The sequence below is a fragment of the Nomascus leucogenys genome, chromosome 3 (genome assembly GCF_006542625.1).
Source record: "Nomascus leucogenys isolate Asia chromosome 3, Asia_NLE_v1, whole genome shotgun sequence".
NCBI lineage: Eukaryota > Metazoa > Chordata > Mammalia > Primates > Hylobatidae > Nomascus > Nomascus leucogenys.
The window spans coordinates 99987569-100059657 of NC_044383.1; the positions used below are offsets into that span (position 1 = coordinate 99987569).

Genomic DNA, 72089 nt, shown 5'->3' on the forward strand with positions numbered 1-72089 from the left:
TAAATATTTTGAGTTTTACCTTGCATGAAGCACAAAGGAGATGCCAGTTAAGATTTCTGCCTACCACTAGCAGAACCTTTGCAGACAAGTCTTACTGCTGTAAGCACAGATTCAATTGTAGGTTACAATATGGAGGATGTTATTCTAGAAATGAACCTTTCTGGGGTCATAATGGCTTTGAGTTCTTTGCAAGTGAGTACAAACGTTTAATGCTATGCTGTATGAGAAGCAAAGTCATTAGGGTGGGCCCAGTGGTTCTCAGTCCTGGCTGCACATAGAATCACCTGGTGTATTAGTCAGGGTTCTCTAGCAGTACAGAACTAATGGAATATATATATAAAGGGGAGTTTATTAAGTATTAACTCACATGACCACAAGGTCCCAAAATAGGCCATCTGAAGGCTGAGGAGCAAGGAGAGCCAGTCTGAGTTCCAAAACTGAAGAACTCGAAGTTCGATGTTTGAGGGCAGGAAGCATCCAGCATGGGAGAAAGATGTAGGATGGGAAGGTAGGCCAGTCTCTCTCTCGTTTTTTTTTGAGATTGAGCCTCGCTCTGTTGCTCAGGCTGGAGTGCAGTGGCGTGATCTTGGCTCACTGCAACGTCCACTTCCCAGGTTCAAGTGATTCTCCTGCCTCAGTCTCCCAAATTGCTGGGATTACAGGTGCCCATGACTATACCCAGCTAATTTTTGTACTTTTTAGTAGAGATAGGGTTTCACCATGTTGGCCAGGGTGGTCTCGAACTCCTGACCTCAGGTGATCTGCCCGCCTTGTCCTCCCAAAGTGCTGGGATTACTGGCGTGAGCCACCATGACCAGCCTCCAGTCTCCCTTTTTACATTTTTCTGCCTGCTTATATTCTAGCTGTGGTGGCAACTGATTAGATTGTGCCACTCAGATTAAGGATGAGTCTGACTTTCCCAGCCCACTGACTCAAATGTTAATCTCCTTTGGCAACACCCTCACAGACACACCTAGGATCAATACTTTGTATCCTTCAATCCAATCAAGTTGACACTCAGTATTAACCATCACACCTGGAGAGCCTTTTGAAAACACGTGCCTGCACCCTACCCTAAACCAAAAAAATCAGAATCTATCTATGTAGAGTCATGGGGAATCTTCCCCAGGTGATGTCACTGTCCATCCAGAATAGAATCACTGCAGCTAGATGTCTATTCTCATTCAGTGCATGAAGCAAGTACCTGGCCCTACAGCTCCTCTACCAGCAGACATTGTGGCAGGTGTCCACTTTCTAGATGAAACCTTCCTTATAAAAGACCTACTGTAGGCCAGAAGGTGGCTCACACCTCTAATCCCAGCAGTTTGGTTGGCTGGGGCGGGTGGATCACCTGAGGTCAGGAGTTCAAGACCAGCCCAGACAACATGGTTAAACCCCGCCTCTACTAAAAATACAAAAAATTAGCCAGGGGTGGTGGCGGGCACCTGTAATCCCAGCTACTTCAGAGGCTAAGGCAGGAAAATCACTTGAACCTGGGAGCTGGAGGTTGCAGTGCACTGAGGTCGCATCGCTGCACTCCTCTGACTCAAAACAATAAAAAATGAAAGACCTACTGTGTATGTACCATCCATAAATCCAAGCAAGAGAGGATGCTGCTCTGCATCTTATAAGGGAGCAACCTGGCCTTCTTTCAACAGCACTTCTCTTCATGAAAAGAAGAGTCCACGGGGCCAAAGAGATACCCCCACCCCACCCCCAACATATCCTTAATCATGCTTTGAGTTCCCAGGACCCTAAAATTCCCTTCCAAATCAACTAGAACCAACTTCTTAGGACCTGACTAGGCACACCTTTAGGCCAAGGAATGTCCCAGAGGTGGCTGTTGATGAGGATGTTAATGCAGCTTGGACACGTGTGGTGGAGTTTGAGAGGTCCCATGCATTGTAGGATGGGGGTAGGGTCTGAAAAGATGGGGGTAGACCCAGGACCTAGGGTAGTGAACCAGGCAGTGTGAGGCCCGATTTCCCTGGCCATCCAATTCCAGGATGAAACTCCAAAGAGTCAGGGAACTCTAAATTCAAATCCAGCCTCTAGATAGTTAATGAAAATACATTTGTCACGAAGGGAGGGTAGAACATATTTTATGTTTTACTTAAGAATGTTCAAGCTTGCATCATAACTTTTAAGTATTTAGGCATATGGCTTGTGGGCCTCCGTTTGTACTGTTGCCCTGGGCCCTGCAAATGTTAGGGGCGAACCCAAAGGACACATCTTTGCTTCACATCCCTCTGGGATGTTTGCTTATTTGAAATTAGCAGCCATGGAAGCTTTCCAAGGCTCTTTGAATGCAATGAGAATGTGGTCCATCAAAAATGCTGTCTGGTTTTATTGCACATGAGAAGTTGTTAACTCTGGCAGCCCAGCCAGATTCTTGTATGTTCTCATTGTCCCTTAGGCCTCCCTAGCCAAATCCTAATGGGGTAATGAGTCTGTGCCTATGAGATTTGAGGGAGGGGCTGAGGGAAGTGTAATCAAGCAAATCACAAAGTGTTGAGCTTAGAGACGGAAGGCCTCCGTTCCTTTGACTTCATTTTCAATTCACTTAATTTCAGGGTTGGATCCCCCCCCACCACGCCCCTTTGGCAGCGAAAAAGAAAAGGAATGGTCTCTGTTTTTCCTTTTGTAAACCTGGAGCATAATAACTGCCCTGGACTCTTAGGAACACGGTGAGGAGGATCTCAGAGAACAGGGACTGCTTATAGCCTACATATGAAATTGTATAAGCGATTGTCATTTTTCCCCCATTCATTTATCTGGCAGGATTTACTAAGGGTTTTAGAAGGGAAACGTGGCTGTTTTAAGAGAAGCTACAATAAGGAAATGGTGGGGGTTGGGCAGAGAAGGCCAAGGACAGAATTGAATTCACACTTTATAAATCTGGCACAGTGTATGTGAACTGCTTCATGAACTGGCTGATATCAGGCAAATAAGAAAGTTAAAGCAAACCAAGAGTTATGCTCAAGCAGTCAGTTCTCCCAGCAAATTAACCAGGCACTTTCAGGAGTATGAAACTCCAGAATCCAGGCAAATGGCACAGAGGTCTCTGAATGGGTCTCAGCAGCTGCCAAGGCAGCTCACACATCTTACACACCAAAGGAGTCACTTACCCTCTTGAGGAAATGAAAAGTCCCTAAGACCAAGCCTCTCTGGAACATGTCATAGGCCCTGGGAGAGCCCAGGGATAACCTTCAGGGTTAAGTGTCCCCATGATGCTGCTGGTATTTCAGTGAGAACAGGCAGGCCGGAAGGAGGCTGGTGTGGGAAGCAGCCTTCACACAGATGTTAGCATAAAAGAGCTGTTTACTTGGTGATTAGTATCATGAAATGAAAAGCTCAGGTTTCAACTGCTTAGGGAAGAATGATTATTTTTCTCACTGTGCAGCCTTTGCCGTTGGCACAGAGAATGTACTCATCAACGTCCCAGGTGTCATTCACGGGCAGGTGGGATTCCAGACTCAGGTTGGGCCATCACCCTTGGCCCCATATGGAGAAACATGGAGACTTGCTCAAACTTTTGTATTTATGTAATGAGTAAGGGGCTGAATCCCAGAGGAGTTACCCCTCAGCCAGGCTAACCTCAGGGTTCTGCATTTACTATGGATACATCACCACAAAACACTGACCAACACTATCTCGTTCCTAACTTCCCCAGAAGGGCAAGGGTGAAATGGACCAACCTACAGATTCTTGGGGTGCAGAGAAATAATTAATCAGCCCCCTCTTTTTATCACCAACAGGCCTACCCACGGCCAAGACATCCAAATTGTGCACACTGTGGAAAGATCACTCTCTTAGTGCCTCAAAACTTAGAATCAGTTTTATTATTCTAACATTTCCCCCAAAGAAGTATGAGCCAAGAGGCAGTTTATTTTCTGGAAAAAAACATGCACTTTGAACATAAAGGGCTCTTGGTTTGAATACTGTTCTTCCACTTACTAGTTATGAGATCTTGGGTAAGTTATTTAAGAATTCTGCATCTCAGTTTCCCAATATATAAAATAGAGATAATAATAGCTACATCACAGAACGATTATGCAGATTAAATTAGATAACTCCTGATAGGCACTCAATACAAGGAAGCTTTTATGAACAGGAAATGTGCTTTTCAGAGAAGCCTGTACCTCCCTTCCCATTGTAAGGTCTTCGAGTTCAACAGTAGCATCTGGGGTGGATTCTCCTCCAGAGCTACAGTGCTGCCTCCTCCTCTCCAAATGAATAAATCTGGTTGCTCCCATTGCATATATCAGTGTCTAAATAAAACTTTCGGTGAAAATGATTTCAAAAAACAATCTGAGGGGCTAGATGTGGTAGTTCATGCCTATAATTCCAGCACTTTGGGAGTCCCAGGTGGGTGGATCACCTGAGGTCAGGAGGTCAGGAGACTAGCCTGGCCAACATGGTGAAACCTTGTCTCTACTAAAAATACAAAAATTAGCAAGGCATGGTGGCAGGCACCTGTAATCCCAGCTGCTCAGGAGGCGGAGGTTGCAGCGAGCTGAGATCACGCCACTGCACTCCAGCCTGGGTGACAGCGAGACTATCTCAAAAAAAAAAAAAAACTGAGGGATTCCTTCTTGCCCTCTCCTTCCTACCATCCCACTCTACCTTCCATGTTGCATCAGGAAAATAGTGTCTGGGGAAAGAATGGGAGACTTGGCTTTTCTGGGAAGTAGTGATGGGCAAAGGCAGTTGAAGGCTGTGACATTGAAAGGACATCAGAAGCCACCCAATAGAAACCCCTCTGAAGCTGAACGCTAGATGTTAACAGAATGGCTTTTTTGAGACTTGTTTTCTTACTAGCTTCAAGGCTGCCCTAAAGGCAGACCGGAAAGGGGCAATTCCTACATCCAAGGCCCAGGTGTGAACCCAGCATCCTTACTTGTAATTGCATGTATGGTAGTTCTCTGTCCAGCATATCCCAACCAGAGATGCATACCATCTTGCCTCAATCCCGTTTCCAAATTCTTTTCTGCATATAGAATACTATATCTCTACTGCCATGTAATACTTGTTATTATTGTTAGGCCCAATTATCACTGATACCACGCAACAGTATTTTTTAAAAGTCTTGATGTTATAATGATGGATGTTATGTTTTGGCACCACTCTTCTGCCTGATCTCATATGGAACTTCTCACATACCACAGATAAGATGCATGAATAAATAAATTGCTTTTAATGCTGGATGACACATGGACTGAGTGTGTAATGGCAGGTCCATGAACAGGGAGGTGGGGAAAAACATGTGTGGAGATACCTAGACAGATAGACTGCTTAGAACCAAAAATAGGTAGTTTAGAATTACACAAGCATCCCTGATCTCTTCACAATAGGGAATTTTTATCTGTTCTTTGTCTCATGTAGCTTATAGATCTACCAGAAATTCCTGGGGGTGAACTAGAGCAAGACATCCTTCACTTTTCCTTCCCGGAACTGAGTTCACACTTTGCCCACATGAAATTTTGGTTTGCTGTTGGAAAGAATCTATGTTAATGGTCCCAATCTTAACAAAACATGCTGTCAGAGGAGTCTGGCAATAGAAGGGAAGAAAAGGGTGGGCAGGGCTGTGTGGCTCTTCAGCCTGAGCCCCGTGGAAAAGATTACCATCTGGAGACTGTGACCTCTTAGCAAGTGCAAACATCATTTAACTCTTTAAAAGCAACTAGAGGATCCATCATCATTCTTTAAAACAAACAGAAACCAAAAACCAACAAACAAATATGAATCCCTTACTTTTGCAGGCACTGTGCTTTGCAAAGGGAGTAAGATAAGCCTCTCAAGCAATGATTCACAGGGAAGAGAAGAGAACATTACATGTCTCCATGGGAATGATAAAGGAGGTAGGGGAGGAGTCTGAGACCCCAAGTCCTACACTTCTTCAAAATGCCCCTGGCCACTCTGCCTGAGTCTTAGCTGGCCTATGAAGTCCTTACGTGGCTCCTGGGCAAGTGCTATGCAGCATTATTGTTTACAACATGTTTATATGACCACATTAAGAGTAGAGTCATTATAGAAGGAGCAGGATTAAAAATAAATAAATACAAAACAGTAGGACCAGCCAGCTGGGCAAGTAATTGTCACTAATCTATAAAGGTCACCAAAATGTTACGGGAATCAATGTGCACTGATCTCATTCCTAGTGCCCTTGAGAAGAAAAAAGAAAATACTCTTCACTAGGACAAACTTATTGCTATTGAGTATTTTGGGGGGAAATAGTGGTGGCCATCAACTGAAAATTATGATCACAGATAGCTGAATTCTGACAAATTCTAGAACAAATAACTGAAGATCTACTGAAGTTGTTCATGGGTCAAATAATGGCAGAATCACTGTCCTGGAGACAGTCAAAAGGATATATCCCCTGGGAAGTGCCTACTGATGAAAAACAATAGACACAGGAGTTGAATATATTCCAGCTTTCCTGGTGGTCTTAATTACTAAGTCAGTATGATTACATGGTCAATCGAATTGATTGTTGATTAGCTTAAGTGGCTGGAGGAAAAAAGCACATTGATTCTTTTCTCTAGGTGGTATTTTATGTCAAATAAACATTGTATTTTTCTAAGGATCTCTAGGAAATGAGATTTATTGTCGCTCTTTAATAAACTTTTCCGATGATTAAATGCCTTAAAATCCAAACATTATTTTGCACATTTTACCTAAACTTTCTTGGTGAAATGTAGACTTATTTTCCCTTTGTTCAAGATCACTTCTGAAATAGGGAGTCCTCACAGCTTCACTTATGACCCTGAATAAACTACCTGTTGATATGGTTTGGATTTGTGTCTCCACTCAAATCTCATGTAGAACTGTAATCCCCAATGTTGGAGAAGAGGCCTGATGGGAGGTGACTGGATCATGGGGTTGAACTTCCCCCTTTGCCATTCTTGTGATAGTGAGTGAGTTCTCACGAGATCTGGTTGTTGTGTGTAGTACCTTCCCCTTTGCACTCTTCCTCTTTCTCCTGCCATGTGAGATATTCCTGCTTCCTCTTTGCCTTCCATTATGATTGTAAGTTTCCTGAAGCCTCCCCAGCTATGCTTCCTGTACAGCCTGTGAAACTCTGAGTCAATTAAACCTCTTTTCTTTATAAATTACCCAGTCTCAGGTAAGTCTTTATAGCAGTGTATTGATATAATAAATAATAAATACTCTTTATTAATAAAGAGTATTACAGACTAATATACCCATCTTGTTTGCAATAAAATTCAAACTCTTTAATGTTGCCTGAAAGATTTATCTGTGACTTGCCTACTCACCCACTCTTCACCTCTCCGATCTCATGACCTCCTACTCTGCCACTGCTTACTGTTTCAGGCACACTGACCTCATAGCTGTAAAGTTACCAGACACATGCTTGCCCCAAGGCCTTTGCACTTGCCATTCTTTCTCTCTAGAGACCTTGTTCCTAGATATCTGCCCAGCATGCTCCCTCACATCAGATTTCTACTAAATATCCCCTAACCAAAGAGGTCTTTCATGATAGTTCTATATAAAAACTACTCCATAATTCTACAGTTCCATAACTTTCTCCATTTAACTGCTTCACTTTTCCTTATTAATATTTTTAACCCAAAATATTTATGTATCTAATATATGTTTCCAACTATGGTTTATAAGGTTTGTGAGATCAAGGTCTTTGTTTTTGTTCACTGATTGCTATGATTTGAATGTTTATCCTTTCCCAAACCATGTTGAAATTTAATTTTCAGTGTAATAATATTAAAAGGTGGAAACTTTTAGAGGTGATTAGGCCATGAGAGCTTTGCCCTCATAATGGATCAATGCCATTATCAGGAAAATCTGTTTGTTATTGCAGGAGTGGATTCCCTACGAAAGAATGAGTTTGGCCCCATTTTTTATCTCCCTTTCTCTCTCTTTCTTCCTTTCTTTCCCCTTTTGCTATGTGATGCCTTTCACCATGTTATGATGCAGCATGAAGGCCCACACCAGATGTCAACACCTTGATCTCAGAGTTCCCAGCCTCCAGAAGTGTGAGAAATAAATTTCTACTTACCATAAATTTCCCAGTTCATGGTAGTCTGTTATAGGAGCACAAAACAAACCAAGACACTGTCATATCCCCTACAGCAATAGGTGAACATTTGTTCATTCAATAAGTATTATTGAACATGTCTATATGACAGACACTGAGACACATGCCAAAACCAAAGGTGCACCAGAGAGATGTTAAACCAGCCTTTTCCAGTGTGAGGAGAGTAGCCCATTGAGGGCTATGAGTGTTGTAATTCTTTCCTTTCTCTTCTGTTCTTAAGCAAAACAAAGACAACAGCATACACTTTTCTCTTCCAGAGCCTTTTCAATTTTTTAAATATACAATTTTCTTCTTGTTGTTTTGGTTGCTTTTGACATTCTTTTTTTTTTCTTCTTCTTTTTGAGCCAAGGTCTTACTCTGTCTCCCAGGCTGGAGTGCAGTGGAGTGATCTGCAACCTCCACCTCCCACGTTCAAGCGATTCTCCTGCCTCGGCCTCCCAAGTAGCTGGGACTACAGGTGTGTACCACCAAACCAGGCTCATTTTTGTATTTTTAGTAGAGATGGAGTTTCGCCATGTTAGCCAAGCTGGTCTTGCACTCCTGAGCTCAAGTAATCCACCCACTTTGGCCTCCCAAAGTTATGGGATTACAGATGTGAGCCACTGCTCCTGGCCTGCTTTTTCAATTCTTAATGATCTTCTTTTTACATTTACAGACTAATACCTTCCATTCATTATCTATTTTTAACAGATTGAATTTTCTCTTAGGCAAAAGGTTAATTTTATTGTAAAAAGACATGACATATCTTGAGAATTTATTATTTTTGACTTCTGCATATAACCTAAAGTCACAGGTTTCAGCAAGATTAGTAATGAACAAGCTCATGCAATGTTAGGAGCTCAAATTCAGTTAGGCTCAGAAAACATTCCAAGGGTTGCAATATTTCTCAAATGCTCATCTTTGCATTTGAGCAGAAAGCCCACTATGCATGTAATCTCCATTCAGACATCAGTATGCCAGCCTTATTCATCATTGCAGGACCCACCAGTGCCTCACAGAGTAGCAGGTAGTAGTGAATCTGTTGTCATCTTCAGTGTGCCCAGTCAGTGCTTCTGGCTTTATTCATACATATATATATATGAATAAAGTTCTATATGTATATATATAAGAATAAAATATATATATATTTTATTTCAGTAATGGCTTGCATCTTTATCTCCTATTTTATGAAAAGATATTAACTTTTTTGATAGAAATTGAAATGAAATCTTCCCCAGCAGTGCTTTTTCTGTGGGCACCCATACCTTATTTCCCAGTATTCCTATATCTCTTCACACCAAAGTAAACACCTCCTGTAAATTTTGAAACAGACAATGAAGTTAACTAATTTTTCTCATGCATACAAACAGTTTGGGCCAAGATTCAGAACAGTTCCTATGCTGTCAAACATGATTAGCCATCCCAAAGGAAAACCAGCAAAGAGAGAAAGAGAGAGAGAGAGAAGTGGTGACCAGTTATAGGAAATGGAAGAAAGGCCTTTCTCTTACCTCTGGAGATTGTAGATGGTTGATACGGAAGATTACACTGGAACAAAGATTGCATTGCTGGCTTATGTCATTTATGCTCTACTTGTACTACATTATTATAGGCTAGTTCTATTGTCTTGGTGGACAACAGAGGGTTTTATTTCAACATTATGTACAGACTGCCTGTATGGTCTCTTTCTTCCCTCCTCCAGATGCAGGAAGATATTTAGTATCCGATTTCTGAAGGAGCCATGTCAAAAAGAGGAGGTATAAACATTTTCTTTTTTTCCTCCTTTTTCTCCCATGTCAGCTTTCAAAGTCCCGTAATTCTTCTTTTGTTTGTGATAGAAAAGTGAATCATAGCCCATTACAGTGCAGCCTTCTTGGACAACACCATACGAACAAAACTGAGTAATAAAATAGAACCCTAAAAGGATAATTTTCATTTCAAACAACTAAAGAGTGTTTAAGTAATTTAAGGAAAAACTAGTTTAAGCATAAATACTTAGAAAATTCTGCTTTTAGATAAAATCTCTAACTTCCTTCCCTCTTCTTGTTTCTACCTCATCATTTACACACGAAAAATTCAAAGTTCTATGTTCCCAAGTGGACACATAAATATATAATGCACAGCCAATGCACTTTCATAATAATTGTTTAACTAAATCATGCTTTCTGATGTCATTTACTGGGATGTATATTCAGCAATGTTGCCAAACCTTGTATTCAACTGAACTCTATGTTCTGTCCAGTATCTTGATTTTCTCTTACCATTGGTGAATCAATACAAGTGGATTGGGACATACACAAAGTAAAGAATAAGCAAATCTATTTTTTTTCTTAATTTGGACCAAAAAAAGTCATATAATTCATGACAACAATCCAATCTCATTCTCCTAAATTTCCTAAATTATCCATGCCAGCTTCAGCAATCAAGGACCATCCTTTGTTAGGAAGAAACCTCTGTCCTCCAAATATGCTCAGCTTTAATTACCTCCAAATTAGCCAGGTCATCACAAGTTTGCCCTGATTAAACCACTTTACTGATGAGTAGCCATGTTAGGAGTACTGACCTGTCTCTTGCTAAAGAAAACTGGTGCAATGGGAATATGGCTTTTGTGTCAATTTGTATACTTAACTTTTGGGCTCCAGTTTCCCCATCTTCAAGCAAGAATGAGTCATCAGTCTCAGAGGGATTGATGAGCATTGGACAGGTAATATCATGGGCAGTGGGGGGTTGGAAAAGAAAGCATATTGGATTTAAGATTATGATAAATGTCATTTGACATATGTCTTTCAAGTCAGTGACTGAGTCCTTTTCATAACACTCATAGGTAAATCTTAGGCAAAATTTCTGCAAAATAAGTTGTTACATTCCTGGAAAGTTTAGCATAAGCATAACTAATTTTATTGGTTCACTAATCAAGGCAAACTTAATTCTCTGGGGAAATGGCACTTCCACATAATATATCTTCTCTCCCTTTTATTTATACTGCTCCCACCTCATTTCCAATTCTTATCACACCACACCTTGAGTATTGCAATAGCCTCCCAACTGACCTTCCTCCTTCTCTTGCCCCTCTCTCCTCTGGTTTATCCTGCAGATTGCCCTCCAGATCTATTTTTTTAAAGCATGGAGAAATTGCCAAGCTCCTACTCAATATCTTTGAGTTCAGTGTCTATGGAATTAAGTCCAAACCCCTTAGCCCAATAATCTGACTCCTAATGAATCTTTCAGTCTCAAGCACTACTACTCTTCAAGGTTGAACACAAAATGCAATTTATTTTGAAGTATTTTCTGATCACAATCTGTCCTTCTGGCCTCCATGTTACAGGTTCTGCAACACTGCATAGCACTGCCCTTCAATCTTTATCATAATGAGGTCTATCCTTCAACTTCAGATGTTATCCCCACCATAGTTGAAATCCTTCCATTCAAATTTTCTGGAACACAGGATCTGCATCACAGCAATGGCATATCATCACTGCCTGGAATATTATATGTACAGGTACAAGTCTTAGCTCTCCCACCAGACTGAAACTCAATGGAAAGCAGAAGTCATATCTTGCAGGGCACAGCACCTAACACATTGCCTTGTTAGGGGAGGGAGGTGTCATTAACTGAATATTCATTGAGTGAATGAATTAATGAAACCAATAAACATAAATGCAGAGCTATAATTTTTTTAAAAAGTAATTTTTAAAAGAAATTATCTGTCAGTAAAATAACCAACATAGAATATAAGCAAAACATGTAATAAACTATTTCTTATGAAAATTCCAAATGGAAGATGATAACTTTGTATCAAGAATAAATGCTTACATGTATCCTACCTGCATTAGAACGAAATACTCTCAACCCAACACCATGCTTTTGCAGGTCAAAGCAAGTGAATCTTTACCATCAGTGAATGCTCCAGTGTTCTAGAAATGGACTGGTAACTTATATTATTAAATGCCTGGTAGTTATAAGCATCAATGGACTCATGATCAATTAACAAAAATGATTCTGTCTACAAGATAGCACATGTCTGAATAATGAATTCCATTAATGCTATGCAGCAGTTCAGAGCTGGAAATCTGAAAGCATTTACAAAGATAATGTTTACACGAGTCTTTGAATACCCTGGCAAGGCAAACCATAAAAGTTAGTAAATTAGTGATTGAAGGGTGGAAGGCAGACCATATCACAACCATTGGAAGGATTTTGAATGATCTAATAAAATGCCCTACCCTATATATAAAATGTTATATGGGAAACAATCCTTCAGAATTTATTGATACTGTAAGGCTTTATTCCTCACACAATAAAAAGTAACTATCATAACACTAGACTGCCAGTTGAATGCCAATTTAATTAAGGAAATGACTTAAATATACCATAGATACATTGTTCTTTTACATCAAAAGACCTGACATTACACAGACCTAAAATATTTCCTGTCTTCTAAGTATGAAATAATACAAACTCTGGTTCTATGTGTGCTTTCCCATAAACGCCATTTTTAGAAGCATATAAATAACATCGTTTCATATTCATAGACCAAGGAATGAAAAGCAGTTAGAACCAAAAGGCAGTTTTTACCTTGTGTGTCAGGTTATTTATACTAGGGAATCCCCTAGAGCAATCTGTTGACTTCTTGGATACCCAAGTACCATCAGTGCCTGGTGACACAGGAAGAAGGATAAATGAAGAGGGTGAGTGTGTGATTTTATGAATGGATGCCAGAAATTGTACCAAGGAAGGTTTCATTTAGTTTTTCAAGTCTTTGCTCCTTTTAAAATTGCAAATTGCAAAAATTCAAGCAAACATATTTTAAAGCTTTTATCAGTCATATGTATGTTGGTGCTAGTGGAGGACTCGAAAACCCAAAACCTTGGAAAGGGAAGAGGAGGGAGGGGAGAAGTGGGATGAAGAGAACCAAGTTTAGAAGACAGCATATTAATGAGGAAAGAAAGGTATATAAGATAATCCTGGAGAGACCTAGACACCAATCTAAACCTTGCCTACTTCCCAGCTTTGACTATCGTCGCCCCCGATACACTCCTTTTATTATAGTTCTACTTTTATGTTTATTGATTTCATTAATTCATTCACTCAGTAATCAGTTCAAATTTATCATCAACCATACTGGGAAAGTGGTGGAACTCAGCTTCTTAAGAATAGCCCTCTTGCTGATAAAGCCATTCAAACACAGTAAACTTAACTGTGGAAAGGCACTAAAGGAAGGTGTTCCAAGCACTGAAAATATTATTAGGAAAACCATGCAATTTATCATGCAAATGAGGATACAAAACGTGGCATTATTTATAATTATATCAGGTCTACAGGCAGACAGGTCAACTAGAATGTATGGTTATCCTATTTACAAATCCACGTTTGGCCATGAAAAACTATTACTGTCTTTCTGGTGTATTGGATAATTGATTTTTATCTTTGTTTTGAGAGTTGAATGATTGATTCCATACCTACTACTGTTTATAAATATTTGTTTTCTATTTCCTGATCTAATTTTCAGCAATGTGTTAGATGCTTAGATGCTTAGTTAATCTAATAAATTCTTCACAGCTGTCTCTAGCGTGAAATGTGGCAGGCACACACAGTTGCAAAGATAGTTAGAAGCTTCTCCAAAAGGAAGCCAGTTCTTTTTCTTTTTTTTTGAGACAGAGTCTTGGTCTGTCTCCCAGGCTGGAGTGCAGTGGTGCAATCTTGGCTCACTGCAACCTCCGCCTCCCGGCTTCAAGCAATTCTCATGCCTCAGCCTCCGGAGTACATGGGATTACAGGTGTGCAGCACCACACCCAGCTAAGTTTTGTATTTTTGGTAGAGACAGGGTTTCAACATGTTGGCCAGGCTGGTCTCAAACTCCCGACCTCACGTGATCTGCCTTCCTCGGCCTCCCAAAGTGTTGGGATTACAGGGATGAGCCACCGTGCCCAACTGGAAGCCAGTTCTTTAACACAGGATAGACATTGTTTCTGGAAGGCTCTGAGACAGGAAGGATCTGGAAAGGAGGTTAAGTCATTGCAGAAGGAATAAAAATTGTTTTAGGATCCGAAGGAAAATGCTGAGTAAGAGAGAATTATAAAGTCTCTGAAATCTCTGGAAAAAAAAGAGTGAATGGCTGATTTATTTTTAAAAGATATGCTTTAGTATTATTTCTATATTTCCATACTTTGCACTGGGTTGATTCCCATAATGCCAAGCTATGGCTGCTTGATACGGTTTGGATGTGGCCCTGCCCAGATCTCATCTTGAACTGTAGTTCCCATAATCCCCATGTGTCATGGGAGGGACTCGGTGGGAGGTAATTGAATCATGGGGGGAGTTACTTCAATGCTGTTCTTGTGATAGTAAGTGAGTTCTCATGAGATCTGATGGTTTTACAAGGGGCTTTTCATCCCCTTTGCTCTGCACTTCTCCTTGCTGCTGTCATGTGAAGAAGGACATGTTTGGTTCCCCTTCCACCATGACTGTAAGTTTCCTGAGGCCTCCCTAGTCATGCTGAACTGTGAGTCAATTATACCTCTTTCCTTTATAAATTACCCAGTCTCGGTTATGTCTGTATTAGCAGCGTGGGAACAGATTAACACACTGCTCTTCCAGCTTATCTCCTCAAAAAGTACAGGCTCTGTGTGATTTTATCATTCCCAAGTAAAGACCCTTATGGCCCAAGGACAGAATCTGTCAGTGAGAATAGATTGTGCATCATGTGGAGCAATCCTTTGGCCTCTTTTGACTTTGCTTTCTCTGGGTAGGCAATAGACAGGGTCAGTCAGGAAATTCTAAGAGTTAACTTCCTGAGCTAATTTAACAACAGCAAAAAAGTGTTGCTGAGAATGATGCATGGATTTCAATTTAAAGACCTGCAAATGCTTTCAATTCTGCACTGTGGTTTTTGTCAAAAAAGCAGAGGCTGCATTTTAATGTGATCACATGCCCATACCAGGTCCTGATTTTCCTAAATTGCACTTACTAAATAGAATTCCTTTACCAAAGTACAGACCCACTTTTGCCCCAAGGGGCATACTATTCTAGTCCTCCAATGAAACTTGATTCTGTACAGTTCAAGATTGAGCCAAGGCTGTAATAAATCCACCTCTAAACACTTCCATTTATTTATCATAAGATTTTAAATTATTTTATTCTGTAGATTCTGTTTTAATAGACCAGAATACATATGGCAGTAGAAGTTAATCCATTAGCCTTTTGGCTTACTTATCGTCTATTAATTTATTTTGGTTAGTAACATATTTATTACAATGCACTTGGCTGAGTAAAACATCAAATGAATAGTTTTCCTGAGAGTTGAGAACATGGAAAAGGCTAACAGCAACTTTTCCACATTTCTCTTCATCTCTTCTACCACTGTCAAAAAAAATATCAGCTTTTAGCTTGGTCTTCTAAATGTGCTTTTCAAAACTCTGAGTAAACTTAATTTTGGAATCTTTAAAATGCCAACAGCGAGCATTTCCTTATGCACAGCCTTTAGTAGAGCAGCCTAGGTTGTCATGGTGAAATGGGTCAACGCTGTTTGCCAGGCAGCCTATGAAACTGCAAGCAGGCTACTGGCGTAGTGAGAGCAGCACAGGCCAAAGCAGTCCACAATCTATAGCTGAATCTAGGTCACCAGGATTATTTGATGCTGCAGCTGTCCATGTGGGACTTCCATCTCCAACAGGGCTCACAAAGCCTTCATGCACACTGGGCATCCCCTGTAGCTGTAAACACTGCCATTCTGCTAGATCCCCTCCTTCTGCTGGCCATGTGTTAGTCTTTGCATTTCATTGAGGGCTTCTAGCCATGTGAGCTGGAAAACATTCTTCGTGCGTGTGTGTGTGTGTGTGTGTGTGTGTGTGTAAAAAGATACAGAGAGACAGAAATCTTGCTCTGGAGCCTGCATGCTGAAATTTCTCCCATTTAAATACATATTTCTGCAGAGTGAGCTAAATATTAATATCACATTCCTCTGTTAATGTAAACACCAGCAGCAAGATTTGGCAGCTTATTAAAAAAAAAAAAAAAAAGAGGAAGAACTTGGGCTTTTCTCCATACACAACATGTGTATTTTTTTTTTCCCCGAGCACCATTTAAGTTAACACCACGTCTACCGTGTGTCTGAAATGGCAGAGATTCAGTGACACTGGCAGGCAGCTGAGATGGCAGTGGGCTTAGGCACCACTGGCCACGCGACTGTTTAACAAAGCTCCTATTGCTAGGAAAGCTCTAAATTCTTCTTTCACATCAGAACTTTAAATTACACATTTGTGCTTATTTATTTGACAAGACTTTTAAAATATGCATTTTTAAAATGTACCTTTTTCTTTTCTATTTAAAAGTGGTGATTGGCATTTTGAATACAGACAAGCAATCTTCCTTAGCACTGATTTTTTTTTTTTTTAAATAAATAGAGACAGGATCTCACCATGTTGCCCAGGCTGATCTCAAACTCCTGGGCTTAGGCAATTCTCTTGCCTCAGCCTCCCAAAGTGCTGGAATTACAGGTGTGAGCCACTGCAATCGGCCAGCATTGATATTTTCATGAGTCTTTTTTTTTTTTTCTGTTGCTTTTCCCATTTGGAGTATATTGTTTAATTGAAGAGCGTACATTTTAGAAATTGTCTAAATGTGAGTTGGGATTTCCAAATTTTCAGGCTAAAAGCTGTATGTACACATATGCACTCATAATATGTCATTTGCTGCTACCTATCCTGTGCTGTGTAAAATCTGCGTAAAAATCTTAAAACAAAGGGTCTTTTTTCAATTTAAGAAAAGGAAAAAATTCTTTCTATCTCTACAATAGTAAGTATGTGAGACAGGAAGGAAGATTTTTATTTATCTACCTCTTTCTTCAAAGCAAAATGTTTAAATAAATGAATAGCAGAAGAAGATATGACATAAAAACAAATATCAAGACACTCACAAAGAGAGGAGGAAGACAATACGTGATGGAATGAGGATCAAGTGAAAGGATTAACTTTGAAAAGGAAATAACACTTTGAAAAGAGGGGAAGGAAGCAAGGATGATTACAAACCCAAGTCAGTTTGAAAGATGATGGACAGGAAATCAAGTAAATTTTTGCCTTAGCTAGGTATCTAAGACCATTACTAACGAAAACAGTGGTTATTTTATTCAGTGTTTGTTATACATTAGGCAGCATGTTAAATATTTTCATGTTCTGTTACAATGAGTCCTTCCTGCAACACTGGGAGATCCAACATTATGGTCCCCATTTAACACATGAGAAAATGTGTCTATGTGTGCGTGTGTGTGCACGCACGCACATGTGCGCACAGAGGGTTAATAAATTGACCAGAACCTCGAAGACAACGGTGGTCAGTGGTGGTTAGATGTAGGTAGTCTCCCTCCAAACCTCATGTTTAACTGCCACAAGGTAGGCACTTCTCCAGCTATAATCACCCAATGGCTAATTGTTGCCCACTGCACAGACAAAATCAATTCATTGAGACTGATGTATTGCAGTAGAGAAAGAGTTTAATAATGGCAGGGCTAGTTGAGTGGAAGGATGGGAATAATTGCTCAAATCAGCCTCCCCAAGAACTCAGAGGCTAGAGTTTTATGGATAATTGGGCAGGTAGGGAGCTCAGGGATGGGAGCTGCTGATTGGTTGGAAACGACAACATAGGGGTGTGGAAAATGGTTCTTGTGCACTGAGTTAGCTTCTGTGTGGGGGCCGCAGGACAGGTTGAGTCATGAGTCATGGGGTCAGCGAGTTGCCAGAATGCAAAAGCCTGAAAAACATCTCAAAAGACCAATCTCAAGTTCTATAATAGTGATGTCATCTATAGGAGAATTTGCGGAAGTCACAAATCTTGTGCCTCTGGCCACCTGACCCTGAAGCAGGAAGGGATTATGGAAAAGCCAACTGGAGATCAATGTCTGTTTATCATTTACTACACCTACGTTTTAGCAGAATCCAGGCTTCTCCCATAATCCTAATCTTGTGGCCTCTCATTAGTCTTACAAAGGCAGTTTCAGCTCCTGAACAAGGAAGGGGTCAGTTTTAGGGAGAGACTCTTATCATTCTTGTTTCAAAGTTCAACTATAAATCAAATGACTCCCATGGTTAGCTGGGCCTATACCCAACAGTGAGTGAGAGTAGCCAGCCTGTGAGGCTAGAAGCAAGATGGAGTCAGCCATGCTAGATTTCTCTCACTGTCATCATCTTTGCAAAGTTGGTTTCACAGCCACGTGCCCTTCATGTGGTACTTCAAACAAGGAACATATATTCCTATCGCCATCCCATCACTTCCTATCAAGAGCTATACACTTCCTGCTTCCTCCTTGAACCCTACTTATGAATTCAAAGCCCAAGTGAGATTCCAGCTACACATAGAAGCCCATTCCTCATGCTCTCTGCTTCCTCTGCTTCCTGGAGCATAACTTGCTATGCATTCATATGGCACTGCCTGCTGATGACTGGGCATTATCCTGAATGATCTGCCTGGAGATATGTCCTGTATCCATATCCAGTGGAAAAGCATCTCGATGTCAGGAGCTACATCATGCACTTCTTCCACAGCATCTATTGCTGGTCTACCCTGTGACGGCACTTAAGAAACATTATTTGACTACAGCTTCCAAAAATAAATTTTAGTATAGATGCTGTAAATAAACAAGTTCTGTAAAAACACCTCAATCATAATCTAGGTTGTGTGGTTTCAGCTTTGACCTGCCTTGCCTCTTAGAAGATTCTGCATGGATGTGGTGCCCAAGGTTGATCATACGAGGAGCAGTGGGCAGCAAATCCAGTGGCCTGAGTTTGAGTTCTGAACTGCCTTGCATTCCCTATTCAGGTATCCCTCTGTTCCCCTAGCAGGCTCATTTCCAATGCTCACCAGTTTCTCAATTAGACAATTCGTTCTGTGGAAATGCAAAGTTTTAGAGTCAGATAATTAACAACTGAGGAACCTTGAGCAAATTACTCAGTCTCTCTGAGCCTTAGTTTCTTATTTACAAAGGAATGATAATGATTCTTACCTCAGAATCTCTATGACAGACTCATGTGGTTGTAGTAAAGGTTAAAAGAAGCAATCAATATATGTAAGGTGCCTGACATAGCAGATATTCAATATATATTAATGTCCCTTTCTCTCATTTTTTCCTGTAAAAAAAAAAAAAAACAAAAAGCTGCAGTTACCTAATAGATAAGGTACCGGCCTCCTTAAAAAAAAAAAAAACGAAACCAAGTTCTCTGTATAGCCATTCCAAAAAAGTTACAACTATATTGATATTTAATGTTTAATTAAGGATTTGCTATTTACAAAGGGCTTTTACAAGTCTTGGCATTAATCCTCAGAAAAAGTTCTATAAAGTAATCCAAGCAAGGATTATTATCCTATTTATTTTACAAGAGAAAAATGAAACAACATTTTGAGTGCCCTCAAACAAATTACACAAACTTATTCAATTACTAAGTCACAAAGCTTTGTCTTAAACCTAGATAATTAAGATATTTCTGGGAAAATAGCAGAAAGTGCCCAGACTGGGCTCTAGTGCATGTGACTGTTGTAAAAAAACACAGCGCAGGATGTTCAGTATGCATTCCCTGAGCCATCACAGCAAAGGATTTTGCTTCTTTTCTCCCCCAACCATCCTCAGGTTATGCTCCCTTCTAGGGACATTCTCAGCATAGAAGAGAAAAGTATCCCCTTCCCATTTCCAAGAAGTGTTACGAACAGGGTGGCATCTATCCACTTCTCTTCCATCTAAGAAAAGAGGCATGGCAAAAATCTGGGAGGCGCTGTGCACATCGTATTGGTATGATGCAAATGATTTCAGCTTGAGGTGCCTCCATTTTCAGCTGCAGTATAGAGTCAATTTAATCGTGTCTTTTTTGTGATAGATAATTCATGAAACTGGTAGAGACATGGTTTAGGTTGGCAAAGGTGCTAGATAATCTCAACATAATAATCAGAAATGACCCTCTGGAAACTAAATTTAAAAATTGGAAAATAAAATTTCAAAAGAATGCCATGTACAAAGGTCTCAGAAGACATACAAATTTAGAAATAAATTTAGACAAAAATTGTGCAAGACTTTTACACAGAAATCTGTAAGACATTGCTAGGGAAATTTTTAAAGAAGTGAAAAATGGAGATAATACTATGTTTATGGATTGGAAGACTCAGTATTGTCCTCCATTCTTAGCAAATTAATCTACAGATTTGATGTAATCCCAATCAAAATCCTGGCAAGCTTTTTTTTTTAAAGAAATTCACAAGCTTATTTTAAATTATACATGAAAAAGAAAAGAATCTAAGGGGGAAAAGCAATGTTTAAAAAGACAACTTACACTACTTGATTTTAAAACTTAACTGTGAAGCTATAGCAATCAAGATGGTGGAATAGAATAGAAAGTTCTGAAATAGATCTGAACATGTATGATGACCCTGTGGTAGGCAAAGATTTTTTAGATAAAAAAGGAAAAATCACTAAAAATAATTTTTAATTAAAAATTTTGAAGTGCTTAAATTGGACTTTCTCAAAAGTAAATCCTTCTGCTGTCTTCAAAAAAAAATTTTTTTTTAATGAAAAAGCGGACTGGAAGAAAATATTTGTGACACCTTAACGGATACAGGAGTATATCCAGAATATATAAAACACATTTCCAACTCACTAGGAAGGCAATTAATACAATTTATTGAAAAGGGCAAAAGATTTTAGTAGACTCTTCACAAAGACATGTGAATATCCAAGATGTTAAACATTAGCAATTTTGGGAATATAAATTAAAACTAATGTGATATTACTCTATGCCCACTAGAATAACTAAAATTAAAGATTGGCAATATCAAATGTTGCCAAGGATGTGGAGAAACGGGAATTTTCATGCATTGCTGGTGAGAGTGTAAAATGGTACAGCTACTTTGAAAAGCAGTGTAGCAGTTTCTGACAAAGTCAAAAACATACTTAAGCATAAAACCCAGCAATCCCACTCCCAGGTGTTTACTCAAGAGAAATAAAAACACATGTGTACACAAAAGACTTGTACATAAACATTCAAAGCAGCTTTATTCATAATGGCCCAAACCTGGCATCAACACAATGTTCACTAAGTGAATAAACAAATTATGGAATGTTCATTAAAAAAAATCTTAATCATTTTTTTAAAAAATGACACGTCACCACAAGGTTGAATCACACAGACATTATGCTGAATGAAAGGAGACAATACAAAGAAATGCACAGTGCATGATTTTATTGTGTGAAATTGTAAAACAGGCAAAGTCAGCCAGGAGCTGTGGTTCATGCCTGTTAATCCCAGCATTTTGGGAGGCCGAGGGGCAGATCACCTGAGGTCAGGAGTTCGAGACCAGCCTAGCCAATGTGGTGAAACACCATCTCTACTAAAAATATAAAAATTAGCCAGGTGTGGTGGCTGGCGCCTGTAATCCCCACTACTCGGTGACTGAGGTAGGAGAATCACTCGAACCCGGGAGGCAGAGGTTGCAGTGAACTGAGATCGCACCATTGTACTCCAGCCTGGGCAACAAGAGCAAGACTCTGTCTAAAAAAAAAAACAAAAAAAGAAGAAGAAAAAAAAGGCAGAGTTAATCTGTAATAATAAAAATCAGATCAGCAGTTTCCTAAGTAGGGGAGAAAGGTAATTAATCACAAGTGGCCTAAGGAAGCTTTCTGGGGAGGTCAAAATTATTCTATATCTTGATCTGGGTGATGTTCTACAGTGTCATAAACTTGAATATTTAAAATATATGAATTTTATTGCATGTACATTATATTTCATTATTTGATTTATATATTTGGTTGATTTTTTCAAAAACCGACCTTGGTCAAACTTCCGTTAAGTACTCTTTTTCTCTCACTTTATAAAAATGTATGCAAATACATGTCTAGAACAGAGATTAGTCTGCATGAGGGTATAGATTCTACTGAGTTCCCCTCTCAGTGTTCCAAGTACTAGTCTCCCCAGAACATCAGTTCTGATATTCTTAAGATGGTGAGTAGTGAAAGAGGGTAATATTTCTAAAACTACTAACTGAATTAGATGATGACTAGGCCCACAAATAAACAAAGTTCCAAAGGCTTTTTAAAAAATATTTTATTATGAAAAATTACAAACATATGCAAGAAGAGAGTATAGCATAATAACTTTTTATGTACCCATCATGTAGCTTCAAGAGTCATCACTGTATGTTTATCTATATCCCTATACACCCTTCTCCCTGCCTCCCATTGAATTATTTTAAGGCAAATCCTGGGGGTCATATCATTTCATCTGTAAATGCAAGGAGCTCTGAAATTGGATTCATTTGCTCACACTGTGTCCTCTGCCTGAAATGTTTATCCCTTGCTCTTTATATGGCTGGTTCCTTCTCATCTTTCAGGTGAGACCTTTTCAGAAAGATCTTCCCTGGTCTCCCTATCTAAAATAGCTCACCTTCTACCTGAACCCAGCTACTTTTTGTCCTGGTAATCTGCACCCTGGGCTTTCATATCATTTTCCACAATTTATAATTATTAGTTACTGGTTTTTGTCTGTCTTCTCAACTACACGATAACTGCCACTGGCATAGTAGTATCACAGTGTCTGGAAGGTGATTAATAAATGATAGCTCCTCATTAATGAATCATCTGAGCAATTAGCTTTTCAGAGGTCAACAATGAACATTTCTCCTATATGTGGTGATGGTCTGGATAACCACCAAAGATGAGTTGGTATTGCTTTTCCAGAATTTTCTAAAACCTTATTCTAAGGTATCAAGTAACCAATAGAAGTAGTACTTCTTTTGTATGTTTTTGTAAGAATTATAGAATGTTATAAGTGAAAGAGGCTTGAGAAATAACCTACATTCATAGGTCTGTTGGCTTTTAAAATGAAAAGAATCCTTAGAAAACATTTTGTTGAACCGATAACAGATAAGAAAACTTCATAACCCATACCTAATGTTGCAGAATTTGTGATTTACAAATGGCCATAATCTGAAACCTTCATCTAGAAAAATAGTCCACTTACTTGAGTGAAAATTGAACCTCATAAAATATCAGAAAAATAACTCAATTTTATAGTATCTATATACATAGTATACTCAGTTAAGCCATTTATTTGACAAATATTTATTTCCAACCCATTATGTTCCAAAAACCATTCTTGCAGCTGTGTCAGTGAACATAACCAATAAAGCTTACGTTCTAGCCTGTGTCAATATCGTAAAAGTACATCCTCATGAATTTGCTGTAGGATCATCGTAAGGTAATTTAGAAGAAAACACTTTTTATTATGTACTCAGTAAAGGCAGAATACAACATTTCCTTGTTGAGCTTATATTACCAAAATTCCAATGTCATTATTCAGCTTCTTCGCTTTCTAAACTCTGATGAATGGGCCCCCACCACACCATAATGTTGCAGTCAGCTGGTGGCTGGGATTGGCGAGAACATTTTATCCTAGGAGCTTCCCTCCTGTGGACTCATTGATGTGCAAAGTGACTGCAGGAGCCCAAACCTTGTATAACAACCCTGGGATGGAATAAGATGCACTGTTGGGTCCAGAAGTGCCAAAAACACCTAATACATACACATTTGAGCTTCAGGTGACCCAAAATCAATCATTCTGCCAAGTCTGATTCATTTTCTTCTTTTTTTTTTTTGAGACAGGGTCTTGCTCTGCCACCCAGGCTGGAATGCAGTGGCATGGTCTCAGCTCACGACAATCTCTGCCTCCCAGGTTCAGGCAATTCTCCTGCCTCAGCCTCCCAAGTAGCTGGGACTACAGGTGCCCACCACCATGCCCAGCTAATTTTTGTATTTTTAGTAGAGATGGGGTTTCACCATGTTGGCCAGGCTGGCCTCAATCCCCTGACCTCAGGTGATCCACCCGCCTCGGCCTCCCAAAGTGCTGGGGTTACAGGCATAAGCCACTGCACCTGGCCCTGCCAAGTCTGACTCATAAAAAAAGCTAGCCTCCATCCCATTTTCTCCAAAAACTTATGTAAACTATTCTATCCACTTTCCTCACAATTCATTCACTCTTGTCAGAGCGCTATTCCCAAGGCGTAGTTTGGGAAATATGGGTGTCACACTGACACTTTCTTCTACATTGGAGATAGAGTCAGAGGCAACCTCAGAAGTGAAGGGGCAGCAGCTAAGGAGGTGGGGACAAGCAGCAAGAGGGAAGGTAGGATTGGAGCAGGAGTGGAGCAGGTGCAAGAGTCCCTCCTATCATTGCAGCCTGATGTCACTCCTCTGATCTCTGTCTCTCCAGGTTTCTCTTCCACCTCCACTATATGCAAGGGAGTTTTCCTAATTCCCTGATAAAAATTATTCTGATTCTCTGGATATTTGCTTGGCTCTCTAGTGACGTTTCTGGGAACTCTAGCTAGACTTGCTGCTTTACCTGCAGTCCAGGAGGTATCCAACAGAACAGGAAAGCAAGCCTAATAAGTGTGAGATTTTGAAACAATCAAGCTACAATAATTTTATGTTACCCCTCTAGAAAAGAAAATAACATGCACTGCATTTTTAGAATTAAAAAATAATGCAAATGTCTTATTTTAACAGCTCAGATCTCAGTTGCCAAGTAACAAAACCCACAAGTTCTCTGTATTTTCCATGAGCTTTCAAAGTTTGTTTCTGGCATACTTCAGGGCAAAGAGGAACTTGTTGCTAAATATATTGCATGTTCTCCCACAAGAAATTTGGGGACTTCTCAGAAAAACCTGGGAGGTAGAAGGGGTGATTGAAAAGTCACCACTAGCTTTTCCTTCTGAGCCGTTAAATCTTTTACTAATGAAAGACAAAGACTAATTGTTCCTCTCCAGGATAAATGTTGCTTTGAGAAGCCAGAGGCATTTCTGAAAAGATGCAGCATTACCCTGGTGAGTTCAAGAAAGGGCATAGGGCATGTTGGAGAACAAGACCAAGATTCTATCTTCCTCGTAGTTTTCGAACACTCCTAAACTTGCAAAATTCTAGTCAGTGCACAGAACTAGATGCCTAACCCTATGTCTTGTCTCTCTGTCCCATACTCTTGGTGAAAATCAACATTGGCGTCCTCTAAATTCTTATGTACTTTATTCTCAGTGTAAGCTCTGGGTATTCATCACATGCTTCTCTGCTACTGGTGAACGCTGTGCACTTGTGATACCCCTAACTAGATTACAAGCTTCCAGAGGGCAGATACTTCTTATATTTCTTGTTTAATCCCCCACTGGCCTAGGAAAAATGCTCCATACATAACTTCTAAATAAAAAATTTATTAAGTGACTAAATATACCATATATGCCTAAGCTAAGGGAACATAAATATTATATGCCCCAAGTTCCCTGTTTCTTTCCCTAAGTAACACACACACACACACACACCCACACACACACACACCCCTATAGATACTAACAGGAAAGCCTATTCTTTATTTCCATTAGCTTCAATTTCTAACTTCTTTTGGCCTACACTGATTTGTTATAGTAAAATATATGAGGCCAGGCACGGTGGCTCACACCTGTAATCCCAGCAGTTTGGGAGGCTGAGGTGGGCAGATCACGTGAGTCAGGAGTTCGAGACCAGCCTGGCCAACATAGCAAAACTCTGTCTCTACTAAAAATACAAAACATTAGCCAGGTGTGGTGGTGCATGCCTGTAATCCCAGCTACTTGGGAAGCTGAGGCAGGAGAATTGCTTGAACCTGGGAGGTTGTGGTGAGCCAAGATCATATCACCGCACTCCAGCCTGGGTCACAGACGGAGACTCTGTCTCAAAAATAAATAAAATAAAAATAAATAAAAAATTATATATATATACACACATATACATGTGTATATATATACACATATATATGTGTATATATATATTAGTAAATGGGCCTGTACTTAGTTTCACATTGTTTGTCTTCAATTCTGTGATTCTACAGATCCATAGCGTTCTCCCTATTTCTTGTTTTCTGGGCTCCTTTGCAGGTTCCTGCTGTGTCCCATCTTCTTAGCCATTGCACTCCTCAGCAATGTGCCCATGTTCCTGCCTCAGCAATCAGCCCAGATCATACCATCCATTACCATCTACACACTGGTGACTGCCAATTTTCTGTCTTTAGACTAGCACTCTCCTCTGAGTGCTAGGCCCACAGAACAAATTGCCTACTGGACTTCTGCATATAGTGTCCCATAGACACCTCAAACCCTACATGACACAAACCCGAATCATCTTCCTTTCCAAATGTACTCTCAGGCCTGTGTTCCTGATCTTTGAAAATGAGATTATCATCAAGCCAATTACCTAAAGCAGACACTTTCCCCTTGACCTGGCTAACCACCAGTTATCAATGGCTGTCAGCTCTACCTCTCCCATATATCCCTTTATCTCTATGATCACCAGGCTAGTTAGGCACCAGTGTCTCTCACCATATTACTGCAGTCCTGTTCTAACGGGTCTCTCTACAGATGTATGGGTTTAACCCCTTCAGGTCATGTAATGCTGAGGTCAGAGTGATCATTCTAAAATATAAATTTGATCAATTCCTTAACTTGGCTTACAAACTTTTATGCAACCTCATTCAGCCCCAACACTAGCCTTCCTTCTATCCAATCTAAATGTCTTTCCTACATCAAATGTGCCACGCTCTCTCTTATTTTTGAGTCTTGGCTCATGCTGCTGCATTGGCCTATCACACTCTTTCTGACCCCACCCCAGCTTTGTCTTAACTTACGCTTATTCTTCATTTTAGTCTCCGCCTCTTCCGAGAAGCCCTTTCCAGCCCCCCAGCTACAGGTTAGGAATTAGGTACCTCCTTGGTGTTTCCAGAGCATGTGCATTCTCTCTTTGATAGCATTCACCAAATCATTTGCTGGATTATCCTCAGCTATTTTTTGTTCTGACTCTCCCGTTAGCCACTCACATGAGGACATAGATTCTATCTGTTTTGTTCAAAGTTTAATCCCCAGCAGCTGGCCCAATACCTAGAATATAGTATACATTCAGAAAATATTTGCTGATGAGAGTCTTGAATAATATATCACATGAAATCACTTTCCCAAAGTGAGTGGGATATTCCAAAGAGAAAAATATTTCTTACCTTGTATTTAAATCCAGATGTGGGTTTTGCCCTTTCTCAGCCTTATTGGTTGTTTTAGTTATCAAGCAAAGATGATTTCTTTATTAAGTGAGATAGAGGCAGGGAAAGTACAGCAGAGACAGAGACAAACAGTTCCAGTGTCCAGTGAGAGCAGACTTCCCTTTCTCACTAGGTTAACACAGCGTGGGGGCCTAGAAGCCTCTATGATGATACCCCTGGAACTGCTATTTTCTTTGATTTATGACTGGTTTGAGATGGAGCCAATAATAAGGTACATTCCAAACTTCTGGTACACTCTGGAAGGTTGCAGATAGATTTTCTATGCACATTAAATACATAATAATGATGGTCATTCAGACCTCATACTTGGCAGATTGTACATTGAAGAGGACTTGTTTCTTATTTAGCTGTTCAAATCACCTGGAATGGCCATTAAATTCAAAGGGATTCTGTGTTTGACTCTCTCCAAGTAGATTCTGACTAAGATAAGAAAAAGAGTGGTCTATTCAGTGGTTAGTAACCTCCTTAATCTGTGCATTTCAAAATTAAAGACCCATCTATAATCCTACCTCTTTGAGAGGCCAAGGCAGGGGGAAATATCTTGAGGCCAGGAGTTTGAGGCCAGCCTGGGCAACATAGCAAGATCCTGTCTCTACAAAAAATAAATAAATAAAAAATTAGACAGCGTGGTGGGCCTGTAGTCCCACCTACTCAAAAGGCTGAGTCAAGAAGATCACCTGTGTTCCATGGCTGAACCCTGGAGTTTAAGTTTATAGTGAGCTATGATCGTGACACTATACTCCAACCTGGGTGATAGAGCTTGTCTCAAAAAAAAAAAAGGTTAAAGGCCAAAGTACAAAGAAACCCACCATCTTACTCAGAATAGATTAAGGAGAATGTTTTCAAGGAGATGATTAAAACTAAAGGTCTTAGCTAGCAAAGCCCATAGAACCTGTTAATTCCTTTCTGAGGAAACAAACTGCCTAAATTAAATAATCACTCCACCAAAAGGCATTTAAAGGTCACTTTTAGCAGACTCCTCCTGTCAGGAACATCAGTACCAATTATTTCTGGTGTGCTAGGGATACTAGTCACCTTGTAAGACGGAAAAACAAAACAAAACAAAAAATGAGCAAACAAAACAATTGCTTTGTCATATTTCTGGAGATAGCATATCTTAAATCCAGCAAACAGACTCTAGAAAAACAGGAAAAATCGGCCTTTTCAGCACTGAACTTATGAACCTAACCATGAAGTACGACTCAGACTGGGCCTTATTGAGAGTTATCTGGGTCTTGGGCATTCTGATTCCTCCAACAGCTAGGTGCAGATGTGGTATGGTCAAAAGCCAAGATTCAAGTCAGGAGGCCCAAATTTAAATCTAAGCTTTACACATAGCTCAGGCATGTACCAAATGTCTCAGAATTTAAGAATCTTCCTCTTCAACAGGAAGATAGTGATATGTACAATACCAGGCTATAGTGGCACTGAAACGAGGTAATGTATCTAATCTTTTAGATTAGCTTATTAAAGGGTCTATACACAGTGTGTGAACAGTAAATACTACGGTAAGAAATGAGTTGTATGCACTTGGCCAACTCACTCCATTTCTCTGGATTTCAGTTTCCTTATCTGTAAAATGGGAAATAATTAATACCAATCCCTTAGACTACACAGAGACACAGGGGCAGAAGTGGTGGCGGTGAAGACAACAGAAGCAAAGGAGGCCAGACCTTCACCTCCCCACTGCACACAAACTGTTCACAGGACGGTCAAGGCAGGCCCTTCATCTGCATTTTTTTTTTAGACGGATTCTCGCTCTATCGCCCAGGCTGGAGTGCAGTGGTGCCATCTCAGCTCACTGCAACCTCCCCCTCCTGGGTTCAAGTGATTCTCCTGCCTCAGCCTCCCAAGTAGCTGGGATTACAGGTGCATGCCACCATGCCCGGCTAATTTTTGTATTTTTTTTTTTGATTCAAAATAACATAAGTTTATTATTTCACCATGCTTGGCTAATTTTTTTATTTAATTATTTAATTTTTTTTTTTTTAGAGACAGGCTCTCACTACATTGCCCAGGCTGGTCTTTAACTCTTTATTTTTTTTATTTTTTTATTTTTATTTTTTTATTTTTATTATTATACTTTAGGTTTTAGGGTACATGTGCACAATGTGCAGGTTTGTTACATATGTATCCATGGGCCATGTTGTTTTGCTGCACCCATTAACTCGTCATTTAGCATTAGGTATATCTCCTAATGCTGTCCCTCCCCCCTCCCCCAACCCCACAACAGTCCCTGGAGGGTGATGTTCCCCTTCCTGTGTCCATGAGTTCTCATTGTTCAATTCCCACCTATGAGTGAGAGCATGCAGTGTTTGGTTTTTTGTCCTTGCGATAGTTTACTGAGAATGATGTTTTCCAGTTTCATCCATGTCCCTACAAAGGACATGAACTCACCATTTTTTATGGTTGCATAGTATTCCATGGTGTATATGTGCCACATTTTCTTAATCCAGCCTATCGTTGTTGGACATTTGGGTTGGTTCCAAGTCTTTGCTATTGTGAATAGTGCCGCAATAAACATACGTGTGCATGTGTCTTTATAGCAGCATGATTTATAGTCCTTTGGGTATATACCCAGTAATGGGATGGCTGGGTCAAATGGTATTTCTAGTTCTAGATCCCTGAGGAATCGCCACACTGACTTCCACAATGGTTGAACTAGTTTACAGTCCCACCAACAGTGTAAAAGTGTTCCTATTTCTCCAATTTTTGTATTTTTAATGGAGATGGGGTTTCACCATGTTGGCCAGGCTGGTCTTGAACTCCTGACCCCAGGTGTTCCGCCTTCCTCAGCCTCCCAAAGTGCTAGGATTACAGGCGTGAGCCACTGCACCTGGCCTCATCTGCATTTGTGTGTGTGCTTTAAACAAAAGAATGTATGGAAAGAACTTACATTAACACATTATATTATAAAATAATAGCAATTCTTAATATCCTGTTCCATAAATTTCATCTTTTATAAAACAAATACATATTTCTTAGTTAACTACTGTTTAAGCCCTTGATTCATCCCTTAATTAATTAATCAAGCCCTAATTAATCCTGAAGCTAGCTCCCTCCAGGGGGTTAGTCTTGGTGATTTCCTCGGTCTGCTGAGAAGAGAAATGGACAGAGACCCTCCAATCAGATGAAATTCCAAAGAGAGTCCCCACTGGACTCACACTCAAGCTCCCTGCTTCCTTCTCTAGAGAACTGCAAGTAAATTACTTCCCAGAGCTTTGGGAGCCTCAGCGAACAACATATGGATTAGAGAAATGGGTTAGTCTATCTCCTGGCTTCTCTTCTAGGAGAGAAGACAATCTGCTATAGAAGTGTCAAATATGAAGGTTTCACATTTCACATCTACTTTGCATCTTTTTGAGTTTCTTTTAACAGCAACCTGAAAAGCTCCTTCACTTATGCCCAATACTGCAAAATGTTGGGCTTGTGAATTTAGAAACACTGTCAACACTTTGCTGCAGGTAGATATTAATTGAATGTCTGTAGAAATGCACTAGATGCCAAACACTTTCTGATTGAGGAAAAGTAAGCACAATGAAATAATTAGATATGATTTGCCATTTCTTTACAAATGTTGCTACATACTCAATTCAGCAGCATGTGATTTCTCACTTTCATTATTAGCTTCCTTGTATTCATTGTGTCTAGCTCTCTGGAAGTGGTTTTTTAAGCCCTTGAAAATCAAATAATGCAGTATTAAAAATCAATTTACTAGGTTAATCATAATGCTTTTCTCATTATGGTGTGCACCTGTAATACCAGCTATTTGGGTGGCTGAGATAGGAGGAGCACTTGAGCCCAGGAGTGCCAGATCAGCTGGGGCAACATAGCAAAACCCAGTCTCTAAAAAAAACTAAACTAAAAATAAAATAAATAATGCTTTTCTCAGCACTACCAATTCAACTGAAATGTGGCTCTGTAACAATACCGAGAGAATGCAGGACTTTCAAACATCTTTAAGGAAGAAAGTGGGTACTCCGGATTTAGACATGGAGTTATCACTAGATATTTGAGGAATATATGTAAATTCCAAAGTTATTTTAAATGCTTATTTTAAAAGTTATTTTAAAAACAAAGTTGGGATCATCGGGAAGATATATGTGCTACTTACCAATATTTCTAGCTTCCCTCTTTTAGGACAAGGGAATATTATATTGTCCTACCACCTTCGAATTATTAACAGATGTAGCCATGTGACTTCTTTTGGCCACCAGAAGGAAGTGTTTCATTTCTAACATTCTCCTGACCTGCCTGGCTAGCAGGGATGCACACACAGCAGAGCCATCACATGAGTGAGGGATGCCCTTGAGAATCACTCAGCCATTTAGCAGACTTGGCATGAGAAAGAGAGAAACTCTGTCACTTTTTAGACACAGATTTATTTGCTTCCACAATGTGGCCTAGCCTTTCTCACCAGTACAGAGTCCACCAAGCCCTACCATAGCAAACTTCTTTAGGTCCCTAAGAATGTCCTCAATATTGTCCATTCACCCTTCTCACTACCCATTCTGTTCTCCTGCCTCCCTTTCATAAGGACCCTGATGTGTACATTAGGCCTACCAGGATAACATACCCCATCTCAAGGTCCTTAACTTAATTGCATCTGCAAACATCCTTCTGCCATATAAAATAACATTCTCAGCTGGTGTCTATTAATCATCTTATCTCACCTTGCTCTTCTACCATTCCACACCCCTTCTCACCCTTGGCTAACACAGTGTCTTAAACATACATCCCTGCTGAATAAATAAATGCTTAGTTCAAAATGTATACCGTATCAGAATCTCTGCTTTATCAAAAGCCCAGACAATATGGTTAATAAAGCTACACACACACAAACATACACACAAAGAAAAAGCTAATGCACCTCATGAAACAAAACTAGGTAAGAAGAAAGTTGCTCAATCCAGGCTATCAAAATTAATGGGAAAAGGAAGTAAACGATCCTCTCATACTGACACTCAGTAGTAAGTCCTTAAGAAATATTTAAAAATGCATCAAGTCTACGATTCTTTGCAGAAACACACATATTGTATATACATATACCAGTAGTTAATACACATGCATGGAATCAAACCACCAATAGCTCCGCAGAACCTAAGCCATATGTCTTCTTGCAGAGAGTTGCTTATTAGCTGTCTTTCATTCCTTCCATATTAGACAATTCGAGAAAGGTAGAGACAGTCATTTCATTCTTCTCAGTTCTATTTCTGCTTTCTTAGTGTCTTCATATTCATCAATTCACAAGGGCCCTGGGGCGAGAAAACAGAACAAAAATCTCTCTTTAAACATGTGATCTCTCAAATCTGCCAAACTTAGTGACTACATGATAATTGTTTCAACCACTTTCTTCTGCTGCCCCATACTTAATACACCACAAGATTGAAGACATTCTCTTTTATCTGCTGTTCAATTTGCTTGCTCTCCAGCCACCTACCTATAGTTTTCACCATTTTTTCAGAAGTACAACCTTGACAGTTCTGGGATCTTCCAATGGTGAGTTTAAACTAACTTGAGCAACTATCTACGGGGCTTCTAATTATCCCATGAGTGAATCCAATAATTGAGTTGAAAATAAATTTCAACCACAACAATACAGTTTTAGCTCAAGTGCAGTTTCTGAAGTAGAAACTGAAAATATGAGACTAAAGTATTATTTTAAGGGGCTATTACAGGGAGAAAATGGTAAAAAATTTTTTGCCTCTGACAAGAACTACATGGGGGTTAGCAGCCACATAGCGGCCTGAGGCCTGGGAGGTGATGGCCTCCCTGGCTGTGGCTGTGAACTAGGATCAGCTGAGCCACAACAGTGAATCCCACAACATTCTCTGACACCCCAGACTAACCCCCTGCTCCTATAGACTTTCTGCCCTTGAACTTCTCAGCTGCTCTCATCTCCTTTCCAGGTTTGTCAATTCTAGGTTTTCAGCTCACTTTATTCCCTAGCTTAGTTTCTTTATTCATAAAATAATGTTAGAAGAATGAATAAGGTAAATATGTAAAACATGAGCATAATACCAGTATACTAGATCACAAAAAAAAAATGTTACTTGGTTCATTCATTCATGTAATCACTAAATGTATTGAGGGCTTAATACGTGTAAGTCTTTCCACTAGGTGTGGGAGATATTATGACCAAAAAGTCACAGTGCTTATCCACAATTATTCCACACTACAGAGCAGTTTTTGAGCTAGAATCTATGGAACTCTAGGGTATGGATATATATAACTTCAGAAGCTCTGTGAACTTCTGAAATTGTGAGCAGAATAATGTTATGTTTATATGTGTTTTACGTTTTATTTTATAATTATCATTATATTTTGAGACAGGGTCTCACTCTGCTGGCCAGACAGGAGTGCAGTAGCATGATTATAGCTCACCACAGCCTTGAATTCCTGGGCTCAGGAGATGCCCCCGTCTTAGTCTCCTGAGTAGCCAGGACTATAGGATTGTGCCACCACACCTGGCTAATATATTTTTTTAATCTTTTCAATAAAGGTCAGGTTTTGCTATGTTGCCCAGGATTGTCTCAAGCTCCTGGGCTCAAGTGATCCTCCTGCCTTAGCCTCCCAGTGTGCTGGGATCATAGGCATGAGCCCCCACACCTAGCCAAGAGTACTTTTCTAAAGAGAGAAGGCCCATTTCTTTCAACAGATCCTTAAAGGGATCTGTATTGTGGTCATTCTTGGTTTTCACCTACCCAGCATGCCTCTCCTGATAGCACAACACATTCCTTCCCCTCGAAGAAGTACCATTTGCCATTCTCAATCGATATGGTTTGGGTAAGGGCCAATCCCACCACCTGCCTCCAGGATTAGCCCCCATCCAAACCATATGGATTGAGACTGGCCTAGCTGGGCTAAACAAAGCAAAAAGGACATATACTTCCCAACAAAGCTTCAAAACTTGTAGAATTTAAGCCATAAATGTTTATAGCCATCTTTGCCATCATGTGAGAAAGGCTGCCTAAAATAGAATAAGGAAGAAAGCTAAGTCAAAAGCTGAAAAAAGGCAAACTTACAGAACTTTTGTTGGAGGAGTTAATTTCAGCTAAAATTGAGGTCAATTCCAGCCTGGGACTTTTTGGTTACATAAGAAATAAAGCTCTGTCTTCCTGAAATCTGTTAGAATTGTCTTTCCCTCCTTTTCAGTGAGATTCAATCCTGCTAATTCAGTTTAAATCTCCCATACCCACCTCCCCACTCACCAACAAATAAACAAAACTCCTAGTTTATTGTCCCAGATACTAAGCTATCCAAACCATGGGTTATTTATTCAACTTAGCTTTATTAATCATAGGGCTGATTACTTTATGTATCCTGAAATACAAACTCCACCCCACCACGAGGCCACAGTTTACCATGCCCCCTCATTTTACTTTATCTCCACATCCACTTCTTCCAACCTTGCAGAACCCAAAAACAGAGATCATGTTTTCCTCTAATTGACTCTGAGCCACTTACAGAATCACAAAATCACCAAAATAGTTTCCTCCCTGTGTTTTCCCTCCATATTCAATATGTCAAAGTGATTATACATCCTGTGTCCCCAATCAACATAGTAGCATTCAATATTTAGTACACTCTCAACAATTATTGGTGGAATAAATAAAATCAGCCATGCTGGAACTTTATCTGTTGTTCTTAAGAGAAAGAGAAGCTGCCAGAATTGGAGCTTGATCCAGGGCTACCCAGGGGACCAACCTCTAGGGAAGAAGATGTTGGTTTCATAGTTACTTGGTCCGTTACAGTTCGCAGAGGACAGTGCACACAAAATCAGAAAAGCAGGTCAGCTTATTGCAGTAAATGTGAGGCAATAGCTAGCTTCATTTTGATAGCACAAATTTTAGACCGTACCCTAATGAAACTATAATACATGAATAAAAAATGAAAGTTAATATATGAAAGTGAAACCAATCATTACAATAAAAGGATGGGATTGAGGCTATATTTTCTAATTATGAAAAATCTCTTTTATGATATTTAATGTGATTTAAAGGATTTTCAAAACACTTAGTACAAATCTCTATTTAAATATTAATGTTTAAAAAATATTGCAGCCTAGGCAACATAGCAAGGCTCTGTCTCAAAAAAAAATATTGCAGATTTTCACTTATGTTACAACATATACTCAAGTGGGAAATTCCCTGGTGACAAAATATCTAGAAAGTATGGCAATAAACACACACGCGCACACACGCACACACACGCACACACACTTGAATTAAAGGAATGAGCCCATTTAATGAAATGGACTATATTTTATCATGATATGTAAATAGCATTTCAGTTATATAAAAAATACTACAAAAATCACTAGAGCAATTTGTTTCATTGCAAGACCTGAACATAAGGTATATATTTTTGCAACTGTGTTTTTTAGAAAAGAAGAAGTAAAAGAAGAACCACCTGCACCTAGGTGGCAATTCCCCATCACAGTGGGAGGGAGCCAGTCTTGGCCACTGGGCACAGAAGAGACTGCTTAGGAAATCCCTGTGAGCTCTAAAGGAAGTGAGAAAACACAGAAATGCAAAGCTCCAATACTCCCCCACGTATCACAGACTTCTCTAAATTTCCATTGGATGTTTCAAGAGTTGGTCCTGGTGAGGTGGAAGGGGGAGACCAAAGGGAAGAGAAAAAAAAAACAAAGGCCATTTGTAGGGAAGCTGAAAGGACACAGAGGTATAGAGGCAGAAATGGTGGCAGTGATGACATATGGGGCAAATGTGCCCAGACCCTCAGCCTCCCCACTGCACCCACACTGTCCACAGGACAGGTGGGGCAGGACCTTCATCTGTGTCCTCCAGTTGAGGGGTTGTCTGCATGATCTGAAAGAGAAGTGTGAAACTCCAGAAGGGGGGAAAAATGCCTCTTTTGAAGGGGACTTCCCTTGCCAGTGAGGTTTCAGATCATGTTCTGTAACAGCCTACTGGCCTGTGACAGGGCCTCCAGGAAATGAGACAACTCAGACGCAAAGTACTAAGGGAAAAATTTCAGTAGTGGCTTGAGAAAACTAACTGTTGAGTCTGACGAAGCAAAGTTCTAAGATAGTGCGAAGTATAACTAGGGCTGCTTTGAAAAGGAAACCCAGAGAGCAAGGAGAGGTGTTGCTTAGTTTTAAAAAATAATTAGAGCTTCTGTTTATTGAAAGCCTACCATGTGTCAGGAGCCTTCCATGCCTTATCTCTTATTCTTACATCAAATGACATGAAATTGACATTATTATCTCCATTCTCATCTGTAAAGTGAGAAAACATACTCAGATAAATTAAGTAAATTGGCCAACATCATCCAGTTCCAGGGCCACAATTCAAGACAAGGTCCATCTGATACCAATTACCATGCTTCTGCCTTGACCCTTCTGTCATTAATTCATGTGGTTCACTGTGAAAGTCACAGACTTCTTTAAACCTAGATTTCCCCTTATGACATGGTACAAGGAAACCAAAAGTTAGATAAAATCATAGCCTATGATGAGCTAATTTAATCCTCAATCTGTCTCTGTCACTAGCCAGTTCTGTGGAAATGGACAACTCAAGTAACTTCTCCAGGTCCCAGTGTTCCCATCTAAAAAGTGGGGTTGTAGTGGGCCCCTACAGCTCTTGACTTCTATGAGGCACACCGAGTCCTCACATGCCAACATAAAAAAGGAAATTTCAAAATTGTCTTTGTTTTTTAACAAAGTATATGAGGGGATTATTCCAGTTCTCTATGAATAATATATATATTTAAAGAGCCTATGTTTAAAAAATTAAAATGCTTTAAAACATTTTCTAGATGGCCTTACAAATGGAAAAAAAAGTATTCCTAGCCAACCCTCTGTCAGCAGAAAGGCCACACAGAAAAAAGCAAATCACAATTCTTTACCCCTCTCAGCACAAATCATTACTCACCGTGGGAAAATGATTACTTGCCAGGAAGTAGAGCCTATGAATCATTATACTGTTGTCCTTGACCTCTGATAGAGCAAGAATTAGGGGAAAGACTGAAAAGCTGGGGTGTGAACTCTGATTTGCCAATAGTTCCACTCATGGCATCATAAGGCAATGAAAACTGAAAGCTGATCGAGCCGTAGGGCTGTCAAGTCCTGGTGCTGCTGCAGTGCATGTCTGAGCCCAGAGCAGAATGACATGGGCCCCTGACTTTCTGAGTCACTCCTTGGGTCTGAGTCTTCACAGCCCCAGAGTCATTTATCAGCAAATACAAACAATGCCATCCCTGGGCTTGTCCCGACAGTCAACCTACTTGTTAATGCCTGTGTAAGAGATACCCAGCTTGGAAACAGGAACAAAAGTCACAAGGAAGGGGTTAAGTTGCCTAACATCAGCATTCATTTCCTAAAATAAAAACACATGAAAGATAGACACCACAAATATGTGTTCCCTTGTGGTATAAGCAAATGTTGTGCTATAATTTCTCTACTGTTGCTAATAAGATATGACACACAACTGTAAATTCTTTTTTTTTTTTTTTTTTTTTTTTTGAGACAGGATCTTGCTCTGCCATGCAGGCTAGAGTGCAGTGGCACAATAATGGTTCACCGCAGCCTCGACCTTTCAGGCTCAAGCAATCCTCCCACCTTGGCCTCCCAAATAGGTAGGATAGGCCAGGTGTGGTGGCTTATGCCTGTAATCCCAGCATTTTGGGAGTCTGAGGTGGGACGATTGCTTGAAGCCAGGAGTTCAAGACCAAATAGCTAGGACTACAGGCATGAGCCACCATACCCAGCTAATTTTTGAGTCAGGGTCTCGTGTGTTACTCAGGCTGGTCTCAAACTCCTGGGCTCAAGCGATCCTCACACCTCTGCCTCCCAATGTGCTGGGATTACAAGCATGGGAGCCACCTGTAGGTGGGTGAGGAGCAGCGATCCTCCCACCTCTGCCTCCCAAAGTGCTAGGATTACAGACATGGGAGCCACCTGTAGGTGGGTGGGAAGCTACCATGCCCAGCTCGCAAATACTTTTTGTATTATGTTTTTCTACACGGCCTTTGATGTCTTTAGAAAATGTTTGTTTTAAGCAAGGATCTTTTTGTGACTAAAAGCATAGAAAAATACAACATAGTTAATATGTTACACACCAAATATACAAAATCCTAGAAACTTACAGAAGGAGATAGGAAAATTGATCTTATAACTAATCTGAATATTGTTCTCTACTTTCCTTAATGTTTTTAAAGGTAGTGAAAGTAAAACTGCATTGTTCTGATGATGTAGAAGGGAGAATGTTTAAAATTCCTCCCAGTTTTAGGAGGAGATATTAGAACCTGTCTTTATTATACTGCATTGATTAGAGGGAAGAGGGTATTACAGCCAAAGTGTTACCTAATCATTAGGCTTTCACTGTATTTGATCCCACCTTCTTACTGGTTTAAATAAAATTTGAGCATGTACCACCATATATCTATGTTTTTATTTATGAATGACATAATTTTTATTAATTTATTGTGAGTAATAAAAATCATTCATAAAAATACATCTTTTTAAAGATGATATTTATTAATAATGATACATTTATATATTTTTATTATTCCCTTTTTCTGTACCTCAATAGATCATGTGCACCCCACTTTGGGACCACTGACCTTTTAGTTTGCTTGTCATGATAGAACTCATCTACTAAAGGAACTCTGGAATGTTTGAGTCGCTAAATAATCTAGTTATAATCCAAAATAGCCTGTTAATTTCAAGATTGATCTTCAGGCAACTAAACTAATCACTCATAAGAAATCACAAGGTAAAAGAGTTCAGGTCACTGTTTGGTTAGCTTACAAAGAGTTACTTCTATTTCCCTAAATGTTTTTGAATCACTGCCCATTGGCTTTGAAGGGACAACTAAATATCATCTCCTCAGTAATGTCATTTTCCCTCAAGTGTCTTTAACACAGAGCTGTTTCTCTAGAAGAGAACAAGGTTATATAAATGGGAGAGAACACGTCTCCCTCCAAGATAGTTATGCCACATGGGGAAGATTCCACAGAAGAGAGACAAGGCTGAACAGAGATGATGGTTCTTTTACCTGGACATGGTGATAACTCAAGTTTCTAGATAAACTTGAGTACTATTACTTAGTACTGAGTAAACTTGAGTACTATTACTCAGTACTGAGTAATAGTACTGGTACTGTTGGAAGAACACATAAAACGTCTGGCACAATCAGTGAAAGAAACATGGGCCTGGGTCCGGGTGTTAGATGGGTACAGGAGAGCACTAAACCTCTCACACTCACTCTCCACTTATATGCCCCAAATCACAAAATTCCCCTACTTGAAGAGCGTACACTCCCCACTCAATTCACGTCCCATTTAAAAGTGTATTTGTTTGCTTTTCTAATGGGTTGGGGAAACTCACTAAACCACTATTAACACTTAGTGTGACCTTCAGGAAGAGGCCTCATGAACTAATAAATGTGCTAAGAGGATCTGAAATGTTGGTGATGGGGGTGTGGCAAAGAAGGAAGGATGAAAGGGAGAAACCTGTTTGGAAGCCTATTGATTTCTAAGGGGGTAATGCTGAGGTGGGGGAAAGTGGTGAATAAATTATCTGACAGGAAAGCAACATCATTCACACTTTTGTTTAGAAATCATTCTAATGAGAGCCACCCTAAATTTTGGTTCTATGTTGGGTTAGTTCCACAATCACTGAAATGAGGAAGTGAGCTCAACAGTTTTGTAAACCTCAGAGTTGACAAGAAGTTATGAAAATTCCCAGTGAGGTTACATTAGACACTAGCACTTAAACAAGGAAAAGCAGGGAGATTCCATTGATGAATCATATCTAAGGGACAAGGGAGGCTGTAGGGTTTTCTCAGACAAAACGAGTCTTTACAAAATTGGAGAGAACCAAATGGAGTTAACAAGTTTGGAAGATATAGGTGTATTTCCCACAGAACATGAGAAGGAACACTAAATGAGAAATTCCTGGAAACAAAGACTGATGCAAGAAGAATGCCTGGTTGGAAGTAAAAAAGCAAGAGCAAAGATGCTGGTTCTGAGGCCACAGGCAATGTTGGGGAAGGATCTTGGGACTGAGTCAGCTGGGACCAAGGAAGAGCCAATCATACCCGGATGGATTTAAGGAATGCTAAGACAGGTCCAAAGTTGGAGAGAAGAGGTGACCAGCTAGCCTGAGGACAGGGCCAGACACCGTAATACCAAATTCCTTACAGAATCAGCAGGGTAGCGCAGTGTCCCGGGGCAGGAGAGATGACCTTGCCAGAGGTGTTTTGATGGTAGAGGCTGAAGGAGACAGAGATTAAGTGTACCAAGAAGAAGTACATTTATGGGAGACTAACATAGATGAAAATTTCTGGTAAAGTTTTTTCCTATTGAACACATCTGCTATAAAGCCTTTGGCATCAAATTTTGTATCATACAAAAATCATAACAGCACTGAAGTGACTAATAAACGAGTGATGTCAAACCTAATGTGAGCATAAATAACTTTGAACACCTTAGATGGTAATTTGGAAGGTTCTAATTGCATCTTGACAACAAAACATAAACATTAGAGTCTATATGATGTCAAAACATTGGAATGGAAAAAGAAAAATAAGCATCTTTTTCTGCAAAGGCCAAACATTTGTATATTTTGGAAGACTAAATATATGTTTGATAAAACCACGGTATATAAAGTCAAGGCATTTTATGATCTTCCTGGATGTAATTATTTTCCATGGCTTTGTGTAATCATGGTAAAATAGTAATAATTCAATAACTAATAGCTAACTATAATAATAATTAACATGTAACAGTGACTGAGTTTCCAATAACTGTATGATGTGTGTATTTTTAGTGCCTGTATTTTATACATGAGTCTTTTACAAATAAAGTAATTTGCTCAGTCACACAAAGGCAGAGGCAGGACTCAGAACTATATCTGTTTCCAGAATCCTAGCTCATCCTACATCTGGCCATTTACATAGTTTTAATTGGTTTTAAACAAGTTTTTTTTTTACATTAGAAATCACTTCTGTAATAACATTTTATCTTATTGCATCCTGTTTTATTACAGTGAAAGGACCTGCTTACTTATTATCTCCCCAGCTACACTGGAATTCTTCCACAGCTTACATGAGGTCATCAGCCTCTGGCCATGTCTGGAAAACAGCAGGAGCTAAACTAATGTTTATTAAACTAAACTAGATCTAAAATGGATACAAAATTAACAGTTCTGGCTGAGCACAGTGGCACACACCTATAATCCCAGCACTTAGGGAGGCCAAAGTGAGAAGATCACTTGAAGCCAGGAATTTGACACCAGCCTGGGCAACACGGAAAGATAACAAGACTCTGTCTCTATAAAACAGTTTAAAAATTAGCCAGGTGTGATGGTGCATACCAGTCATCCCAGCTACATGGGAGGCTGAGGTGGAAGGATAGCTTGAATCCAGGAGTTCAAGGCTGCAGTGAGCTATGATCACCCCACTACACTGCAGCCTGGGCAACACAGAGAGACTCTGTCTCAAAAACTAAATAAATAAAAATAGAAGAGTTTTGCTAGAGTTCAGAAAGCATGTCAGATCATTTGCATCTTAATTAATGGTACATTTGCTTCCAGACTTAAGCAAACAAGTTTCATCTACAACTTAGACTTCATTGGTTCTTTCAATATTAACATAACTTCGATGCAGTTTTATTGCTCTACATGTGTGTAGTTCAGCTTGTTTATTATGACTTTCCTTTTTGTTTTCCCTTTAGTTGATTACCTGCCAGCTTTTCTACACTTCTTTCTCACTCCCCACCTTGTCACTGCCTCTAGACAAACCTATTTAGTCATTTGTTAGATTAAAGATAAAAAAGACACAGGAAGAAAAAACAAACATGAACCTTGGGCATAGACTTTTTTTCTTCTCTCTCTTTCTTTCTTTCTTTCTTTCTTTCTTTCTTTCTTTCTTTCTTTCTTTCTTTCTTCTTTCTTTCCTTTCCTCTCTCTCTGTCTCTCTCTCTCTCTCCCTTTCACTTTCTTTCTTTTTTTCGACTGGTTCTTTTTTTTTTTTGACACAGAGTCTCGCTCTTGCTGCCCAGGCTGGAGTGCAGTGGCGCAATCTCAGCTCACGACAACCTCTGCCTCCCAGGTTCCAGCAATTCTCCTGCCTCAGCCCCCAAAGTAGCTAGGATTACAGGTGCCTGCCACCACACCCAGTTAATTTTTGTATTTTTAGTAGAGACGGGGTTTCACCGTATTGGCCAGGCTGGTCTCAAACTCCTGACCTCAACTGATCGCCCACCTTGGCCTCCCAAAGTGCCAGGATTACAAGCGTGAACCACCACACCCAGCCCGAGACGGGTTCTTACTACGTTGCCCAGGTCCAGGCTGCTCTTAAACTCCTAGGGCCAAGGGATCCTCCTGCCTCTGCCTCCAGAATAGCTGGGATTACAGGTGTGCCATTGCACCTATCTTTAGACTTTTTAATTTTATTTCCCAAATTACCGTAAAAGCAGCTTAGAATTTTTTTTTTTCTCTTCTGTTTTAGCCCATGTTATAACCTGGACAGGCAACTACTGATTCTTAATGTCTGGCCACTGATTTTTAAGTGCTTAAATATTCAAAAGTTTGTTAAGCATATTATTTAATATTCACTTATTATTCAGAGTCTGTGCCTAGGCGGAGCTCCTAATAAAAACACAGAAGACAACTGTTGGCATTCATTTTCATGCCATAATCAAAATACATTTCCTGATGGTGGGGAGTGCTTGCATGATCACCTCCCTGCAGAACCAGGCTGGGGTGGTCACTACAGGTTAATCCAGATACAAGAGCTATTTTCAAACACTCCCAATGCCCATAAGGAGAGCAGGCTCAGGAGCAGGGCCCATGGCTATCCATCAGTGTGAATCTCTAGATCCATCCCTTCTATTTGCTTTCCTGCAGGATAAATACATTTTTTGAACTTGTACTGATCAATTTCAGCTGCATAGAAATAGAGATAGGACTATAACAAGCTCTACCTCTTTTCCCTGCAAGCCATTAAACAGATGTCAATTCTGATATGTTCTCCTCTAAAGGGGCACATTCCAGTCCTAATTTCCAGAACATACCAGGTCAAAATGTTATATGTCATTTTAAACTTCCTTCTACCTTCCCCAAAGAGTCAGCAACTAATTAATTCTTAAGAAAGAAGAAAGAAAGGAGAGGACTATGAGATTGTGTACTGAAAAATTAACACTTCAAACCCAAAATAGACATGAGTTCAAATGCTGCTTCTTAAATAGATTATATGAGCTATATTTCCTCTAGAAACGTTGTTTTCCTGATCTGTAAAATGAAGACAGAATATACTCTCATCAGGTGGTCATGGGGATTAAATGATATTATACAAACACCTACTATATACACATACACTATATATAGTTATATATATAGTTATAGATGATACATATAATACATACACTCTTACATACACACACAGTGTATAGCATGGGACCCAGTAATGGAAGCCATTGCTTATCAGTCAAACAGTACTTATTAAGTCCTAGGCAAAGTTTATAGGATTCAAAAGAGGTCCAATTTTATTCCTTTCTTCAAAGAGCTTAGGATATTATTTAAAAGTTAGGATAAAATTTTTGAAATATAATACATAATTAAGACATAAATTGTGTAATTTTTACTACATATATTGTAATTCAAAAAAAAGGAAGTAATACATAAAGATGGGTTGAATTTTTTTGATAACAAAAAAAGTTTAAGGCCTGATGTGGTGGCTCACGCCTGTAATCCCACCACTTTGGGAGGCCAAGGCAGGCAGATCACCTGAGGTCAAGAGTTCAAGACCATCCTGGCTAACATGGAAAAACCCTGCCTCTACTAAAAATACAAAAATTAGCTGAGTGTGGTGGTGCATGCCTGTAATCCCAGCTACTTGGGAGGCTGTAGCATGAGAATCACTTGAATCTGGGAGGCAGGAATTGCATTGAGCCAAGATCGCGCCACTGCACTCCAGCCTGGGTGACAGAGCAAGGCTCCATTTCCAAAAAAAAAAAAAAAAAAAAAGTTTAAATGCATATGTAAAGTTATTCTTTAAACACTAAAATAGGAACCAAATTTAAATAATACAGAATAGTTGTCTATTTTGTTCCATAGCATGGTCTAGGTTAGGACACAAGTAAAATGCATACTCAATTACTAAGCGTTTAGCGTGGCATTTTCTTCTCCTTATGCTCCATCAATATCTAAACAGCCTTAAAAGACTATTAAAAAATACTTTTCCAACTACTATTTTTAGGGACATAAGTATCAAAATATTACCTCTAATATAAATTTATTGTACAAAATTTGCATTTCATAAATTTATCTTAAAAAGTCAGGACCTCGTAGGCAATGATCTCATTTCTTCTCACATTAATGAATTACATTTTAGAGAAATTCAAGGTCAAGAGAGCCTTGATAAAATGGCAAATCATAAAAAGCAAAAGCAAATTAACACTGGGAACACTCAATAGATTTGTTCTAGCGAGTAAACAATAAGCATCCAGTTGCTATTGATAGCCTAGGTTGACTGGGAGATCTCTTACATCCTAGGGTAGTCAAAGTTGGTTACTCAAAAAGGTATTTTCTTCAGATTATTTACTCATCTAGTCAATTCCCTAATATGAGCCTGGTATCGTGTTGTAGGGAGCTGACATTATACAGGTAATCACTGCAATATAGTAAGTGTTTCAATGCACAAATATACAAATTGCTTGGGAAGCACATAATCACAGAAGAGGAAATGCCAAATTGTGGAATAGTTAGGAAGGGTTTCACTGAGGGAAATATTCATGCTGGTTATTTGACAAACAGTATCCTTGAGAAGTAGATCCCAGTAGAAGTCTCTGAGTTGTCTGCCTGGTCTCCTACCTGAGCAACCAGCACTTGATTCCTTGGCCAGATAAATGTGAGCCAAAATACCTTGTGGCTTCCTTGGAAATGCAGCTTAGCAACCATTTCTGGGGACAAAAGTCTATAGTAACAGGCACCTGGCTGTTATCATGTTTGATGGGCCTGTGTCTTTTCTTCTTTTTTAAGGACCTTAATACACCTTCCTTCCATCTCTGACTCTATATTCTCAACACTTCAAATTAACAGGGTTAGTAAGCAAGGACCAGTGGGAACAAGAGAAGGGAAAATTGTCTAATGGGCAGTTTATTAATTCAGTCCTTGGGAGTTTTCAATGAGCAGGTTGGATATATTTCCAACGTTTTTCTCAAATTTTTAGGAAAATTAACTATTAAAGTTTTTTTTTTTTTTAATAAAAAGATGTTTATAGGCTGGGCACAGTCGCTCATGTCTGTAATTGCAGGGCTTTGGGAGGTTGAGGCAGGAGGATCACTTGAGGTCATGAGTTCAAGACTAGTCTGGGTAACATAACAAGAACCCATCTCTACAAAAAAGTTAAAAATTAGCTGGGTGTGGTGGCAGGCACCTGTAGTTCTACTCAGGAGGCTGAGGTGTGAGGATTCCTTGAGTCCAGGAATTGGAGGTTGCAGTGAGCTATGATCACACCACTGCAGCATTCCAGCCTGGGCAACAAAGTGAGACCCCATCTCTAAAAAAAATAAAAAATAAAAAAAAGGGGCTGGGTGCAGTGGCTCACGCCTGAAATCCCAGCACTTTGGGAGGCCAAGGCAGGTGGATCACCTGAGGTCAAGAGTTTGAGACCAGCCTGACTAACATGGTGAAACCCCGTCTCTACTAAAAATACAAAAAATTAGTGGGGCATGATGGTAGGTGCCTGTAATTCCAGCTACTCAGGAGAATGGGGCAGGAAAATCGGGAGGTGGAGGTTGCAGTGAGCTGAGATCACGCCATTGCACTCCAGCCTGGGTGACAAGAGCAAGCCTCCATCTCAAAAAAAAAAAAAAAAAAAAAAAAAAAAAAGGCTACTTATGGTGTTTTAATTGGAAAAAAAAATCTTTGAAAAAAATAAAAACTGAGTAACATATAGAGCTGATAAAAAGGATTATGGTACCTATATACATACATAGCATTATTAAAATATACAGAATATAAACACCTATCATATACAAATCTTCTAAACAAGACCATATCTCAAGATTTCAGTCATTAACTCAAAAACCCTGCTCCTCCATGCTGCTTATTAAAATCTGTTTCAACAAGTCCTTTACACTCCTGACTCAGCCATGCGGTACATATTTTTAGTTCACAGGATTAATTGAAAATATTTATTAAACTTTCTGCCCTATCCCTCGGCTTTCTGATCACTGGGAATCTACATTTGCAGATATTCTTCAACACCCAAGCATGCACTAGACTTGATCATGTTTGCCCAAGTCTTCCAACTTGGTTCTATGCTATCTTTCATTGATAAATGAAGTTTTGTCAATTTAAGTGTATTCCATTTGGTGTGTTTTTTAGGGCTTTGCTTTCTATTTTCATTGATATTTTGCCTGGCGTCTTCCTCTTTGTCTTCTTTCTCCACTCTTCACTTTACTATTGTCTCTCAACAAACCTATTTCTAGATGTAAACATATCCATAAAGAGGGGAGCTAAGGCCAGGTGCAGTGGCTCACGCCTGTAATCTCAGCACTTTGGGAGGCTGAGGTGGTTGGATCACGTGGTCAGGAGTTCAAGACCAGCCTGGCCAACATGGTGAAACCTGTCTCTACTAAAGATACAAAAAATTAGCTGGATGTGGTGGTGGGCACCTGTAATCCCAGCTACTCGGGAGGCTGAGGCAGGAGAATTGCTTGAACCCAGGAGGCAGAGGTTGCAGTGAGCCGAGATCATGCCATTGCACTCCAGCGTGGGCCACAGGGCAAGATCCCGTCTCAAAAAAAAAAAAAAAAAAAAAACGGGGGAGCTAAAGCAAATATCTTGAGAAATATTCAGCAGGAAGTCACAACTTCCTGATCCAGGGAAGATGGCTGGGGCTTTTTAAGCACCGAGTTTCTCCAAAATGATCCAAGCTGATACTACATCATTTCTAAACCTTCCAATCTACTCGCTAAAAGCATATAGATTTATATTTAACTAAGTATATATACTAAGTGGGAGCAGAGAGTTCTGGGGTAAGGGAATATCAAAGAAATGAAAGGAAAGAAATGTATTTAAGGAACTGGATCTGAGCTGTGAGCCTCATAGGCACTATCTCATTTAATGTCTAAAACAAAACTGTAAAGTAGGTATGACTATCTCTGAGAGATAAACAGAGACTCGGAGAAGTTAATTAACTTTCCAACATTCTCGTAGCTACTAAGTGAAAGACCCAGAATTTGAAAGCAGCTGGGCTGATTCCACAGTTCATGCTTTCTACTTGCTGAACTCTGCTCTCATGCCAAATGGAACCACTATGAAGATGCTGAAAATCCATAGGGGGAGGAAAGATTTACCTTGATAAGGGAGAAAAAAGTCTACTTAAAAAAGGAAACCAGCAAACACATGATAGGATACAATAAAATGCAACAAGGAAGGTGGTCAAGAAACATAACCCATGGCCATGGACAAAAAGCAAAGAAGAGGAACGACCTGTGTTGGATGGAGGTGAGCTTTGATGTTCCCTCCTTGAGCTCATTAATATTTACCTTTCCTGGGCTGATACGGAATTTGGATTCATTGGATGATTGCTCCACGCTCTCTTTGACCTTGTTTCTGAATATGTATACAGAGTCCTGGGATCCCCATGTATTGTTGTCATTTTTCCTTCCCTAACCTCCTTGCTCACTTATCCTTACCAAAACTCTTCCCCAAAACACCAGCTAAGCTAGTAATTCTTGAAAAATAACAAGGAAGTAGAATTTGAAATTGTTTTGATAACGTCTGTGCAAACAGCTGCAAATTCTATAGATCACATCATCCTGAGGGCTGCAGTGTTTACAGTAAGAAAGAGTCAAACCAAATATTTGCATCTGGGGCTTTACCTGTTAGAACAGCAGTGAAGAGTTCAAAGTCCAGGCTCAAGGCAACCATGGAGGGCTAGCTGCAAGCTTTATGAGTGTTTCCCTCGAAGTTCCTAAGAGCTGACTCTCTTGGCCTTCTGCCGGCTCCTTTGAAATGGAGATATCAGCTCTCTTCATTCACTTATCAAAAACATGTCCATTAATGGGCCAGATAAAATTGTTTGAGTGCTCATTTGAAATCCTAAGCAGCCATTCCTGCTTTGGTCCAGGAAGACATTTAAAGTGACAGACTGACAAAAGAAGAAAAATAATTGAGGACCCTTATCCACACCATCAACACCTCTTGTTTCCTTCCCAGAATTTAAACTGAAAACCCTGGTATGCAGTAATAACTCGGAAAATACCCGGACATTCTTCTGGGAACCCCCACCACATCTTTCTTTCATTCTTTGGATCATTATGAATCAGGATTTTAAAGGGAGTAATTTCATTTTGGTTTTGGTAGATTGAAATTAATTTAGGCCATTAGATGAAAGAAAGAGAAGGAGTGGAAATGTACTCATCCTATACTACCCCAAGTCTGGAAACATTACTCTTGAAAAAAAAATTCATTTTTTTAGCACAAATGATTCCCAGGGAAAAATAAACTCACATTTCTTCTAATAAAGAAAAATATTTATTCTTTATTTTTTTTTTATTTCTTTATTCTTCTAATAAAGAAAAATAAACCCACATTTCTTCTAATAAAGAATATTGTAAGGCCCGGCGCAGTGGCTCACGCCTGTAATCTCAGCACTTTGGGAGGCCAAGGCAGGCAGATCACGACGTCAGGAGATCGAGACTGTCCTGGCTAACATGGTGAAACCCCGTCTCTACTAAAAATACAAAAAATTAGCCGGGCACGGTGGCAGGCACCAGTAGTCCCAGCTACTCGAGAGGCTGAGGCAGGAGAATGGCGTGAACCTGGGAGGCAGAGCTTGCAGTGAGCCAAGATCATGCCACTGCACTCCAGCCTAGACAACAGAGAGAGACTCTATCTCAAAAAAAAAAAAAAAAAAAAAAAAAAAAAAAAAAAAAAAAGAATATTGCAACTAGTGGAGCCTCATGTCATGCTAGAATGAGGAGTAGGTACCAGACCTACTCTGGTGAATTTTTGTGTAATACTGAAAAAAGAAGCATTATACAGGCAGTGGGCGACTTACACTGTAGGAGTTTTCTGGGCTTTCCTGATGTACATATCAGACATATCACCTAAACAGAAAAATATGTGTCTACAAATCTAGCGTGTGTCTACTGGTTGTATACAATCTAACAAAGCAAAATTGACTATGTTTTAAAACTTTGTGCTTTAAATATTCATAGCATTTCATCAATTATAGACTAAATATAGTTTCAGCCAAGTTTTGAGGATTAATAATAAAGGAAAATATCATTTACAATCTGATTTTACTTTTTGATAACTAACAAGCCAATATTTAGGGCTTGGAAAGTATTTTGCCAATTATTTTGTTCCTCTTTAAACATATCACAGAATAGTTAAAAGCTGAAATATGTCCCATTTCTTGGAGGCTTACATTACCAAGTTTTCAAAAAAGCGGGTTTTTTTTTTTTTTTTGTGGTCCTCAAGAGTATCCCTACAACCAATTTCAACTGGCCTGATAGCTTTGAAAGCCTCTGAGTCAAGGCTCAATAGCTGAAACAAAAAAGCCAGAGAATGATCTATTCAACAGACTGAGGCATGTAAGAATAAAACAAAACTGCTTTATGCCATTACCAAAACTCCTAAATTATCTTTTCCTAACTATTTAAAAGCAATAAATGCAACTCCACAAAGCCTGAGAGCCTTTCATAGTGTATGGCTGTAGTCATTCCTCAGTCAAGGCCCTGGGAAATACCACAAACCTCAGAGAATTGCACATATGTGGAAACTTTTCCCATAGAATTGTAGTAGGTGTGTGTTGTGGTTTAAGTCCCTTTATGACTAATGTAGTGGCTGATTTGTTTACGATTTCATTTCTGTTTTTTTTTGAGATGGAGTCTTGCTCTGTTGCCCAGGCTGGAATGCTGTGGCGCAATTCTCCCTGGTTCAAGCAATTCTCCCTGCCTCAGCCTCCTGAGGATATCAGGCACCAGCTACCACGTCAGGCTAATTTTTGTATTTTTAGTAGAAACGAGGTTTCACCTTGTTGGTCAGGCTGGTCTCGAACTCCTGATCTTAGGTGATCTGCCCACCTCGGCCTCTCAAAGTGTTGGGTTTACAGGTGTGGGCCACCGTGCCTGACCAAGATTTCATTTCTTTTACGGGTCTGAGTGGCTACAAAACATTGCTGTGAGGACTGTTTGTGGGGTTTTGGTTTCCGTTTCTGACCAGTGTACCAGTCCTTTTAGAAATCCGTCTCCCAAAGAAAGGATGAGAAAACTGCAGAGCGGGGAGGAGACCAGCAGAAGTCTAACTTGTGATTGTACCTCTCTGCCCTGAAGGGGAAATTTTTTTCCCAGTAATAAAAATGTGGTGGAGCCTAGATTCTTTATTCAGTTGAAGTTCCTTCCAAGAACAGCAAAGGGGGTCTCAAGGTCTAAAGCTGCTTGGGCACGTCCACATTCACCCCTGGCCTCTGCAAGATGCAACCATGTGGCCTTGGGGAACAATAAAAGCCGAGGTGCGTCAGGCCAGCCAGCTGACCATAAACTGTGCTTATCACACGAATGACTCCTTGTTTTCATGCTGAAAATATGCACCTCCTGGAAGCTCATCTCTCTTGGTCTGATGTGTGTGATGTGATTTACATTATGGAATGCGGGGGACATGTGCTCACAAGCATTCTGATTCAGGAATCGGGTTTCTATTATGTACTCCATTTGTATTGCCTTCTGCGCTGACCTTAATACATTTTTTTCTTTTTAATTTTGGACTTATTTTAGAGCAATTTATTTTCTATCAAATCCTAAGCCTAGAATGTCTACATGGAAGATAATTGCACTACAGTAAGCAAAATGTCCTGGAGGCTAATTTCACAAGTCCCATTTTCCTGTGGTCAGGGGGCCCTTGGCCTTGGTACCTAGGAAGGGTGCTCATGTGAGTAACTGAGACATGAGAACGTCCCCCTTGGCCTACTCTCTGGGCAGTTATCTTCTGCTGAGTGGTGTGTGGGTGAACATATATGGGGTTGCAAGCTCCTCAAAGAGATAAGACAGGTCTCATGGATACATCATGGATAGATTTGCCAGAACTAGTTATATTAATCTATTGTTCTTCCTCCTGAGGCTGTGTTTGTATTCACTGGAGCTTACTTCTCAGGCAAATGTAGGGAGTAACAAATAAGCTTTATGTTCCTGGGAGTCAGGAAGTCTAGTTAGCATGGTTTAAAGACTTCACCCCCTACCACTAACCCACTAGTAGATTTTCTTATCTGCACTTTAGCTTGGGAAGCCTTGGTTGGAATGAGAAGAGTCTAATCTATATATATATATATATATATATATATTTTTTTTTTTTTTTGAGATAGAATCTTGCTCTGTCGCCCAGGCTGGAGTGCAATGGCATGATCTCGGCTCACTGCAACCTCTGCCTCCCAGGTTCTAGCAATTCTCCTGCCTCAGCCTCCTGAGTAGCTGGGATTACAGGCATGTGCTATCATGCTCAGCTAAATTTGTATTTTTGGTAGAGACAGGAGGTTTCACCATGTTGGCCAGGCTGGTCTCGAACTCATCACCTCAAGTGACGCACCTGCCTTGGCCTCCCAAAGTGCTGGAATTACAGGCTTGAGCCACTGCACCCAGCCTAGATAGTTGAGTTGAGTTTTTTGTTATTTTTTTCTCTGTAGGATCTCTGAGTCTTTAATATGCTAATGGGTATTATTGTAAGTTCTAAGCGTGTATAATGTAACCCAAGTTAGCGTGACTATTGAATAGTCCCCCACCCCAATAAAAGCCTATTATTATAACTTGAGCTATAAGTTTCTATAGAATATAGTTCAAAAAACCTCTTTCTAGAAGCAGAAGTTTTCTTCCTGCTCTAAAGTTCTATGAATTTACAAAAACAATGTAGAATTACACACTTTAATGGAGATATAAAAAGAGGTCCAGTTGATGATCTTATTGTAGCAATAAAGGATTTATATTGCATGTAAACGTATTCACTATCGATAGTTTAAGCAGAAGGGTACTTATTATAACCAGTAGCTTACACCATGTAATTGAAGACCAAAAAAACTAGTCTTGAATGCTGCCAAGGAAAACCCAGGAAAAATGCCCAACCACATCAGTTTTCCTACCAAAAACACCTCTGCTGTTGCTGCTGACTTTTTGGCTCATATGGCACTAGGAAACAGAAGTGAAAACTCCATTAAAGCGCCCCTGGAAGTACTACCCATGCCATTGCGCTTGCTGAAAGCTACAATTTCCCCGTGTGTGTACGCTACCTCACCTTGCTTACTTCTGCCCCAAGCAGCACATTGTGGTAGGCAGAATTCTGAGATGCGCCCCAAGATTCCTGCTCCCTGATGTACACACCCTTTACAGTACTCTCTCCTTGAATGTGAGCAGGACATGTGAATACAATGGGATGTCACTCCCATAATTACATTCTATTATATGGCAAAAAAGGGTTTTGAAAATATAATTAAGGTGTCCAGTTAGTTGGCTGTGAATTAATCAAGAGTGAGATTACGTTGGGGTGAGCCTGACCTAATCAGGTAAGCAGTTAAAACAAAATAGAGATTCAAAGCCAAAGCCACTTTCCTGTTAGCTTTGAAGGAGAAAACTGCCATGTTGTGGGTAGGGCCATGTAGCAGAAAATGGCAAGAAGCCTCTAGGAGCTGTGAATGATCCCTGATTGATAGCCAGCAAGAAAGCAGACTTCAGTCCTATGACCACAGAAACAGAATTCTGCCAACAACCAAAAAGCCTGAGAATGATACTGATAAGATTGTAGCCCTGGCCAACATTTTTTTTTTTTTTTTTTTTTTTTTTTTTTTTTTTTGAGATGGAGTCTCACACTGTTGCCTGGGCTGGAATGCAATGGTGTGATCTCAGCTCACTGCAACCTCTGCCTCCTGGGTTCAAGCAATTCTCCTGCCTCAGCCTCCCAAGTAGCTGGGATTACAGGTGCCCTCCACCACACCCAGCTAACTTTTTGTATTTTTAGTAGAGATGGGTTTTCGCCATGTTGGCCAGGCTGGTCTCGACCTCCTGACCTCGTGATCCGCCTGCTTTGGCCTCCCAAAGTGCTGGGATTACAAGCATGAGCCACTGCGCCCAGCCCATCCCTGGCCAATATCTTGATTTAAGCCTTGTGAGACCTTGAGCAGAGGATTGGCTAATCCATGCCCATACTCCTGATTTGCAGAAACTGTGAGCCAAACAATGATGTTACTTTAAGTTTCTTAATCTGAGCATGCAGCAATAGAAAACTAATATTTGCCTTTGCATGACGGAGCCCAGTTTACTCCTCAAATTCAAATTGCAAGAGCTTTGGGAGAATTACATTGTTAGCTTTCCATACTCTAAAATTCAATAAGACAAGTCAGAAGTAGTTGTTGCTTATATTAAGCGAGTCAATCCCTAGTGTCATCCACCCACTTTTTTTGAAAATTATTTTCCAAAACATCTTTTACAGGCTATATGACAGGCTAAAAGATGTCATTTCATTTTTTGTTCGTGTAAAATGGCAAAGATCAACCTGTCCTGTGAATGAGTATTCAAGAAAAAGTAATTAACATTGCTATCAGGAATTTCCTTGTATGCATCAACCAGTTGGGTGAACTCATATAAATATTCCTGCTGATTTCTCTATTAAAAATTGCTTAGAGAATAGACAACTTAGGAGATTACTGCTACTCCAGGAGTGGCCACTTTAGCAGGACTGTTGACATGGAGACTTTCCATGACCTTACACATGTTGATAAGAATGCCTGTGCCCTCTAGTTCTCATCAGTATTGAGTAGATAGATAATATTCTCAGTGGTCTCCTCATAGAGAGTCCAGCAAACCATCAACAAAGTAAAGCTAGTAAGAGAGGGATTTTTTAAAATCTTTCAGCAGAGAAGCATTAGGGCAAGTTATATTTATCTGATCATGTACTACTACTTCTCCCAGGGAGTGTGAGAGGATGGGAGCTGATAGTGTTCCATGGAAGTAGAAAAGTTTTCTGATTCACCACAAAGCTGAATTTGTTTTCCACATAATGAATGTGTAGTATTTGATTCTCCCCACACTAAAGTGGTTTGGTTTATTTTTACATCAAGTAAATTTTAGCCATCTCCCTTGCATTATTAATACTCTCTAACCCAATCTCCTTTCATTTCAAAACCACCAATGGTGAGGAAGGGTAAACAATAAGAACGACATGTAAGAAACTGTGGGTATCCAAAAACAAAACGAAAAGCCCCATTTGCTTTACCTCATGTCGTAATTTCCCAGACTTGTTCCTCTTGGCAGTGTTGAGCTCGGCATTTTCTCCCGGGGAGCAGAGCAACTTCTTACAAAACCTTACTTCATGGGTTTTCCCAGGTGCCTGTTATTTCCTGAACAGCACATAGTAGCAGTCCCTCAATTTTTACAGTTCTGAAAGTTGGCAAAGTGCCTTCAGAAAGTCTTGTCTTATTTCAGTTGATACCTTTGCAACAACCCAATAGGAGTCAGGACATGTATCATTATTTCCAGTTTATAAACAGCAGAAACTTCCATTTCTAGAGTTACATAACTGGCTTACACTATGATAAGCCATGGCATGGAGATCAGAACCCAAGTCTTTGGAGTGTAAATGAGGCAGTCTTTCCCCAGGACTCCTATCTTCTTACCAATACATCAGTGAATGGCTAGAAATAAAAATTTAATAGGCAATGGCTTCCTGCTGTTCTCTAGTCTTGCCTACCCAAATCCTCTTCGCACTCAGAAAATGCACATGAGACACTATTGACAAAACTAAGTACAAGTTTCCAAGCATTGACCTTTGAATAGGAAGGAAAAAGAAAAAAGAAATTTCCAAGGATAAATTTGTATACTGCTTACCTCATAAGTTTTACCCTTTTTCCTCCAGACCAACCATTTCTTATAGCCTGTTCCTAACTCCTCCTGGCTTCTGCCTAGACTTGCCACTGACAGGCTTTTTTGTCTGAGTAAGTTGTATTTGCCCCTGCAGACTCTGCTCAGACTTTTCCCAGGCTGGTCAGGAGAGTCCTCTTCTGATCCAGTCTATTTCTCTTCTTATCACATTATTAAAATTTCTGCTAAAGTGTGCATAACCCTCTATAAGATATGACCCCATTTAGGTGTCTTATTTATCTTGTGTCCTCTGTGTTTAACTCAGTGCTGGGAATTTCAGCACTGAAATGTCTGTGAAATTAGGATTTAATAAGCAATGGTTTTATTGGCTAGGAAATAGTGGCAAACAAAGGTGAGCCTCCAGAGGTGTAACTTCCCTATCCAAACTTGCTCTGTGGGGACTGAGAATCTAGGAAGGGGATGAGTCACCTCCTTTTACACTTTGCCATGAGTTGGTCTAGAGAGGGGAGTAAAGAACAGAGGGAGTAAGGCCAAGGGTCCTAGGATATAAGGGTACACCTGTGGGTACTGTGGTGACCATGGAGGTGCCCCATTCAAATCTTCCTTCCAGAGGACCCGCAGCAGGGAAGAGAGCTGACTGACAGCCTTCTTATGCCCTACCTTTAAGCTGATTGCAGCGTTCAAGCCAGGTGCTACTTTCCACGGGCTGCTCCCAGATAATGGCATAGTGCAGTGGAGATAGTAGGACCAGGCCACCTCTGCCTGACACAGAACTCCTCTAATGAGAAGCTTCAGGTCTTGGAGCCCAGGGATCCGCACTGGCCTGGCAGAGACATTCTTAGAACTGCCCTGTGGTCTGAGGCTCCTCCCAACTCCGTCCTTCCTTCTTGCTCTCCTTTCTCAGACCCACATCAGGGGCTGAAGGCCATCCCCGACTCCTCATGCTCCCTGCCCGTTTTTCCTAATAAATCTCTTGCCCATCTAATCCCATTTTGACCGGATCCTTTTTAAAGGACCCAAACTGACAGAGATACTTCAAGATTTAGGGCTAAAAGTGTATTTTTTAAATGCCACTCAAAATCTGTAGACCACTATCCAAAATTTAACAATGCCCTACTTAGTCTTGAGCTGTGTAGTAGTTTAGAATTAGAGCTTAAAATACAAGATGGAAAAACAGGTTCTGCTTCTGCACCTCTGAGGTACACACGGGCAAAGTGGAGGGGCAAAGGAGCCCAGGATGGCCTGCCACTGGCGCAAGGAGGATCAGGCTGCTGTGGAATCCTGTGACAACTGGACTGTGGCCAAGTCATCGGGGTACCACATGGGTTGAGGAGCACGGAGCAGGCCTCTGACAGCCACAGAATATAAATAACACAGCTGCCTCTGCCACTAGCCAGCTGAGGAGAGCCACAGAGAAGAGGAGAGGGCAAGATTTAACTTGTGCATCAACTCCTGAAATGGACTAACACTTCCATTGTTACCTTGTTTTTAAAATTTTAATTTGGTATTTTGGCCGGGTGCAGTGGCTCATGCCTGTAATCCTAGCACTTTGGGAGGCCAAGCTGGCAGATCACCTGAGGTCAGGGATTTGAGACCAGCCTGGCCAACATTGCAAAACCCTGTCTCTACTAAAAATTCAGAAATTAGCCAGGTGTGGTGGCACATGCCTGTAATCCCAGCTACTTGAGAGGCTGAGGCAGAAGAATCACTTGAACCCAGGAGGCGGAGGTTGCCATGAGCCGAGATCACACCACTGAACTCCAGCCTGGGGGATAGAGCAAGAATCCATCTCAAATATATATATATATACATACACACGTATGTATGTATATATTTTTAATTGGGTGTTTCAAACCACTTTGTACTTTCGTTGTGTTTGTGGATATTCATACCAGAAATGTATGTAAATATGAGGGTTGTGACTTGGAAGCATTTTATTGTATGGGGAAATCTTTGAGATGCCAAACAGCAAATAGTTAATTAACCCTTTAAAAAACCTCCTTCACATAAAGACCCCAAGCTCCATGAGATCAAAGCCTCTAGTTCCTTAGTCCCTTAAAAATAGAGCACTCAGTCACACAAACATGCTAGGCTGAGTTTCACTTCTTTCACAGAATCTTCTGAGCCACACCTAAACGAAACTATCAGCCTCTCTTTGATCATGTGAGCAGGTAAATGAGGTAACAACAGGTCTACACGGAGACACCTGGATAACTTACAATGTCTGGTTTACTTATCTTCGTGGTATTTCTGAACCTAATATTAATGTGATTTATAATTTTGCCATTCTTCAAAATAAGACAAATTTAAAGAAACAATAAAAAAGATTACTGAGGACGGGCGCGGTGGCTCATGCCTGTAATCCCAGCACTTTGGGAGGCTGAGGCAGGAAGATCACGTGAGGTCAGGAGTTCGAGACCAGCCGGACCAACATGGAGAAACCCCGTCTCTCTACTAAAATTACAAAATTAGCCTGGGGTGGTGGCACATGCCTGTAACCCCAGTTACTTGGGAGGCTGAGGCAGGAGAATAGCTTGAACCTGGGAGGTGGGGGTTGCGGTGAACTGAGATCATGCCATTGCACTCCAGCCTGGGCAACAAGAGCAAAACTCCATCTCAAAAAAAAAAAAAAGGGTTACTGAGTTCCTCCAATATATCCAAAAAAAAAACAAGGTATATGTGAGCCATGAAAAAATGTTAGGTGATGGGAGGGGAATTAATGCAGTGTCTTTCACCTTTATTTAGTTCAATGAATAACATAAAAGAGAATAAGTCAGAGTCCCTACCACAGCAACCCCAAAGATTTTACACAACCTCCTGGAACGGTTTAGCCTTCAACCTCTGAGAAACCAAAGAGCCAACATTTTCCTGGTCCTTTCTTTCTACTATTTAATATTACAGAAATAGTACCTTTCTTTTTTCTTCCCAACTGTAAAATTGTATAATTATACTGAATAAATTTTTTCAAATCACAAATACTCTAATGAAGATTCTAATGTATTCTATTCCATCCCTGAATATCAGGGTAGGTTTCCTCAATATCAGTTGAGAATTATTGGTCTGGTCTAACACTCTTACTTTAGAGATGAGAAAAATTGAAGCCGCAAATTAAGTGATTTGCCTAAGTTTACAAAATTAATAAAATCCTGAAATTGATTATGTTATATCAACTTACCTTAATTTGAAAAGTATATTCCAATATTTTTGAAAGACAATGAATATAATAATTGAAAAATAATTTCTCCCTGTATTAGTCCATTTTCACACTGCTATAAAGAACTGCCTGAGACTGGGTAAATTATCAAGAAATAGGCTTAATTGACTCACAGTTCTGCATGGCTGGGGACGGTTCAGGAAACTTACAATCATGGCAGAAGGCAAAAGAGAAGCAAGGCATGTCTTACATGGTGGCAGGAGAGAGAGAGAGACAGAAGGGAAACACCACACTTTTAAACCATCAGATCTCGTGAGAACTCACTCACTGTCATGAGAACAGCATGGGGAAATCCTCCTCCATGATCTAATCATCTCCCACCAGGTCCCTCCCCTGACATATGGGGATTAAAATTCCACATTGGGTGGGGACAAAGAGCCAAACCATATCAGTACCCCTGAATGATAAAATGCGACAAATTTCCTGTAGTATAATTATACTTTGCCTGTTAAGTTTCTATGTCCTGCCTTTCACATAGTCTCTTGTAAGGAGTAGGGAATCATTCCTGCCTTCAAGGGGTTTATGGTCTAGTGGGTACAACAGACAAATAAATGGATTACTTCAATTTATGAAGCAGATTTAATGAAGGGGGGAAAACTGTGATGTTCAAGCAGAGAAGAGAGTGCTCCAGCCAAGGTTAGTGGTCAGGAAGATTCTTGAAGCAGTCCTCTTACCTCTACAAGACGAATGTTCCTAAAACAGAACCTGTAACTGTTTCATCTTAGTGACCCACGGTGTCTGCTACTATACCTGGTTTATTTACCCTTAAAAAATATTGCTTTCACTTTTGCATGACAGTTTTCTTACACAATACTATAGCCAAATAGTTTTCAGAACTTTGCAAACACCTACATGATTGCACTCAAAGTTATTTCTTTTCAATTGTTTAAGCACTTGAATAAAATTTATTAAACCATATAATGCGCAAAGAAAGAAAAAAAACTCTTGTTTTTCTATTCAAAAGGGAATTTTTTCTTCACTCTTTCTACTGTTTTGACTTAGGGGAACTTGACTCTTTATGTGTTTTGTATAAGTAAAAATAAAAACAGAATTCTACCAATTAAATGATATAAATGAATCGAACAATTAAAAAATAATAAAAACGGACTCATCTTTAAAATATTCAGTAAGATAGATAGCCTGAATTATTTTACTTATAATACAGAGCAAGAATTGAAAAGTTTTAAGGACGTGTTCTTACAAGGTCTATAATCTGCTCACCCAAGACTGCCTCTTTGACTCCAACTTCCTTACCTCCTCCCTTCTCCATTGGCTGAAGCACTGGCCTGGACAAGCAGTGTGCCAACACTGCCTTTTTCTCAGAATACAAGAATTGTGCCACCCACAGTCCCATGGCTGGAGGCCAGGGCACTGCCAACAACACAGACATGAGTCAGGCCGTGGCTTGTGTAAGAATTCCTGGTCTAGGTTCTTTCCTGACAGTTCACTTGGAATTGCCACCATTGACAGTATGACGGCAAGAAGTATGTGATAAAAAAGTATGTAGTAAGACAAGTCAGGAAACTTGACTCCCAGTCTTGTTACTTTCTGGAGGTGTGATCATTAGCATTTCTCCTAATCTGCTCTGTCTACCTCGTAGAGTTATTATAAGAACCAGAATGAGACAATGAAAACTAATCATTTAATTTTTGTTAGTGAGGGAAAAGAGATATTCTCATATGCCATTAGTCAGAGTATAGATTACAATACTTTTTGGCAGTAATTATTAAACATAAAAATGTCCAGACCTGTGGCCTAGTTATTCCTTTTCTGGAAATTTAGCCTCAGGAAATAATTAAGAAAGTGCAGAAATATGTATATAAAAGGATGTTTACCAATGTGCTATTTGTAATAACCAAATATTAGAAATAATAAAGTGTCTAATAATAGAATTTGGGTAAATAAATTAGAATATACCTATATAGCAGAGTACTATACAGCTATAAAAATAATGTAAAAATAAAGAATATAGCTATTGTTATATGATGTACAAAATGTAGTTATTAAATACACAAACAAATCACAATGTGTATATATAATGACACACACACACACACACACACACACTTACATAGAGAGAGAAGGGGTGGGAGTATGGAATTATACTCACCAAGAGGTCCAAACGGTTTAACTCAAAGTAATGTTGTTTTATTTTTCTTCTATTTATGTGTCTGTTTTCCAATTTTCTTATATTGTGTAGGTATTTTTATTGTAATAAAGAAAAATATATTTACATATAAAAAGTAAGATACATTACATGAAAACATGTTGTAGTAATTGTTTTACAAGGACGAGGTACTATTATGTTCTGGTAGCTTCCGTAGACTACCCTTATGGCATATGTAGGGATCTAGATATTATATATTCATGTAAATTATGAAATGGCCTAGCCTTTGTTGTCTCAATGGTATATTTGTCACTATAAATTTATGATTGAAAAATTGAGAAAGCTTCTCCTTTTTCCATGGCAAAAGACTACTAAACATTTAAATGCTGAAATAGTTTGTAAAGCTTCATTAAAATGAACATTCTTTTAGTAAATTTAATTGAGGTTGAAAATTATGATATCTATGCAGAGGGTGATGAATATTGTAAAAGAGATACATTTATCTTTGTATAACAAGCTTGATAGTTTTCACCTACAAATATGTCATACAGTGTTCTCAAACAGTTACTACATTTGCAAATAAGAAACTCTAGCTCTGTTACTGGTTCCAGCAGAAACTATCTACAGTACCTCAGACATGTATAGCTTGTCTGTACTTGATTTAATTTGTCTATGAAGTGAACATCATGTTGGCAAAGCCTTAAAATGAAATTTAACGTATGTACATAAAATTCTTATGAACCTCTTAAAAATGGAGAAGGAGCAGAATTTGGAAAAGGAAGAGAAACACGCTTTGATGGTTTATTGAACAGAATTTCCTAGCTGTTTCTTAATTAGATACTACAAAACTTATTTAATGAGCCAATTCCAGTGCTTTAACTCCAACAAATTACTATGCTGCTGCTGCTAAAATTTAAACTACTGGCATTCACGGCTGACTTATAAACACCACTATTTTTTATTTGGGTCAAGTCTTCTTAAGAAATTTGTAGCTAACTTTAATTTAAATATCATATTTCTAAATAATACATAAACTTCTAATATAAAGCTACTCTAAATATATAGTATTAATTTTTCAAAATTAAGCCAAATACTGAATTATATTTTATTGAATTATCAGCACATGTAAATATATAGAAACACAACAAATAAAAATCAATCTTTGTCTCTACTCATTACCATTGTATCACATTTGCCTGTAAAACCGGCTACTTGAGAGGCTAAGGCAGAAGGATCACTTGAGCCCAGGAGTTTAAGACCAGCCTGGGCAATATAGCAAGACCATGTATCATTTTATTTATTCTATTTATTGACTTATTTTTGAGACAGGGTCTCACTTTGTCACCCAGGCTGAAGTGCAGTGGTGTGATCTCAGCTCACTGCAGCCTTGACCTCCCAGGTTCAAGCAATCTTCCTGCCTCAGCCTCCCAAGTAGCTGGGACTACAGTCACACACCACCACATCTGACTAATTTTTGTATTTTTTGTAGAGATGGGGTTTCACCATGTTGCCCAGGCTGGTCTCGAACTCCTGAGCTCAAGTGATTCACCTGCCTCAACCTCCCAAAGTGCTAGAATTACAGGCATGAACCACTATACCTGGCCTCAGTGTCTCATTCTAAAATAAATAAAAGAAATTTAAGGGCCGGGCGCGGTGGCTCACACCTGTAATCCCAGCACTTTGGGAGGCCGAGGCAGGCGGATCACGAGGTCAGGAGATCGAGACCATCCTGGCTAACACAGTGAAACCCCGTGTCTACTAAAAAATACAAAAAATTAGCCGGGCGTGGTGGTGGGCGCCTCTAGTCCCAGCTACTCAGGAGGCTGAGGCAGGAGAATGGCGTGAACCCAGGAGGTGGAGCTTGCAGTGAACCGAGATCACACCACTGCACTCCAGCCTGGGTGACAGAGCAAGACCCTGTCTCAAAAAAAAAAAAAAGAAAAGAAATTTAAACAACAACCAAAAAAAGTATATCAGGTCTGAGTAGCAAACTATTTACTTTTAAAAGGAATATTAATTATTTTGGGACATGAGACAATATTTCTCCATTTTTCCCGATCCTCAGCACTTATCATGAATTTACAAAAAATGATAGTTGGCATTTACATTTCTTTTCTTTTTTCCATATTCCTTACTCTGCGATCTAAATTTCCATGTTCATAATTAACCAAGAATTTATGCCTACCATGTCTAATATATTCTGAAAGGTGCTATGGAAAATGCATAATTAAGCCATCGAAAATTACCATTGAGTATGAGGTTAAGACATAGATACAAAAATCTCCCAATACAAGTAAACAAAAAGGAATGCTACATAGTACTAAAGATAATAAAGATACCTCACATTTAAAAGGAAGATGAGAGCTTCAATACCTGAATTGAATTAGAACTGCATGTGAAAAGTACAAGTACATTTACATTTCCTGGCACATAATAGCTACTCAATAAATTTCAGGAGATTTATTCTCCTTGCTTTCTTCAGCTGGAAGTTTCATGAATATGGTGAGAACTAAGCTTTAAATGATGGATAACATTCGAAAAGGCAAAAAAAAAAAAAAAGAATGGATAAACATTGAGACAGGATATCGGTGGGACACAAGGCAGAGAGGTAGGGTGGCATATTTCAAAAGATTTAATACATTGACCTTTTCAGTTGGAATACAGGTGTTGGTAATGGAGGAATGGAATATGTGGGCAGGGGACCAGTGAGCTTTGGTGTTTGAACTTGGAACTAGTTAACTATGTATCCACACTATCAAATGAGTGTCTGTCAAAAGCATATTATATCTAGAATGAGTGTTTGGACTTTATCAGGGCCTCCAGTCCTCTTTCATTTGTTCTTTTCTCAACCGCTCCTTCCTATCTTCACTTCCATAATTATGCTGCTTAGATTCATGGTTGAAACTTCTTACTCCTCTTTTAGCAATACTCTAAATTCCTCTTTCCCATTATCTTTACATAGCATATACATGGCAAAACCCCAACCCTAGATAAACCCGTTTGCTTCTTCCATGTAACTTAATCAGGTTTGGTTCAGTGTTGCATGATGCAGGAGAGAAATAAAAATGGGGCAATTTGGTACCATAAATCTGTGATTAGTAGTCTCAGCTGGACTCTCCAACCTAGTTGTAATTCTTACCGTGATTACCTAGCATGTTCCCATTTTCCACAATTGCTTTAAATTCTCTCCCCTCCCCTCAAGTCTCTGACAACTACACTTTACCTTGCACTTTAATCAGATAACCCTTCTTTCTACTCCACTAAGAAATGGAAGTCATAATAAGGGAACTTGTCAACTTCTGAGTACCAAATCTACTTTCTTTTTCAACTCTCCTTTTCTCTTCTCATAAGGAAAAAATAATAATATTCCTCATTTTTATCTAAAGCCAATCCCTCAATGTGTACTATAAATTCCTGTCCCAATGTTCTCAGGGATACAGATCTCTAATTAATCTCTCCCTCTATATATTCAACTTTCTCTCTTTCTTACTTCTCCTGATCAGTAATTAAACAAGCTCAAATCTAATGGTGAGGAACTGGGGGGGACCTCCTTTTTTCCAAATCCCTTCTGTCTCATGCCCTATAGCACTTCTACTCTTCGTAATTGAACTTCTTGAAAAACTTGACTGTACCTACTTTGTTGCCTCACTTCCCAGTCATCCTCCTGAATCTATCATAGTCTAGAGGTTTCTCTGTTATGATTCTACCAGGATTTCTTGCAGGAAGACCACCAAAGTCTATAAAAGACTAAATGCATTGGGTATTTTTAGTCATTTTCTCAGTGGCTTTTTCTTCAGCATTTGACACTGCAGGTCACTCTTTAAAATACTCTTTTTGTGGTTTCTCTTGCTCCCCAGTCTGCAGGTTTACTACTCACCTTTCTGATTGTTCCTGTGCAGTGTCCTTTACAAGTTTCCCTTCCTATCCTTCTCCTTTAGGGAGTATTAGCATTTCTTGCTTTACATACTTTCTCTGGATTATTTTCTTCATTCCAAGGATTCCAAAGTTCCCCATATCTTTAACCTCAATCTCTTCTGTGGACTTCACACCCATATCTCTAAGCACCCCAAACTCAATATAGACCCCAAACAGAAGTCACCCCCTCTTCTTCCACATGGGTTCACTCTGGAGTTTATCTCAATATAGGGCATCGCACCCAGCCAATTGCTCAAGTCTGAACCCAAGAGTCACCTCTCTCTCTTCCTCTCTCTCTCTCTTTCTCACACACACACACACACACACACACACACATCATACATTTACCACAAAGTCCTACTGAGTCAAATGCTAATTACTGCAACCTTACTATCACCCAGTTCATTTTATTTTTTCAACTGTCTCAGTGAGTGAAATTGTTCAAAGTTGTGTAATCTTTGTAAGTCATTAGTGTAGCTAAAATGATCATTTGTGGGGAGTTTAAAGTTCTATTGTTTTTAGGAGATTGAAAAAATCTAGGAAAAGCTTTTCTGTTTCTTCTTCTCATCTTTTTAATAATAGTGTTGGTAAGATAATATCCTCAATTTTCTCAGGACAATTTTCCACAGATACACATCTTCCGTGTTTGATCATGCGGACAAAATTGGGAGGAATGTGTTTTCTTTCTGCAAACATAACATTTCTACAGCCTCAGAAAATACAGGTTATTGCTGTTTGTCTGGGCACATCAACTACATATCTGTAACAGGCTGAACTGAAACAACTGAATCAATGTTACAAACATCCAGTGGAATTAAGAATAATAACGAGAATGTTACCAGGATCTGAGTTTTATTTCCCTGATATCTAGAAATCACAACAGATCACCTGTCTAAGCCAAAGGTCGCAAGTGGTGATAAGCTCCAAAACCAGCTTATCCTCTTCCTCAGTCTCTGTAGAAAGAGGTCAACACATGGACTTTTAGTGTAAAGCTCTCTGTCTTATTTGTTAATACGCCCTTGAGGGTGTTATCAATGGTGTTCTAAATTCAGGAGAAATAGTAAAGAGAAACAAATTAGCAAAATACCAAGTAGATGCACAACTACACTTCTAGTGGAAAGCAGAGGAGAAACCCTCACTAGATAGAAAGTTCTTTCTTCTTTTAGGCCTTTACATCTTCATTACACTCAAAGCTTCCACTAGGCAAGCTAAAGTCTACCAGTAGTTCATACAGCGATGACCTCAATTTTATCAGGTCTCACATTTTTTTTTTTTTTTTTTTTTTTTGAGATGGAGTCTCACCCTGTCACCAGGGCTGGAGTGCAGTGGCACAATCTCGGCTCACTGCAAGCTCCACCTCCCAGGTTCATGCCATTCTCCTGCCTCAGCCTCCTGAGTAGCTGGGACTACAGGCGCCTGCCACCAAGCCCAGCTAATTTTTTGTATATTTTAGTAGAGACGGGGTTTCACTGTGTTAGCCAGGATGGTCTCCATCTCCTGATCTTGTGATCCGCCCCCCTTGGCCTCCCAGAGTGCTGGGATTACAGGCATGAGCCACGGTGCCTGGCCCAGGTCTCACTTCTTTTTTAAGCTGGAGCAGATTGAGTATGGTAATACATTTTCTTTCTGTCTATCTGTCTGCGTCTGTCTGTCTTTCTTTCCTTCCTTCGTTTTTTTTTTTGTTTGTTTGTTTTTTAAATAAATTTCACTCTTGTTGCCCAGGCTGGAGTGTAATGGCACTGCTCACTGCAACCTTTGCTCACTGCAACCTCTGCTCACTGCAACCTCCACCTCCTCAGTTCAAGCAATTCTCCTGCCTCAGCTTCCTGAGTACCTGGGATTACAGGTGACTTTCACCATGCCTGGCTAATCTTTTGTAAGGTATGGTAATATATTTTCTGCTTTCTTATATTATCTTGAGCGGGTAGGCACATATTTATATAAGAGAGAGATACTCAGTTTTAGAGGAAGCTTTTTAGCAAAAGCCTACCTTTTGTGCCCACCACTGTGAGCACAAAAGTCAAAAAGTTAAAAAGAATAAAAATTTATAAAGTAAAGTAGTTACAGTAAAGTAAGGTTAATTTGGTTTTGGAGAAATACTTCTCTTGGGAAATGTAGTGTAGCCTAAGTGTACAGTGTTTATAAAATCTACAGTAGTGATGTCCTTGGCTTTCACACTCACTCACTCACTCATCCAGAGCTGCTCCAGTTCTGCAAGTTTCATTCATGGTAAGTGCCCTATACAAATGTAGCATTTTTTAATCTTTAATTAATGTATTTATATTTTTTGGTTTTTTATTTATAGAGATGTGGTATCGCTATGTTGCCCAGGCTGGTCTTGAATTCCTGACCTCAATCGATCCTCTCACCTTGGCCTCCCAAACTGCTGGGATTACAGGTGTTAGTTACCACACCCAGCCATTTTTTTTCTTTATGCCATACATTTACTGTACCTTTTGTATGTTTAGATACGCAAACCTTACCACTGTGTAACAATTGTCTGCAGAATTCAGTCCAGTAACATGCTGTGTGGGTTCATAGTGTAGAAGCAATAGGCCATGCCATATATACTAGAGTGTAGTAGACCATACCATTGAGGTTTGTGTAAGTTCACCCTATGATACTCACATGAAGATTTATTTCTCAGAATGTATCACTGTCAAGCAACGTGTGACTATAGCAATCCAGGCAAAAAGTGCCAAGTTCAGTCTTGAAGAGCGCATAATTTCCACCTGAAATTTTAAATAGCCTCAGGTTTACTTAGAACTTGGTGTTCATACAAATACCACAAGTTCCAGGCTCAATGAAACGTAAGTAAACCTTGAGAAAGCTCTGATCAGTTCAAGCATGAGCTTAGAAAAGTAATAAAACGGACACCCAGACAAAGACTTTGGAGAGAGAAAGCTTCAAATCACTATCCAAATTGAAAATGATTGCCAAAAAAAAAGGAACATTTCCTCCCTTTGTCCCTCTCCCACTCCCACTTCCTTCCTTATAACGGCTATAAATATTAGTATAATCTGTTGGAATTTCCAGAAGAAGCCCTCCTCCCAATTGTGCACTTTCTTTATTAATCAGAATGAAACTATATATTATGAAATATATATTAGAGATAGTCCAAGAAATCATCAAAACCTCCACTTTGTGCTTCACTTTTTGTGGCGGAGGTGTGGCAGGGACAGGGAGGGGAAGATAAAGTCTGTCGGGTTAAGGGAAAGTGACTCTGAGGGAGGAGCAGATATGATTCACTTTTAGAATGTGTGACTGTATACAATCCAGGCAAAAAGTGCCAAGTTTAGTCTTGTCGCTTTTAGAAGTGACAATTTAGAAACAGATGATTTTGAGTTAATCCCAAGTCAGGTACCATCCTTAATTCAGTAGTTATTTCCAATGAGACCTCAATGCTCTCTTTAAAACTATCAGTTGAGCACTTGTATAAATTTATACTGCTGTTGCTTTCCAAACTTTTCAGCCAAGTTTCTGCTCTCTTGAGAGAAGAAATGCATTGCTCTGTCAACTAGACTTTGGTAGACTTTAGCTTGCCTAGTGGAAGCATAGAATGTAATGAAGATGTAAAGGTCTAAAAGAAGAAAAGAAGTTCAAGTGGAGGCTAAGAACTTCTGTGTACAACAGGAGAAAGGTTATCAAAGATTTGCATAGAGAATAATTTCTTGGTAAGAAAGTGCTTAGGAGCAATCCTAGTCAATTAGAATCTGTTTTCCTAAGATTAGAAGTTGACATTTTGATTGCAGTATAATTACAATTATCTGTAACACTTTGCAAGTTGAATACAGGAAAACACTAAACACAAAACTTCTCTAGTTGGGAGAGAGAAGGGAGGGACCACAGAAAATCAGACCAGAGAAAGTAGGGTCTATACAACCCCCTTAATTTACAAATGAGGAAGTGAGTCTGGGACCATTTAAATTATACAGCAGTGCACTCAGCAAATTGGTATCTGAGGAATTAGACTCGTCACTAATGAAAGGGATTTCCACCCAAGGTGATGTGTGGTTTAGCAGAGATATTTTGGGAAAGGCAGAAATTCCAATGTCCTTCAAAACACAGTGTGTTTATACATGTAGTGAAGTTGTTTTCAGGGTATGTAGAGTATGCAAACATATCTCAACATTCAAAATCTGTATAACTATCCCTAAATGCCATTATGAACATAACAGGGAAACAGGTAGTATTCTGATATGTAGCATTCCTTAGGTTTGCTAAGATTGTATGCATTGTGTAGACAAGCTGCCTTGGCAAAATAAGACAATTGTTCAAAAATATATCCATACTATCTATACAGTTCAAGAGAAAGTTGGCCCATATTATCCAAATATAGTAATTAAGCCCATTGGCCACTTTATTGCTATAGTCTTTAAAAATCCCTGGAACTAGCCATGCACAGTGCCTCACACCTGTAATCCCAGCATTTTGGGAGGCCAAGGTAGGAAGATCACTTAAGGCCATGAGTTCGAGACCAGCTCATGCAACATAGCCAGACCCTATCTCTACAAAAACAATTTTATAAAATAAGCTGGGCGTGGTGGTATGTGCATGCAGTGCCAGTTACTTGGGAGGCTGAAGCAAGAAAATCTCTTGAGCTCAGGAGGCTGAGGCTGCAGTGAGCCACGATCACACCCCTGAACTCAGCCTGGGCAACAGAGCAAGACCCTGTTCTTAAAAAAAAAAATCCCTGGAACTGTCTGTGCTGCTATTTTGCAGATTTCATATGCTACACACACACACACACACACACACACACACACACACACAAAAGATTTAATGCAGCCAAATCCCCCTCTTTGTCTGAGCAAGGAAAAAGAGAAGAAATGTCACAGCTTGATTCAAAGCTTAACCCATGCAGGGAGAATCTCCACTTTCTGTAGGACTTTCTCCCTTGCTGCTTCCCAGAATGGCTGCTTTCAATGAACTTTTAGCTGACAAAAATCAAGATGCCCCTCCCATAAAGATGGAGGTAAATCCAGAATTTGGAGAGGGACACAAGAGAAGCGGAGGTAAAAAGCTGCTAAAAGTACTGTATTTAGTGCTGGTAGCTAAAGCAACTTCCTATGTGTGACTATCACACAAGCATGGTAAGTGTATGTGATTATATACAAGACAAGTATGGCTTGTCTTGAGGAATAAGTAAGATACTATTTACTTAGGCTACTGAGTGAAGTTTGTGTGGATCTCTTGGCCTCCGTACTTCTTGGTCTTTTGAGTAATAGAACTCTTCATCTTTCTTTCCAAATGAAAAAATACCACAGCTATGCAATTTATCTTAATTCCCAAAAAAGTTTCTTATTCTAAGTATCTGGCCAAAATGTAGTGAACTAACAACAAAGAAAAAAAAATCCAACTATCTTTCATGATTGAACTCAGTTTGGGATGTATGTTACTGATGAATCTCACAGGAACTCTCGAGCTGGGGAACAATATAACTCTTTGATATTTAACTTGAATTGATTTTTAAAAATAATTTCTGACTCCTCTTTTTCAATTCAACCATGTTTATACACTCATGTATCAGTGTACTAAAATCATACAGTCTTTTTAGAAATGTGATATGCCACCCTCATTCCCAGCCTGTGGGATGGTAAGTATTAGGACCTCCAAGAGGGAATCTGCAATTATTATCAGCAATAACTACGGAGTTGAGTATCTCCTCTGCATAATTGCCAGGGTAAATATGTAAGAACCAAAAAGATAGATAACTATAAAATGTGTCCTATTCCTCAACATAATTCAGAAAGTAAGTCGTGTGCATAAAAAATATAAGCACAGAAATGACACAATACAAAGTAACCCACCTCAAAGTAATTGTCACAGGCCATAAAGTTACAGGTGTTCATAAAAGCCAGACGTCACCAATGGCTGAAGAGCTGACTGTTTTCATATTTACCTTGAGTCAAGGAGGCTGTAAGGTCTCCCAAACTCTTTTAAATGTTTATTCCAGTTTCCACAACATTTAATTTCCATCACTTAAGTAACTCAACAGATTAAGGCCAGATGGGGGTAAGAAGGGAGAAGAGCATTTCTGAAGTAGTATAAATATAACAGGTGATTACCCTTTATTTCTGAATGACAAACTTACAAGAATTTTTTTTTTTTTTTTTTTTGAGATGGAGTCTCGCTCTGTCACCCAGGCTGGAGTACAATGGCGCAATCTCGGCTCACTGCAACCTCCGCCTCCCGGGTTCAAGCGATTCTCCTGTCTCAGACTACCGAGTAGCTGGGAGTACAAGCACGTGCCACCATGCCTAGCTAATTTTTGTATTTTTAGTAGAGATGGAGTTTCACCATGTTGGCCAGGCTGGTCTCAAACTCCTGACATCAGGTGATCCGCTTGCCTTGGCCTCCCAAAGTGCTGGGATTACAGGCGTGAGCCACCGTGCCCAGCCACAAGAATATTTTTTAAAGGGCTTATCTTCAGTCTGCCTTGGGCAAGAAAGCTGCTGCCTTGATTTTGGACTTTTTCTCCCACCACAGTTTTCCACATATCCTGTGGATGGGTTCTCTCTAGGAACCTGTGAAAGTCATGCCAGCTGGGACCCCACTAGGGGCCAGCAGATGGATATGTCCTACAGCAGGTCCCAAGCATGGCCAGACTCTGAAGAGTAAAGGAAAGCTCCCTCAAAAGGAACTTAAGCATAGGAAAACATCCAAAACCAACAGACTCACAATAGGGCACTCAAAAACATTTCCCAGACTGTTGTCACTCATATCACATATGCATAAAAGTATATGTTTAGATAAAAATTAAAGTAAATATATTTTTACCATCTAGTGTTTACAAATACCTAGATGACTGAAATTTTCAGTTTTCACTCAAATGTGGGTTTGAAGTTTATAGTATCTACTCAACTAGTCAGTAAATTTGACACTTTTGGGGTCTGGCTTCAATTTGACAGTATGAAGTATTTATTAGAAACGGTATACAGTTGGCCGGGCATGGTGGCTCATGCTTGTAATCCCAGCACTTGGGAGGCTGAGGCAGGTGGATAGCTTGAGGTCAAGAGTTCAAGACCAGCCTGGCCAACATGGCGAAACCCCACCTCTACCAAAAATATAAAATTTAGCTTGGCGTGGTTGTGGGCGCCTGTAATCCCAGCTATTTGGGAAGCTGAGGCACAAGAATCACTTGAACCTGGGAGGCAAAGGATGCAGTGAGCTGAGATCACGCCACTGCAATCGAGCCTGGGCAGCACAGCAAGACTATGTCAAAAAAAAAAAGAAGAAAGAAAGAAGAGAGAGAGAGGGAGAGAGAAAGAAGGAAGGAAGGAAGGGAGGAAGGAAGGAAGGGAGGGAGAAGAAAGAAAGAAAGAAAAAGAAAGAAAGAAAGAAAGAAAAAGAAAGAAAGAAACAAAGAAAGAAAGAAACAAAGAAAGAAAGAAAGAGAAAAAAGAAATACAGTTGCCACATAATCAAATTGAAGATTAAGACATCAGTTTTCAAAAAAATATAATGTATACATAACACTGATACTGATGTATACATAGCACTATGATTTAGTGGGAAGAGCCACTGATTGAGATTAAAGAGTAAAATGGAGATTTAAAAAAAGATTCTGTCTCCCCTGAAAGATTGCTGGGTGGATCAATCTAAACTATCTGATTTGAACTGCAAATAACCAAAGAAATTTAAGTTCTAAACATAAGGATTATTGAATGTCAATCCAACCCCCACCTGCTGTGTCATTCAACCTCATTTGCTTGTTTGCCACTTGTAGAATGTAAAAAATAGTACTATACCTGCTCTGACTACCTTACAAAATTATTCTGGGGATCAATTATTCTGGAGCTCATAAAAGTGCTTCAAAAAATCTTAAAAGCGGTTTACCAATGCTAGAGTTAAAAA

General features: G+C 39.6%; 1 long non-coding RNA gene across 1 annotated transcript; it reads right to left on the reverse strand.

The window, feature by feature from the left end:
* Nucleotides 1–27457: 27457 nt before the first annotated feature.
* Nucleotides 27458–55063, reverse strand: LOC105739585. Its single transcript, XR_001115523.1, has 3 exons — nt 55003–55063; nt 32254–32408; nt 27458–27569 (listed from the first exon to the last, which is right to left on the reverse strand). It is a non-coding gene; the product is annotated as an uncharacterized LOC105739585 (long non-coding RNA).
* Between the last annotated feature and the right edge of the window lie 17026 nt (nt 55064–72089).